The sequence below is a fragment of the Dipteris shenzhenensis genome, chromosome 32 (genome assembly GCF_047967505.1).
Source record: "Dipteris shenzhenensis isolate YYH24624 ecotype China chromosome 32, Dip_SZ_1.0, whole genome shotgun sequence".
NCBI lineage: Eukaryota > Viridiplantae > Streptophyta > Polypodiopsida > Gleicheniales > Dipteridaceae > Dipteris > Dipteris shenzhenensis.
The window spans coordinates 8,325,306-8,386,253 of record NC_141627.1 but is presented as its reverse complement, the minus strand read 5'-3'; the positions used below and the strand labels follow the sequence as shown (position 1 = coordinate 8,386,253).

The following is a 60,948-nucleotide window of genomic DNA, read 5'->3' as shown; positions in this document are numbered from 1 at the left end:
GGCTTGACTATAGAGGCAATGCTTTCAAGCACACTTTCAGGACCTGCTGATGAATGGCTAACTTTTTAACACTCTAGTGAAGCCGACTGCCATATACACAACACCTTTCTGGGGGAGCCACCTTTCAACGACAAAGTGGAAGGGATTTGAGTGGCTCTAGGTGATTAGGATTCTAGGATGATCCGGAGTAAGCCTTTGAGTCCCCCCACATCATGTATAGTACAAGCATAGTTCTTTATGACACCTTTGCAAATTGATGCCATTTTCCAGACTGTGACATTCCTCCACAGAGTATGGGCCTTATCTTGCTAGAGTCCACCAAGGCTAGCACTAGACTCATTCATACGACTAGCTTGACTGATACATGGTATGCACACATATCCACATGGTTTTCGAGTCATAGAATCCATATGGATTTACTTCCCTCCTTCCAGTACAGAATGGATGCACCACCCGAGTCTCGATCCCTCGAGATGAGATTAGCTATATCATATGGTTAGATCTTCTCCAGCTCTGTACATCTCGGGCTTGGGGATCCCCACCAAGGTCCAGTTCAATTGCGATCGTTTGTTGAGATAACCAGAGGATGGACTCATCATTAGACCCCAGTAGCTTGAGGATAGAGGAGTGTCACATGCAGTAAGGATTGCCAATGGTTAGATGTGGTCTTGTCACATTAGCTAGGGATTGAGGCAAGGAGAGCTGCACACATACCTAGAGAGTAGTGGATTTGCAAGTTATGCGCTTTGGATACGGTTAAGACAGAGGGGCACCTGTTATATGTCTTGCCCAGCCTACTATGAGATCCGTGGATGTACAATCCTACACATACTTGGGGGGGACTTTGTTTGTAATACCATGCCTATGCTTGACCACAAATGTATATATTATCGCATGGCATAGATTGTAATTTCTCTTGGCTTTGCAAATACTTTGATGCTTGATGATTTGTAAATATTACAAACTCTTTTGACGACAAAGTAATGTCTCCTTCTCAAAGCTTGGACAAGAGCATACTATTCCGTGCAAAACGATGCCAACAAGGGTCTTCCTTCCTGCATATGGCAATACTTGATGGCCTTTGAAAAATCTGGTAAAACCAAGGTAATTGATGTTGACATGTATTTGAAAAGCTTTCTCAGCTTTTGGAGTCCATTTATGGCCATAATAACCTCTCATGGTGTTTATAAGAGGGGCTGCAAGATTTCAAAAGTCCCTCATAAACCTTCTATAGACATGGGATCTGAATACGCATGACCTACCTTTTATGAAACTGAAGATAAAACTCGCTAGCTATACTGCCCCCTTTTTTTTTTGGCTGTAAAGTAACACCCCACTCTATCCAACTTGTTGAAATAGAGACCAAAATGTGGAATTTACTTTTTGGAGAAGAAAGAGAAGCGAAAGGGGGGCGGGGTTGAGAGCGAGGGGGGGGGGAGGGCATTGATGGGAAAGTCCTGAGTCTTGCTTACATATTTTTGTCACCTATCTTTCACATTAACCTCCACCACCTTTTGTTCGCCTTTAGGCTATCAACCTCCCAGCCACCTCCCAAACTCCACCCAAAAGACCGTAAGAAAGCAAACTAGTAGCTTTTTAAAAACTCTCTGGAGAGGGACATTCGGCACCTGAACATGGTCCACTTGCATTCATATGTTGAAGTTAGCATTAAACACTAAACCACATGAATAAAGAATCGAATAAAAAGTTTGGGTAACCGTACTAATAAGATCTATTATACCTCAGCTCACAACAAGCAAGGACACCTTTAAGTGATAAAACAAACTGCAAACAACGTTATACAAACAGGAGGAAACAAGCAAAAAGACAGTAGCGACAAGAAAACAAACCAACAAAGTACAAGAGATGGGATTGAATAAAAAAGATGACCAGATAACAAAACAAGAGTATAAAAAGGCAGTAAACTCTTGCAATTGTCGGCTTCAGCCAGTTCATCCTCATTCAATGCTCACGTTAACACCAATATTCGAATCCTCAGAAACAGTCCAGTTCCCTGCAAACGTATACTTATTTAATGCTCAAGTTATCATGAATAGGTCCACAATTGAGCAACACGAGACCATTTATAGGGCATCATCTTGGCAATGTTCTAAAGCTACAGACAGTAATCTGAACTACCAAAACTGATTTTTAAAACTCTCATGACCTACTGATTTTGTTGTGTTCACTCAATAATCAAATGGAAATTATAGCCATGATCGAATATCATCCCTATCAAAAAAACACATTTGTTTGGTTGTAGATGAGAATAGCCAAGCACTAATCACATAGCATTCTTGCTCAGTCAAAGATGACATTAGCCAACTTGTGCTACAACTTCAACGGGTGCCGCATGGTCCTTCCTGCAACAGGCAGGACCATGAGATTTTGTACAGAATCCAAAAACCTCATCACGATAAGCATGGTGGCATCTTGCTCTTTCAAGCAATACAGGAAAGTTCAAGTCTTACCGTTCAACTCCTTCACCAACCTCCAATCGAAGAAAACATCCAATATCAATGGGTGCTCCGACTTCTTTTGCAAGGTCCTCAAGAACGGTCTACAGACACCAGGAAAGATGTTAACCAGAAACCATTGTTTTTCACAGAGGCCAACAACAAACTTGTGTTCTAACCGATCCATGAAGCAAAAGACACTGCAATTCTAAAAGTTTCCTATTTGAGAGAAAACACTCTAAAGCATGTTCAGTCCACAAGATATATACATCATCGCACATTGCCCATTTTTAGGGAGCGAGAAGAGAGATTGGTTCTTGCCAGGACCAGCTCTCTAAGCATCAAGAGCTGCCTACCAGATCCAAGGCAAGAAGGATGGGGATCCTAGGAAGCTTAACAACCATTAGTTCAGTTCATATTGTTATAGGCCTATATCCTCTACATCTGCCCCAGTGATCTCACTAAATGACAAAACTCATCTATTTTAGCAGAGAAACACGTCTCCATACAAAAACCTGAAAACAGCTGATGTTCACAGTGAGTGTGCAGTGTTTCCTTTTTTCTGAGACGAAGGGCATTGGAAACACAAGAAAAGAAAGGAAAATACCCTACACCATAGAAAGGAGCATCCAGTGCGAAATATGTCAAAATTTTGATTCAACATGCAATGGATATATGCGTGCAGACAAAGACATTGAGACAATGTCACTATGGCACTCTTTTTCATCTATTTCTGCCCCCACATTGCATTAAATGACAAACTTGTCACACATTACCCATAAATGCCATTTCTTCACACCAAAACCTGCATTGTCCACAAAAGAAATGACAGTATAGACTTTACGTCCCTCTTTTGGCTACTAGAACTACTGCTGCACCGTGCAATAGGCCAACATCATAGTGAATCCCCCAGGTATGCTTTGTATGCTCCTCTACACAGCTCGCACTGTTGTGAAGCTTTGCCATGATCGTACTTTGCTATAACTGCATTGTTACCAGCTGTGGATGATGAGATGAGCATAAGATTAAAGCCTTTAGATCTGCCCGTAAAATATCATCATCAATTATTGAAGCCAGAGGCCAGTATACCTCTATTGAAAGCTACTGAAGCCTTGCCGAACTTCTTAAGGGTTGAAAAACTTGACTAGGTTGGACTAGCTACCTTTGCACTAAACTGAGATGACTCAGCCCTCTAAGGTCTTTAAGACTTTACTAATATCCCCATATTATTCCGATCTTGGATGCATAAGTCTGAACCCACAGCCCAGCTTTTACAGGGTTAGACCATTCGGTCCTTAGCCTCGAGGTCAATTGCTCTAGCTAACAAATGGGTTAATCCGTACCCCTAGGTGGGTATCTTGATATCCCCAGATTATTCCGATCTTGGATGCATAAGTCTGAACCCACAGCCCAACTTTTACGGGGTTAGACCATTCGGTCCTTAGCCTCAAGGTCAATTGCCCTAGCTAACAAATGGGTTAATCTGTACCCCTAGGTTGGGTACAAGATAACCATAGTTAGCTTGAGACGTAACAGTATTTCCCCTTTATAAGGATTTACATCGAGGTAGGAAGCTTTCAGACAGAGATGGATCTAGTCAGTCATTCTCTTATGATACACCTGATCCACCTATTCCATGAGAAAGAAAGAAAGAAAGAAAGAAAGTTTATTAAAGTCTTCGGAAGACCGATGGGTCTATGAGACTGTGAAAATCCTGATACAACGAGCTGTGGTAGTGGAGCTACTAAACGAGCATCCATACCAATGCAAAAATGCAAAATGCCAAAAATGCAGAATGGCAGTACTAAGTCCTAAGTACAACATAGTGATGTCGGTGGTCGACTATATATCAATCTCAGCATAATCATCAATATCATCATCATCCCCAGCAACAACAAGATATCAGGATGGATGAGGCAGTGGAGGCATGAAGTCGGCAATAGAGTGCTGTCGGCCACTCAGAGGTGCGGTCCTGGCACGTCTCTTGGTCGTAGCTCTACGTCTAACCAAGGCTACTGTGACCCCCGTCGGTCGGGCTCCAACTCTAAACAAGGAGGAGATGTCTCCAAGTGTGATCTGTGTGTCGACCCTCTGTAATTTCCCCCCCATCCATCTTGATGTAGAGGGTGCTCTCAGTAGGACTATTGTGCAGCCCCTTGCTGGTCAAAAAGGCATGAATCTTGGCATACCATGCACGAGGGGCCTGTTTCAGCCCATACAAAGCTTTGTTTAGCTTGCATACCTGAAGTGCATTTGCTGTAATTTCAAAGCCTGAAGGTTGTTTGACATAAACCTCTTCCAACAAGTCTCCATTTAAGAAGGCTGTTTTTATGTCCAACTCATGAACATTCCACTCAAAATGTGCAGCCATTGCAATAACAGATTGGATGGTGGTCATCCGGGATGTAGGAACAAAAGTCTCCTCATGATCTATGCCCTTTTTTTGAGCATAGCCTTTAGCAACCAGCCTTGCCTTGTATCTGTCAATGGAGCCATCTGGCTTCCGTTTCACCTTGAAAACCCATCGTGTGCCAATGGCATGTTTACTTGGTGGCAAGTCTACAACATCCCAAGTCTGATTTTTCTTAATGGACTGCAACTCATCATGCATGGCATTCATCCAATGCACATTGTCCTTTGCTTCTTCGAATGTTGCAGGCTCCTCATCGAGAAGAGTACCTGCATATGCTGATTCCACTGAATTAGCACCTTCCATGTGCCTTGCTGCACTGCGAGTCCTGCCAGGTAATGGAGCATCAATCTTACTCTCCCTGAGAGTCTGTAACAGCCAGTTTGGGACTATTTTTGCTGCATGTATGTCTGCAATTTCTTGCTGAACCACCTGTTCCACTGCCTGTGGAGGTGGCAAGACATCTTGTGGCTGAACTGGAGCATCGGGAGGTGGCTGTAAATTCTGATTTGCATCAGAAATATCAGCAGGGGAACCCAATGCAATGGGTAGCAACCCCTCAAAAACATCCTCTGAAGAAGAAGGCAAATGAAATTCAGCCTGAGTGTGAGCTGAATTTTCTGCAAATATCACATCTCTACTGACAATGATCTTGCGTGTAGCAAGATTGTAGAGACGGTACCCCTTGCTTTCTGCACTGTACCCAACAAATATGCACTTAATTGCCTTATCTGACAACTTATGCCGAAATTCAACTGGCACATGAGCATATGCAAGGCATCCAAAGACTCGGAAATGATCCACTGAAGGCTTTCTTCCATTCCATACCTCATAGGGAGTTTTTGTTTTCAAAGCCTTAGTGGGAGCCCGATTTAAGATGTAGTTGGCACACATCAGACCTTCAAGCCAGAATTTGTGAGGCATGTGTTTGCTTTTCAGCATACATCTGTCCATCTCCATAAGAGTTCTATTTTTCCTCTCAGCTTTGCCATTTTGCTGAGGGGTCAGCCTCACTGTGAGCTAATGCACAATACCCTTGCCTTTCAGAAAAGCATCAAAATCTGCAGACAAGTATTCCCCACCTCTATCTGTGCGCAATGTCTGTTTCTTGAGTCCAGTTTCATTTTCAACCATGGCTGAAAAGTGTTTAAACACCATGAACACTTCTGATTTGCGCTTCAGCCCAAAGACCCAAGTGAAATTAGAGTAATCATTAATAAAAGTAACAAAGTAGAGATGACCACCCAATGATGGAGTCCTCATGAGACCACAGACATCACTGTGTATAAGCTGTAATTTGCGGACAGCTTTAACTGAACCATCCTTTTTGAAGGGGAATCTATGCATCTTGCCTAAAATGCACCCTTCACAGGCATGTGGAGGAGGTATCTCAAGAGGTGGCAATGCATCAACCATAGAGTGCTTCTGAAGTGTCATCAAGCTGTTGTAATGCATGTGGCCATATCGGGCATGCCATAATTCTGCATTCTGCATGGCAGCAGTAGGAGTAGAAACTGTCACCACGATGTAAATATCCTAAGTCAAAGTATAGTTGACCATTTATTTGATCATAATTAAAGAGTTTTATATGTGTTAATTATGGTCAAAGAGTTATTTTAATAGTCAAAGGATTGACTACGGTCAAAGATACTTGACTCTAGTCAAGTAAACCTGACTTCGGTCAAGGAGACTTGGTTTATTACCAAGAGGGTTAACTGCGGTTAACCAGAGAACCACATAGCTGACTACGGTCAGAGAGTGTTGACTTCGGTCAACAAGACTTGGCATGCACCAAGAGGGTTAACCCTCGTTAACCAAGATGTGCCAACTTCGATTGGAGAGACTTGGCTATAATTAAGGCGCCTCGACCCTTGGTCAAAGCTCTTTAATTATAATCAAGAGTGTTGACTCCGGTCAACCAGAGAATAAATATATATATACTTTATATATTTGTTTAGATGTGCACATGTGTTCAGTGGGGACGCCCACCGTGACTAGAATTAGTCCACAATGTGTTATTTTGCATGCAAAGCGCTAACAATTAATGGGTGCCATGGTGGTGCGCTTTAATTAATTGTTGCAGGTACTAGGAAGGATTATTTTTCCTAAGCGTAACGGGAGCCTGACAAGCATCTAGGAGGCGGTTCGTGTGACCGAGAGCTTTGAAGACTCCAGAATGGCCCTTAGTGGAATGTAATAGGACTTAGTCTAGATTTTAGACAAGTGGCATGTTGCCAATTTGAATTGAGCTTGAAGCTCTTGTAATAAAGGGATTTTTCACGTTTTGAAATGTAGAGGTTACCAGACAGCTCTACGCTGAACTTCTGTAACAGATTTTCTCTCATGAATAAAAACCTTCGGGGGGGTCCAGCCCGACGTTTTGTCCTGGGCCCTATTGCATCTTCAGAGAGAGGGAGTGAGGGAGAGCTTATGAAAGCACAATTACTGTCTTTTATGAGTGGTAATGGCTGTCTTTCAGTAGCGAGTGGGTTATATTGGTATCAGAGCGTAAAGTTTCATTTTCTTCCTAGAAAGTGACGATCTAAGATTGAAGAGTACAGGCTTTGGCCTAGAACACCTGATGGAAAGTAAGCCTGAAGGGAAGGTCGTCATCGACGGTTAGCTATGTAAAAAAAAAAAAGCAAAACGGCGTCATGATCTTCCGGGTATTTTTGCGAAGTGAAACAGTGGGAAAATGGTGGGTATTTGCGTTGCCTTGCAGAACGGAATGAGCGACGTAGCTGCCTGGGTATCGCGTGAACGTGCGAGGCGATCTTTGGCTTCCTGTGTCAATTTGCATACCCTCGTGAAGGCGATAGCGCTCGAGGAGGCTATGCTATGGTGCGGGCTGGAAATGGCTAGACGTTGATGTAAGGTTCTCTCCGACGGGATCTAGAAGGCACCACGTGAATCGCCGGCGGGTATCACAGCGTTGCTTAAATTTTCCAGAGCGCTCACAGGGTTGCTACGATGGCGTTGGTGTTGACGTGGCGCCCAGTCAGGTAGTAGAGATGATGTGGCAGACCTGACACGTGGCAGGGGTAGTCTCCACAGGTCAACAGACACGTGGCGCAGGAGGACATGTGGCAGACAGTTCAGCAGATGACGTGGCAGCCAGGTGGCATGAACGTGCAGGTGCTGACGTGGCAGTACACGTGGCAGACAGCGCAGTAGCTGACGTGGCTTTGACACGTGGTAGGTGCTGATGTGGCAGGGCTGACAGAAAGCTGATGTGGCAGATGCTGACATGGCACTGACATGTGGCAAACCAGTGGTTAAATTAACTCTGGTTAGCTAACCCTGGTCAGAGGTCTAGTTAACTTGACCCAACCAGACCAGTCTGGTCACTGTAACCAGACTGTGACCAGTCCAGTTAGTCCAGTTGCAAGCTAACCAGACCAGAACCAGTCAGTCTGGTTAGAGTAACTAGCCAGTTACTCCATCTGGTTACTGTTCTTTTCAACCCCAAAATAATTTTTATTTAAAAAAAAAAAAAAAGAACAGTTGCAGAGATTGTTTCTGCTAGCAATTTTCACTTATCTGTCAGACTTTTACTGTCAGAAAAGCAGCAGAAAAACAGAGAAAACAGAGAAAACAGAGAAAGCAGATTTCTACTGTCAGAAAAGCAGCAGAAAAGCAGAGAAATCAGAGATTTGCAGAAAAAGAGTATGTATGCCGTTGAGCAGTGAAAAGAGGGAAAAACAGATGCCTTTTGAAGCCATCTGCAGCAGCCAGAAAAAGGGCAATATAGTTGTTGATGCTTTGACAACTGTGTGGGTTTATGCCTTGAATTGATAGCCAGTACTGGCATAGATTGTGAATGCAAAACACCTCTTGTTGAGGTATTTTTTCTGTTGGAAAAGCAAAGGTAGTTGTGCATCAGTTACCTACACGGTGTGTGAAATCTGCAGATCCCAGAATATGGATCAATCACCTATCCAGTGGGATTCACAAGATAGGGATGTACATCCAAGACAGAAAAGTGTGCCGCAAACTCAACAAGAATTTGAACAGATGGTACGCACTCGTATACAAGAGATTGAAAATCTCAAAAGGGATCCAAGGGTTCAGCATTTGTTTCAAGCAAAAGCTATGCCTAATCCAGTATATGACGTGCCCATGCCAGAGGCACACTCTCGTGTACAGCCTGAGAAAGAGAGATCTCATAGGAGACGGTCCCATAGTAAAAAGAGATCGAGGCATCATCACCGATCTCCTAGTCCATCACCGTCTACCTCGAGTTCGACTTCTGTGTCTTTTTCTTCCTTATCAGATAAACCATCCAGGAAAAGAAGAAAACACAAGAAGTCTAGGAAGAGAAAGACGTCCAAAGAGACCAAGGAATTTAAAGAGGGAGGAAAATCTGTCAAGTTTATGACCTACAATGGACAGTATGGTCATACAGACAAAGCATTGCAGTTCATCAGACAGTTTGATGCTGCATTCGGTACAGAAAAATTTTCAGAATCCTCCAAGTTAAGAATGGTCAGTTTGCACTTGAAAGCAACAGTTAGTGCATGGTGGAGTGCACAGACCACAGATGGGTCAGCCCCAAGGAAGTGGAAGGACTTCAAGAAAGCCTTCTACCAGCAGTTTATGCCTAAACAGTTTAGAGACCATGTTCTTCAAGATTGGGACAGCTTGCATATGGATGCAGGAGATACAATGGATGGGTACAACCAAAAGTTTTGGGATGCTTATTTGCAGGTTACACCTTTCAAAAAGATCTCCAAAGGCACCCAAATGAGAAAGTACAGAGCAGGTCTCACTCCAAGAATTCAGGCAGTAGTGAATGCTTTGGGGGCAAAGAATATTCAAGACCTTATGCATTCAGCCTTAGTAGCTAGCCTTGTGCCGCTACAAGATCCATCTACAGTGCCATCCTTGCATGCAGGACGTGCTGATAAAAAGAAAACTGATTTTCAAAAATCAGAAAAGAAAGAGTACCCCAAGGCTGAAAAGAAAGGGTTTTAGCCTCAGAAGCCAAGGGGTACTCAGTTTTCAAGAACTTATAAGGGCAAATCTATATTCACCCCTGAACAGATAGCGGAATTCCGTAGAGATGGGAAATGCTTCAGGTGCGGTAAAGAGGGGCATGTGGCTGCCCAGTGCCCAGAAAAGCCTTCAACTTCGAAGGGAAAAGAGGCAGAGAAGCCACGAGGACCGCAAAAGCCAATGGCGGGAGGAATTCCTGACATACTGGGTCATGCCTTGAACCCAGACGAACGAGAATTACTGCTATCATGGGGCAAAGTTAGAGACCAGCAAGCGCTAATTTTATTTGATCCAGGGGCTACTGATAATTTCATATCAGAGGATCTAGCCTTGAGGCTGGGAATAAAGACGGAGGAGTTAGGCAGGGCTTTGGATGCCGATCAGATGTTCTGTGGGAATCCTGTGCCAATTACTCCCTTGATAGGGAAGCTCCGTCTTCATGTTCAGAGTTATGTGGATTAGGAGAAGTTGACTACAGAACCTATTCTTGTAGTCCCTGATCTTTATCAATCTTTTGATGTTGATTGCGATGCTTGTGGAGAATGTGTTGGGGCTGCATTGCATCAGAATGGTCATGCAGTGGCCTATGAAAGCAGGAGACTTCGGGATGCAGAAAGATATCTAGGAATCTATGAGAAAGAATTATTGGCTGTAATTCATGCCATCCATACATGGAAGCACTATCTTTTGGGTGCAGATTTTACTGTTAAGACAGATCACCAAAGTCTGAGATACTTTTTGACTCAGACCAAGCTTTCTGAGAAGCATATGAAATGGGCAAACATGCTGTCAATGTATCATTTTCAGATTGTCCATACCCCAAGAATTCGGAACAGAGTGGCAGATGCCTTGTCCTGAAGACCCCAGGTCAATAATGTGACTATTGCTTATCATCAGGACCTGGAAGGCATGAAGGAGCAATATGCTCATGATTCAGATTTTGGTGAAATTTTACAGCAAATGCAAAAGGGGCAATCCACCAATCACTATTCCCTGAAAGATGGGTATTTAATGAAAGATGATTGCCTATGCATCACCCAGGAGATGAGGAAAAAGATTTTGGGGGAATGCCATGCACCTCCCTATGCTGGACATAGAGGAATTACAGCAACAACTCTAGCACTAGAGAGGTATTTCTTTTGGCCAGGGATACGGAAAGATATACATCAGTTTGTTACTAAATGCCTTACGTGTCAGAAAGTGAAATATGATAGACGGAAGGCACCTGGCCTACTTATGCCTCTTCCCGTGCCTCAGGCACCATGGGAAAGTATTACAATGGACTTTATTTTTGATTTGCCGAGATCAAAGTCAGGGAATGATGGGATTTGGACTATCATTGATAGATTCAGCAAGCAAGCTCATTTCATTCCGGTTCGCAAAACCATAAAGGCAGATCATATGGCTAAGCTTTTCATGGCACAAATTTTTAAACATCATGGTATGCCTAAGTCCATTGTTAGTGATCGAGATCCCAGAATGACCAGTCTATTCTGGAGAGCTTTATTTGATAACATGGGGACGAATTTGAATTTTTCTTCTTCTTTCCATCCCCAGACAGATGGTCAAAGTGAAGTAGCAAATTCTACAATTTTGGATATGCTGAAATGCTACGTGGGTGACCAAAGTTCAGACTGGGAAAAGTACCTACCGTTAGTAGAGTTTGCTTACAATAATACAGTACATAGCTCTACAGGGAAAGCCCCTTTTGAGGTCATATATGGGAAGGTGATTTTGCCACCTATATTGAGGACCAAAGATGAAATATTTGCAGCTGATCAGTTTGTAAGAGACCTCCAGACAGCTTACAGCCAAGTACGGACAGCAATTGAAAGGTCTCAAGACAAACATAAAAGAGCTGCAGATAAGCATAGGAGACAGTTGGATCTCAAGGAAGGGGACTGGGTACTTTTGAGGTTTGAAAAAGCTAGGCTCTGCAAGTTTAAAGGCAAACAGAAAGTGTATGCAAAGTTATCTCCCAGATACTATGGCCCTTTCAGGGTTACAGAAATAATAAATGAGGTTGCATACAGATTAGCATTGCCAGAGCATTGGAGGATTCACAATGCATTCCATGTGAGTCTTCTAAAGAAATTCCAGGGACCAGAGCCTACAGAACCAGTATTAGAGGATCCACCAGAAGTGGATGAGCTGGAGGAAGTCCTTCAGCCAGAGCAAATTGTGTACCATACTGTACGTAAAGGCCCTCAGGGTAAGCAATTTTACAGGTATCTTGTAAAATTCAAGAATTATACGGCATTAGATGCCAAGTGGATGGACGAAGACATGTTATCCGATCATCCACAGCTTTTGGATGTTTACAAGAAAGCTTTTCAGTTGAGGTCAACTGAATAGAAGCCGAGGGGATGTCACCACAATGTAAATATCCTAAGTCAAAGTATAGTTGACCATTTATTTGATCATAATTAAAGAGTTTTATATGTGTTAATTATGGTCAAAGAGTTATTTTAATGGTCAAAGGATTGACTACGGTCAAAGATACTTGACTCTAGTCAAGTAAACCTGACTTCGGTCAAGGAGACTTGGTTTATTACCAAGAGGGTTAACTACTGACTACGGTCAGAGAGTGTTGACTTCGGTCAACAAGACTTGGCATGCGCCAAGAGGGTTAACCCTGGTTAACCAAGATGTGCCAACTTCGGTTGGAGAGACTTGGCTATAATTAAGGCGCCTCGACCCTTGGTCAAAGCTCTTTAATTATAATCAAGAGTGTTGACTCCGGTCAACCAGAGAATAAATATATATATACTTTATATATTTGTTTAGATGTGCACATGTGTTCAGTGGGGACGCCCACCGTGACTAGAATTAGTCCACAGTGTGTTATTTTGCATGCAAAGCGCTAACAATTAATGGGTGCCATGGTGGTGCGCTTTAATTAATTGTTGCAGGTACTAGGAAGGATTATTTTTCCTAAGCGTAACGGGAGCCTGACAAGCATCTAGGAGGCGGTTCGTGTGACCGAGAGCTTTGAAGACTCTAGAATGGCCCTTAGTGGCATGTAATAGGACTTAGTCTAGATTTTAGACAAGTGGCATGTTGCCAATTTGAATTGAGCTTGAAGCTCTTGTAATAAAGGGATTTTTCACGTTTTGAAATGTAGAGGTTACCAGACAGCTCTACGCTGAACTTCTGTAACAGATTTTCTCTCATGAATAAAAACCTTCGGGGGGGTCCAGCCCGACGTTTTGTCCTGGGCCCTATTGCATCTTCAGAGAGAGGGAGTGAGGGAGAGCTTATGAAAGCACAATTACTGTCTTTTATGAGTGGTAATGGCTGTCTTTCAGTAGCGAGTGGGTTATAGAAACTGCAAGAGCATGGGCTGCTCTTTTCTCAAAAAGATCAAGCTGAAAAAGCCCACGCAGCAGAGTACCAGATAATCTCAAGGCATAATCATTTTCCCTGTCTCGGACAGCACATTTGTCATCCTCAAAGATGACTTGAAATCCAGCCCTGTTAAGAGTGGACACTGAAAGAAGATTGTTGGTGATACCAGGCACATATGACATCTGAAAGTCTGAAAACTGAGCCATCAATGGCAGTAAGCTCAACTTCTCCTGTGCCACGTACTGAATATGACTAGTTATTGGCACAAGTGACTTTCTTACCAACGGGAGGTGGATGCAAGGAAGTAAAGAGACACTTCCTAGAAGTGATATGCTTGGATGCACCGCTGTCAAAATACCAAGTATTCAGTGTTTCATTGACACTGAAAGCAGATGCATCCGTAGAAGAGTCATAACTGCAAGTCAAAAAGGCATATGTATCATCATTACAAGTGGCTGTACTATCCCGAGCATCTGGAGCAGCCAGCCTAGAATCTGAAATGCAAGATAAAAAGGCATAATCCTGTCCAACAAAGTTGGCTGCAGCATCCCCACTGTCAGATGCATGAGGAGCTGAATCTGAAACAGCCATACCGGAGCTGTTTTTCTTCTCTTTTGCAAGCCTTTTCCTGCATTCTGCAATGTGATGACCTGGCTTTTTGCAGTAATGACAAAAACCCTTCTTCTTGGGCTTACTTGCATCATTTTTAGCCTTTTGTGAAGGCTGTCCTGACCCACTGGAAGGCTGATTTACTAATGTCTTTGCCTGTCCCTTTGTTTTTGACTTGAACTTTGAGAGCATAGCTTGTTCACCTGCACGTGAAGCCAAGTTTTTCCTGGTCTGCTCTTCCTGAAGCAGAAGTCCTATCAACTCATGAAAAGTGAGAGGACTTGTGCACCCCTCAATGACAAGTTCAGCGAGGTATGAAAGCTGAGATAAGACTCAGGAAGAGAATTTAGAGTGGTGGTAATCATCTCTGAATCAGGAATAATCTCATCTATGTTCAATAATTGCTCTCTGAGATCCTGTAGCTTTGTGAGGTGGACTGACATGGAGTCACTCTCTTCCATATGTGTATTACTTAACTCCCTTTTCAAGAAAGATACCCTTGCATCATTCCGGGCTGCATACATGCTTTCTAAGATATCCCACGCTGCCTTCGAGGTCTTACACGACCGGATATGCGGAATGATAAATCTTTTCACTGAAAGAGAGATGCATGACAAAGCTAAGGCATCCCGTGAATCCCATCTCTTCTGCTCTGGAGTAGTGGCTATAGCTGCACCAACAACTTATTCTGCAGCTGCACCCTGTGCACGACCTCTTCCACCTCCTTGCTGGGGAGGGGTATTAGGTGCCATACCTGCTGGTCGGATCTCACCCCCATTCACATAATCCCATAAATTGCGAGAAATCAGAATATTGCGTACCATAAAACTCCAGAGGGAGTAGTTGGTACCATCCAACTTGTCTTCCTGTGTAAGACCACCGAACTGGAAATCATTCTGATTTTGCTAGGCCATATTTGAGAAAGAGATTTTAGCAGATACAAGACTGAATTCCCTAACTGGGAATGAAATGCACAACTCCCAAAAAACACAGCCAAGCACTGGCTATAAATGCAACTTAGATTTCTGCACTTGCATTGTCAGAAATCTGTCCAAGCATCAAAAAACTTTCCAGAATCTGCCAAAAGTGCTACAAAACACTTCAAGAAAGGCAGTATGAACTGAAATCTCCAAAATTGCTCTCCCAACACAAAAGCCCCAAAATAGGGCCGAAATTGCAACCAGAAAGGGGCAAATTGATCAAAAGCCCCAAATGTTGCAAGAATTGCGCTCTGTCTGCAAAAGCCCCAAATTTCACTGCGAAATTGCAGTGTAATCACAAAATCCCCAAATTTCTTCAAGAAATTGTACTGCAAAACTGAAAGCCCCAAATTTCGAGCTTGAAATTGCAACCAGAAAGGGGCAAATTTACTAAAAGCCCCAAATTTGCAATTTTTGAACAAAAGCCCCAAATTTCAGACCAAATCTACAGATCTGTCTGCAATGTTTGCTCCAAGTGCAGCCCCAAATTTCTTCAACACCTGCAAATTGACCCTTGCAAAGAATCCTTTGTTGAAAAAGACCCTGCAAAGAAAACAACTGATGCACGAAGCAAGTTCAGCGTTGTACGGGTAGTATGGCGCTGAATCTATATACGGGCCTGTTGGTACGATTGTACAGATGACAGCGTGTACAACTGTACTGAATGTACGGTCAAGTTGTACGGACGAGCGCCTTGCTATGTACGGTTGTACGGAACGACCTTGTACGGCAACTGTACGGTAGCACGAGCTGTACGGGCAAGCAGATCTGCGGAGCATGTACGTACAACGCATGTACTTACAACGCAGGTACGTACGGGTATGTACAACGAACTGATTGCAGGTACAACTGGTACGGCGACAAATGGTACAGTCGCTGGTACGGACGGGGCATGCGCTACAGCTTCGACTGGCTGTAGGAATCTGACACAAGATGGTACAGATGGCAAGATTGCAGGTACGAGCTATGCAGCGCTGCAGTCTTGCTGTACGGAATGCGCAAGTACGGTAGGTATGGCAGAGTACGAGCAGGTACGGACGAGTGGCGCAAGTGCAGTGCGGGACTGTACGTAAACAGTCCGTACAGATTGTACGGATGATCTGTACGGACGATGATGGAGATGAAGCAAAAGCTTGTGGGTTGGTGATGGAGGCGAATATGCAGCAGAAGGTGAAGGGAGCACGGAGCACGGAGCTCTTGAACCTGCTCTGATACCAAATGTAAGATTTGGGGGAGAGAGAGAGCAAGAGAGTGAGCTGAGAGCTGAAAGCTTGAAAGCTTAGTTGCAATGAAGAGTGTGAGAGTACAACTGAAAGAGTGAGAGATAAGGTTTTGTCCTAGTGACAAAACCTTGGTAGTCACTAACCATAGTTAGTGGACTAACTGCGGTTAGGGGGAAAAACCTCTTAAAGAGGGAAAAGTGCCCCTAACTAGCTTATTAAATTACATTGGTCACTGCTGAATTATATCTATAATTCTAACACTCCTATCATGTAAAATTCTTCCTCTGAGAATTCCTCCCCTTTGTCTGAATCCTCCATTGACTCAGACACCGAGGATGAAAGAGTATCGTTGTCTTTCTCCTCTTCTTCTTCTGGTTCTGTGGCACCTGGTTGTACCGGGATCTTCTCCTTTGAAGCACCATTCTTCCAATAACTGACTGCATCACTCTTTCTCAACCACGGTCTCTCGAGTATGGCTGGGTAACTTCTGCCTGTATCTTCGATATCTACTACATAGAGGATTCATAGTATCAAAACCTAACCTCATGCTCCTAGTTTCTCATATGGGGGCCTTACAAGTCACCTTCTAGGTATAGGAGGACGTCCAAAGGGTGGAGAATTCATTCTACAGCAAAGCTTTTAAAATAGGCATCATATAGTCCCCTTGATGACTCATCAAAGACAAACAATGCACTTTAACATAAATGGTAACATTACTCCCAAAATACCACGAAGGCTTACCCGCACAGTTATCTTATCATTCATGACAAACTTTTGTTCCAACAATACAACTTCCTCTGTGTACTTCCGCAGACGTCCCTCAACAGTCTTTTGTAAAATAGCTTCTGGTTTGTTGCTGCCTGCTACCTAAAAACAAAACAAAATCCTTCAGCATAAAAGGTCTTTACTTTTTCGATCTACACAGCCAAGTTTATAGCTCTGAAAAAAAAACTTGAAGAGCAAGAATTTGAAAATCACATATCCTGCTACTTCATTGAAAACAGCATAAAGTTTTCTTTACGAAGTCCTACCTACTTCCAGGTTGATAATAAACTGTGAGACGAGTCATCTAAGGTTGAAAGGCCCATGGAGATAGACACTCGCCCAAACAAGGCTCTTTGTGGCAAAGTTTTCATTAACCTCGCAAAGTTCCCAATCCCCAACACCCTGTTGACAAATTTTTAAAGCCCAGGCTACAAAACAAGATATTCATGATGATAAACGTTTAAACCAAAGCGGCTGCAAAAAAAAACTGCATGGATAATCTTGTGAATAATATAAGCTGCCTTTTGCACTTTGCATTTCTTCATATGTTTAGTTCTCCTGTGATGAACCTAGATACAAATGGAAAATCATGTATCACACTAGAGATAATATTACGAACTCTAGAGATTGGATCTACCGATGAAGTCCTCTATAAGCAGAGCTGCTTCTAAATCACAGGAGTATATGCTTCTAAGTCTTCCCAGCTGTAACGTCGTGCTAGCCGCTACTCGCTGTTTTGCCCTTCTTGCATGCACCTCCAAAGTATGTCCTTCCTCCTAGCTGCCACTATACATGTTTACCGCCCTATAATACAATCGATTCACTTGTAAACCCTCCTTTTCACTGGTCCCTTCAGCTACCGACTTTCTATTTTGATTCAAAGGTCATCATCAGCTTCCCTCTTTTTGTGGAAATGTTCTAAGCTCCCCACCTTCTCTTTGTCATTTAATATTTGGTTTTACTTTGTTTTCATTTTGAGATTACTGTCTTTGCTCTTATGGACCTATTTCATTTCTGAATTATTACCAAGTGTTGATGACATGCCATCTGGAAACCATACTTGGGTGCCACATGAACAAATCTGAGAGAAGTGCAGATCTAGTGTCTACATGGACTGCCTGCCAATGGTACATCAACCTTTCTCTCAATTTTGTTCCTGTTGCATGGCTTCCTGCCAATGTTCGTTTTCTTGAGCTTCTTCAAATGAAGCTGGCTCATCTGCATCATAGAGAGTGCTCATACAGGCCACATCTGCATGCTCTCTAGCGTTTCTTGCACCAGCCCCTTTCCTATGGGTAGGGAGCTGAGACTGCAAAATATACATCAGCCAATGTGGAACTGGCTGCTCTCTCAGCTTGTAGTGCTTCCTCCACCTCATGTTTTACAATGTCCCCTCATCCATGGTTTCCCTAGCCACCTCAACTATAGTAACGAATCTTCTCTGCATTTCCTTGTGATAAACTGAGCAAAAAACTCCATGCTCCTGTCAATTTCCATCCACTCCCTTCCAAAAAGCCTCAAAGCAACAATGGAGACAGCACCGGAAAAGGACCAGACAGTAAAATTCCAGCAAAGAATGGAAGGCCCTCTTACTCAGGGGTGGTTAAAGAGCTTAAAGGAGCATTATTTTCCACACCTTTTGCACGACATGACTCTCGAACTCCCAGCGCCTCAAGAGAAGGGCAAGGACGAGCTGCAAGGAGTGCCTCATGACCCAATAACTCTTGTGCCTCAGGAGAAGGACAAGGATCAACTGCAAGAAGCACCTTAGGAGGACAACCCAACAACTCCGCAGCAGAGCAAGGACAAATAGCAAGCAGTCCTGCATAAGGACAACACAAAAGATCCGGAGAAGGGGAAGGAACTCAACCTAGAGGAGACAGAAGAAAACAGGCAGCAGACAGTGACATAGCAAGCCCACGTGAACGTGAGGAGAATTCCAAGAGCTCGGAAGAAGTGCATGGTGCACAGGTTGCCACTGAGAATTCTAGAGAACGTTCCAGCCAATGTGGAACCAGTCATTCAAGTGGAACTAAGTCACAAAAGCCTCCACGAGAACTACCTGAGAAGGGCTCAAAATCTGAAGATGAGACATCATATTCAAAAGGTAAGGTCGCAGCTTTCCTTGACAACGACCTGCATGAGGAGTCAGTTGGATGTTTATCCACGCATTCTCTAATTGGTTTCTTCCTAGACGTCGTCCCTGTGCCGCTTTCTTGGAAAACTGGTTGAGAGCCAATTGGGTTAGAAAAGGTCTCGTAGTCACCAGTCTCCGGCTTCTCAGGAAGGGATACTATTTCTTCCTTTTGAAAAGGAAAAAATGGCCTACAAAACCTTGCATCAAGGCTTGTGAACATAAGGAACCAACCTCTCTACCTTGAGAATTGGTCTCATAATTTCACCCCAAATAGGCCTAGATCAACAACTATCCCGGTATGAGTTGAGCTCCTCAATCTCTTTGCAATCAGGCTGCTAAGGTTTGTGGAAGCTTGGGTGGTGTTGTTGGGGTAGAGAAAGAGCAGTTCATAAACCTGAGGGGCAACCCCCAAGTCTATGTGAAGATGGATGTGGCAGAGAACCTACCTGACACTCTTGTCATAGTCAACAGAAATGCTGATATCTACAAAGAGCAACCTCTACAACAATCTGCCCAATTCTTGTTTTCTTTGTGGATTGTCCTCTCACGCAGTCAACAACTGTCCTCAAAAGAGAGATAAAGGTAAACCCCCACAAGAACCTACTCAAGTCCCTCAGACTGCCAAAACTAAGTGGACTGTTAAGACTAATAAACCTGAAAAAGAGGGTGCCATAGACAGGCACTCAAGCTGTAAATGAGCAGGTACCTAGGTCTTTTGAATCAAAAAATTCCTTTGAGGCATTTGTTGATCAGGAGACGGAGCAGTAGACTCAGGACAATGAGCTGGAAGACACTGAAGTCAAGCCTCGCTGGTATGAAGACTTTGAGGATGAGATAAATCTGAGAGACTCAATGTTGAGTGAGAGTGAAGAGGAAGACTCTGAGGACGTGCTTCTTGCCCCACCAAGGAATGTGTAGAGAAGGACTTTTCAATAAAAGAGAAAGCAAGGTACACTGCGAAACAAAAGAAGACTTTCTTAGATGAAAAGTCAAAGTATGTCCCCCAAAAAGCCCAGCCCCCAAGGCTAGAAAGGGAAAAAATAAAAATGGTAAGGAGACCTCTGTCTTTTCTCACAGTCATGTGTGTGGATTGAATGACCCCTCTAGAGGGAAGGAATTAGCTAGATGGCTTGGAGCCAACTGACTTTCACCTACCTTTTTAGTTTTACAAGGAGTTAAGGTAACTGATGCGACTTAGGGCAGTGGACAGAACAAGAGTTTGGTATTACACTACTCATGAGAAGGGAGGGGTGGAATAGCAACACAAGTTCTATAACAATTCAAAGAAAGTATAATTAGTCAGATTGAAGATGGAGACAATAGATGGGTTGCACTCTTCACTTTAGTTTTAGTCTATGCAACTACAAAAACACAAGCAACAGGATAACACTATTTTGTTGGCAGATTTTAACATGGTTGAGAATATTGATGATAGATGGTTAAGAAAGGGATCCTCTCTGAGAGGCACTAAGTTCCAAATTCAGGATGACCTCAAAGAAACACTACAATTAGTGGATGCAGGAACAGTTGGTTGTTTTACCTCATATACTAGGCAGGTTGGGGATCTAACAAGAGAAGCAAGGTTAGACAGAATTTACATCTCCCCAAAGCATTATAATATAGACAATGTGTCACTAGTCCAATGTGTTTTCTACTCTTACACTTTTAGAGCACAAATCCCTGTTTTCAACATTTGATTTCAAACAGGGGAAAAGTCTCCTTCCTGGTTTAAGGCAGATTCTCAGTTGTTCTTAATTGAGGATGTCCAAAAATAGGTTAAATTTGTTTGGGAATTAGCATTTTCTGATTCTCAATCTGCTACAGCACCATAGCAAGAGGCCATCAAGGGCACGCAGAGCATATTAAAAATGCCAGGAGAAACAGGGCTGCAATCAGGGCAAGAAGGATGGACAAACTCAAAGAAGAATTGGAAGCTCTTGAGCTTAGGGCAAGGCAAAATGATTTCCAAGCACGAGATCAACTCAAGGGGGGAAAAAGAGATATCAAAATACATGAGCAAGTCACATTGAAAGATGGCAAGATTCCCTTCAGGGAATGGCGGGCTAGCAAAATAGAAAGGCCCACAAAAGAAAATTGCAAGCTAATAAGAAGGAACAGGACACAAGAAGAGGTGCCTATGCTCATAAAAGTGGATCTTACTCATGCTACATCTACTGAGAAAAACCTCTCCCTTGAGTATCAAATTTTAAGAACCTACGCAGCACCACAGTTGATACTAATGATGAGGTGAGAAGGTCTAGAGAAAAATGCTAGCAGGTCAAAAGGGAATTTGTTCACAAATTGCACCTGGACAAAGATTTGACATTGGAGGAGTTGAAAGATGCTGTCTGTCCTGCCACGCCATCTCCCTCTTCAGCCCTAACCCTAACTCTGCTCAAACCTCTCCTATGCTTCATTTCACCTCTAGTCGCTTCTCCTTTTGCAGCCATGTGCATCAATACATCCGGACTGTCTAGGAACTGTCCCCGAGTGCTCTACATTACCTTGGCGGCCTCCTTGCTTGCTGGTCGGCTCATTTCCCAAGAGGCACCTGCACGTGTGAACCCTTGAGGTTGTTTTGAGCATTCCATCACCAAAATCAGGGTTTTATTGATGCTGCTGCATAGCCGCCTACATCAGAGCCACCTCCAAGCTGTTTCTAGGCCTCTGCACACCTGTATCAGCCGACTTTCAATTTGGTGACCTGCTACAGCATTTCAAAGTGCCTTGGTGAGCCGCCTTGCAGATTTTGGGACCTGCCTTTGCATGTTTTGGGAGCATTTCAGCCCATCGACCAGTTGCTGGAAACACATACGGGAGCACTTCTTCAACCGCCTTGCACACGTGGAGTTTGTTGTTCCATTCAGAGCCCTAGACCAGCCGACTTACTTGCTGGTTTTTCATCTCAGACTGCTGCCCGCCTTCACGAAGCCCTTTTCCATCATGACTTCCTTGTCTACTAGTTCCTTGCTCGTGGAAAAGTTCAAGGGGGAAGGCTTCCCCACATGGCAAACAAAGATGCAGCTGCTCCTTATGCATGAAGGAGTTTGGGACGTATAAAGATGCCATTCTTGCCTCTGCTGGAGATCTTGCATTTGCTTCCACAAGCAAATGGAAGACCAACAAGAATATTATTTGCAGATTTTGTAAAAAAAAGTACAAGTTGAGGCTAATTTCTTCAAGAAGAAGGAACAAGAACAAGAGAAGCACCATGCCAATCTTATTTGTTGAAGACCAGGCCGAACCTGAAGAGCCCCCTGAGGAGATACACACAGCCACAGCTGTGGTTCACAGCCTCTCTCTTGAGGAACATTATGACTGGGATTCTTGCGCTTTCTAGGCCCTATGTGATGTGTGTTTTTGTGTTGAGTCAATAAAGGTTCTCAGCCTTGAGTAGTCCCTCTAAAATGAATGTATTTGGAGTCAATAAAGGTACTCTGCCATGGGTCATCCCAAAAAAATGATTGTATTGTCTTTTACTTTTGTATGATTGTATCGACCACTTAGTTTAGAGTAAGGGGGGTGACGAGTGATGATCTACCCTTGCCGGTTGCAAGCTGACTGAGAAGTCACTATCACACGAGAGGTGTTAAATAGTTGGACTTGATCCTTGCAGTATTGTGGTGGAGGGGGGTCTCCTTACGTGTTGGGTCTCACACTCTTTGCTTTGAAGGAGGGTGTTGGAAAAATCATAACCAAAGAGGGTGTGTTGGTGTGTTTTACTAGGAGTTCTAGTAGTGGTTCTATGTGTGAGTGCCACATGTCACCTTAGAGTGTGTGTGCCTAGTCTATAAAGGCTTATACTTCACTTGTCACATCATATTGGATGAATGAATGAAAGCCTTTCCATTATGTCTTCATTTGAGTATCATTTCCTCTCACCCTAGCCTTTGTCTCTGTCTCTGTCTCTCTCTCTCTCTCTTCACCATGTTTCCTTCAAAGATGGCCTCCCTACTGCGTTTTACAAAAATTTCTAGGATAGAGTTGGGCCTTGCTTGCTGAAGCTATGGCAAGAAAGTATCTTATCTAAGAAGCTACCTGAACATATTAGTGGGGGTATGATTAAACTTATACCTAGAGATGTTAATAAAGATGATTTAAAAATTTGGAGGCCCCTCACCATGCTAAACTATAGTTACAAAATCTTTGCTAAAGCCTTGATCAAAGAATAAAAAATACAATGGATAGATGGATTTTGCAAGAGCAGAAATTGCAAAGTCATGACACAAAGCATTTAAGGAACTATAGGGAAGAAGGGTAAATGGCAACATTTAAGTTTATATAAAGGACTTCAAAGAGATGTTACGGGAATAGAATGCCAAAAAAGTGGGAAAGGCCCTACTATTAATATAATTGAGGCAAATAAGCAATAAGCTAGAAATGGAAAAGATGACAGAAATGAAAGAGAAGGTGGAATTCATGACAAAGACCCTATCAATAGTATGCCAAGATGCTCAAACTCTCATGGTACCAGGTAATCCAGACACAGAAATTTTTAAAAGAAAGTACAAATAGAACCCTGCATCAGTTTTATTGAGAACAAAAGGAGAATAAAGCATACAAACTGCCCATAGAGCTAGGTCAATAAATATTATCTATTGCTTCCACATAGTACACCATACCTGAGACAATAGAATATTCCGCTCATGCTCCCAAACCTCGGGTGTGACATGATCTTTTGATAAGAAAAGCGGACAAGCTGCAACTATGTGCATGGCAAGAGAACTTCCAACACGACTTAAGGGCTCGGAAGGCAATTGCACATTGCCACCCTTAGCATCCAAAGTTAAAAGACCAGCCGTTCTGCCAAGCCCTAAAGGAAACAAGATCACTCATTATTGCATGCACTCAATTGCAACCACAGTATTTCATGATAAGGGACTTCCTTTTTTTTAATGTAATGAAAACATAATATAGTGACCATAGCAATCAGACACAAGAATCTCCTACTGGCTCTTTCAACTAAATTAGTACATTTCTTTTTCCACTTTTTTTGCAACAGTAAAATTCAGCTATTACATGAAAAAACAATCATAGAATGTTGTTCAACCTACAAAAATCTAGAAACCAAAGAAGAATGGGTAATAAGCTCCACCCCTCCCAACATGAAAAAGTGGGTTGTGACTTACATCACACTCAATCGGGGGCGGGGGGATGGCAGGGGGGAGACTTTTTGTTAACTTTGTTGTCTCATGAGGCTGTTATTGCCATTCTAACCAAAGATTGATGTTTATGTTCATATATAAGGTCCATTACACATCATCCCATGCCATATCATGAATTGCAACATCATCAAGCACCCACCATGTGAAGAGAAATGGAGAGGAAAGAGCACACCATTGTAAAGGAGAGCTGAAAAGAATTGCACACACTAGAAAATTCAAAGAAAGTGAGGGTTTTATAAGAAACCCTAAACCCTGATAAGAATAAATCTTACATATACAATCCTAAAATTTGTATTGATCCCGTAAGCTAGAGGTTCCCCTATACCTCAGCGTCATTGACATCAATTACAAATCAAATGCCTCAACATAGAGGTATGTGGCCCTAAACACTAGTTACGCAAGTTTCAGTCCTAGTGACCAAAGTAACATTGTGTTCAACAACCAAATATAATGAAAATGTTTACAATCACTGACAGCATTATCCCAACACCCCACTCATACTACAAAACAGACTCCAAGAGATTGAGACTACGTAATTCTTACAGGTATCACGAACCCCCTCTTAAATATTAAGAGGCCTTAGGTAACAAGGAGGTGTCTACAAAGAAAGAATTTGCCCTTTGGTACTAGCTTGGTAAAGGTATCCACCAGACTGTCCTTTTGAGAACAGTAGGTCATCTAAACTTGTCCATCCTCCGCTCTCTTACTCATGAAGCAATACTTGATGTCAATGTTTATTCGCAAGATTCTTGGCCAAAGCAATGCAAGATTGATAATCACAACCAATGGGAGCAGAAGCTTACTGTGTTATGTTAAGATCACTACGCAACCTTTGAAGCTCGACTGCTTCACATATTGCTGCATTAGCATCCATATATTCAGCCTCTGTGGAAGAAAGCTGGATCGCTTCATGTGCTGCTGCATTAGCAGCCATATATTCAGCCTCTGTAGAAGAAAGAGAACTGGTGCTCTGCTTTTTGCTCACCCATGATATACTCCCTTGTTGGAGTTTGGTAGGTCACCTACCCATCTGTAAGCCCCCAAATAAGAAGGGCATGGGGGAGATGCCACGGGGCAAAACTGAGAGGGTTTGCAAGGCTGCCACATGGGCAGCATGCAGGCTGCCATGTGGCCAGCATATCGTGCATAACCAGGCTGCTATTGGAGAGCTGGACAAGCTGTAACAAATGGGCAGAAGGGCCCATCCATGGAACAATAGGTGAAACCTGGACCAGCAGCAAGGGAACCTGGATCAAAGGACTGTGCAGCAGCCAGGGTTTGTTTGCAGCAGTGCAGGATCTGGTGGGCTACACAGATGTCCAAGGCATGATTGCAAGCAGAAGATGATTGTGCAGCAGTCAGCAGCAAAAGGCAACTGTTCCAGAAGCTATTTGGATCTGCAGTCGGGGTGCACCAGCAAGTCGGGACAGTGCAGAAAAGGATGCCCTGATTCCTTCCATTTGTTTCCGGCTGCCTAGCCCATGAGCAGCCGCTCCCTCCTGCTTCTCTGCCTCAGGCTTCCCTTTTTCTCCTTCCACCTGAGTTTTTCTCGTCAGGTCCCCTTTCCTGTCTGCCTCAGGCCTTCCCTCCTTCCCCACCAGTTCTGCCTCAGGCCTTCCCCCTTTTCTCCTGCTTTCTTCCCTTTCCCCTTTTTCTTTCCTTCTTGGGAGTGGTTTGTACCCCCGTGCTCGTGTGATAGGCAAGGCGACCCCTTCATGTCTGGCCAGAGGAGCTCCAATGGAAGCATCCTCCACTCCCACATCATGCTTATACCAGAGGACAAGCAACAGGTTGAGATGGCAACACATGAGCTCAATGATAGAGAAATCATTGGGAAACTGGTGGGTCTTACTCCCTGTCACGAGGACGTGAAAAGTGATGAAAAGTATCTTTGCAACTCAACCTACGCTTAACCCGGGGTTAACCATGGTTAAGTGTTGTAATGGTTTGGTCGTGAGGCACTGGCTAGAGGAAGTGCACACTTCCTAGAAGTTCCTAGGGGCAAAGTCTAGGTGCACCACTAGGTCCTAGGGGCAAAGCAAAGGCTTTAAAAGAGGGTCTAAAAGTTGGGCCCAAGGACAACCAACGTTGTCCTTGGTATGGGGGTTAGGACTTTAATGAAGGGGCAAATGGCAAGGAGGAGGTGCCATTTGTCATGCATGCCCTTCCCCCACCTTCCATCTCTCTCCCCTCACTCTCCCAGAGGCGCTGGACGCTTTCAGTTATTCTTGTGCAGTTTTTGAGCTGTTACAAGCTTGTTTTTAGCCATTTTAAGCTTGTTTTGGCTGTTCCAAGGCTAGTACGCACTTCTAAGAAGTGCTAGAAGTCATTTTCCAACTTTCTGAAAGTTTTCGTACGGACTGTACGGACATCCACATGGTTGTACGGAATCCGCATAGACGTGTACAATTGCCTCCAGCAGGCGTCCGAGGTTGTCTTTTGTTGCGCTGGACGTTTCTGCACGTGTTTTTGGCTGCGTGGTGGCTTTTGGAGCTGTTTTGGACCAGTGCAGGCTGCAGAAGGAACTCTCCCTGCTGCTTCTGGCATGTCCTCCAAGGCAGACATCCCGAGACAGTCATTTCAAGACAGATTTGTGGACCATCTTTCCTCTACAGCTCTTTCTTGTTCACCCTCCACTCTCTACCTTCATTTCTCTCTTCTCCTGATTGTTGGAAGACACCTGCACCTTGCGGGGAGCCTGGATAGAGGATAGGTGCGAGGAAGGAGCTTGCCCCTCTACCACGGATAGCGGGAGTTGGTTCCAGGTTCTGTTTTTCCTTGTTCTTTCTTGCTTTGCAGCTTTTTGCAGTGCATGCGTGTTGTTTGCAGTCCTTTTAGGACTTCTACATGTTCTAGCAAGCACCCAGAGGCAAGGGTGATCCTGTGGAAGACCTAAGGACAGTGTGGATGCATGTGATAGCCTTGAGGCTACCTTGAGCTCAGTTTGTCAGAAATATGGATGCATGAGTATGCCTTGCTAGTGGGAATTCTAGTGGTGCACTTGGATTAGATGCCTTGAAGACAAGTAGAGGATTTGCAGAGAGGAATGGTGCAGAGTTGAACCCCTGATGTAAAGCAATTCCATTTAGAAGCATTAAATAAATACCGTAAGGGGCGCCAAGGCATTTGGGGCCAGTGGGTGCACTGTGTACTATTTTCATTGAAGGAACTCTCCCTGCTGCTTCTGGCATGTCCTCTTAGGCAGACATCCCGAGACAGTCATTTCAAGACAGATTTGTGGACCATCTTTCCTCTACAGCTCTTTCTTGTTCACCCTCCACTCTCTACCTTCATTTCTCTCTTCTCCTGATTGCTGGAAGACACCTGCACCTTGCGGGGAGCCTGGACAGAGGATAGGTGCGAGGAAGGAGCTTGCCCCTCTACCACGAACAGCGGGAGTTGGTTCCAGGTTCTGTTTTTCCTTGTTCTTTCTTGCTTTGCAGCTTTTTGCAGTGCATGCGTGTTGTTTGCAGTCCTTTTAGGACTTCTACATGTTCTAGCAAGCACCCAGAGGCAAGGGTGATCCTGTGGAAGACCTAAGGACAGTGTGGATGCATGTGATAGCCTTGAGGCTACCTTGAGCTCACTTTGTCAGAAATATGGATGCCTGAGTATGCCTTGCTAGTGGGAATTCTAGTGGTGCACTTGGATTAGATGCCTTGAAGACAAGTAGAGGATTTGCAGAGAGGAACGGTGCAGAGTTGAACCCCTGATGTAAAGCAATTCCATTTAGAAGCATTAAATAAATACCGTAAGGGGCGCCAAGGCATTTGGGGCCAGTGGGTGCACTGTGTACTATTTTCATTGAGCTCGGGCATTCTAGCCTCACCTTTGTTGTTGTTGAAGTTTGTTTCTAAGTTGTGCTAAGTGATTGAAGTGACGAAAGTGCCAAGGTATCCCCAGTAACACATCACAACCATTCAACGGCATAATATAGAACTCTTATGCGTCCACGTAGCTCTGAATATGCATCCACAGCTTGCCTATCACCGGAGTAACCAACTAGCTAAGTCCCGGACAAGTCCCGGACAAGCCATATCTGCATCACACAAAGGACCCATCTCTTCTGCCCGTATTCCTAACTTTCCAGCCAGCTCTGGGGAGATGAAATTGGCCTTGGTTCTCAGATCGAAAACCATTAGAGCTGTCTGGTCTCTTATCTTGCCCCATGCCCGGCATAACTCTGTAGCATCTGTATTCTGAACAGCCCCAATCAAGTCTGGCAAAAGACCAGCAGTGGGCTTGGGCTTTCTATTCTTTTGAACAGTCCTCTTTTCCTCCTTGTGCTGAGTGCTCACCCTGCTCAGTAGGAGGGAACTTCCACTTCTTATGTGGGCATTCAAAAGCCTTGTGGCCTTCCTCCTTGCAAATATAACACTTGTTGGCATCATAAAGAATTTGTTTTTACTCATCAGACATGCGGGTCGGTACTCGCCTCTGTCCTCCAACAAACTTTGCCTTCATGGGCTGCGAAAACTTTCTGAACTTCTTAGGGGATTCCGTCTTGCTGCCCTTTGACCTTGATGTCTCCTGTGAGCTTCCTTTGAACCCAGAAACTTTCCCTTGCATTAGTGCATAAGCGGTAGTGGCATTCTCAACCAACTGAGACATATTGGAAACCCTTGTCTTCGTGCAGTAGTCCCGAATCTCCTTTGGCAACCCGCAGCAATATCTTTCAATTTGCTCAAATAGCGGTACATGTCTGTAAGAATTCACGAGCAGTAGGGCTTCCGAAAACTTCTTATTGTAGTCCTCCAAATTTCTGCAATTTGCAGCATCCAACTTGTACCTATCCACCTCAAAAGTGGTAGTGAGCCATGCTGCTGACAAGACCTACTTGAATTCGACCCAAGTGGTAGGTGCTCTGCCTTGCAAGAGGAGGTTGGTCCACCATTGGAGCGCATTGCCCTTCAAAAAGGTGGCTGCCTTTCGGACTTTGGAGGATTCTGTGAAGTGTCCACCTGAGTAGGCACCATCAAACTGTTGCACGAATGTCAAAGCCTTCAATCTGTCCTACATCCCATTGAAAGTCTCAAACTTGATAGTTGCCCCTCCCTCCTTGTAATCTTTCAATTTGCCTTTAGGGGTGAAATTGTCATAAACGGGGGGCTGTAAAAACGGTGGGGGCGTCATTGCTCCCGCATTCTAAGCCATTCCAACCGTACCCATGGTGGGGTTTGGCATTCCAGGTCCCACTCCTTGCATCTGTGGCATATTCCAAGTATTGCCCATTGTCCCAAGCATTCTTGTTTGCATTCCAAGCTGCATCCCAATGTTCGAGTACATCATATTGGCATTTGTAGGGGGAATTCCACCCATCAGAGGTTGCTGGAAATTCTGTATTCCAGGCTGCGTGCTGCTTATAAAGCTACTTGGCATTCAAGGTGCCTCTGCGGATGGTGCCACCATTGCCTGAAAAACTGATCCCCCTCCGAAATATCCTAGATGCTTCGTGGGCTGAGGAAGGGCTTGCTGTCCCTGATTGACTGAATGAAAGTTATTGACATTACCCGCTACAGGGGTGATCGAGGGCATCTCTGACGGCTGTCCACTGAAAGAAACATGCCTAGGAGTCTTCTTATGCTTCTTATGTTTCTTCTGAGCTGACTTTTTGCTTCCAGGGGAAGCAACCATAGGGGGAGGAGCTTGCATAATCTCCGTGACAGCATGTTGCAACTGCGACAGGGCTCCCGCTACACTTTGCATTCGTAGCTAAAAAAGTGCATTGGGATCAAGTTCCTCTGCCTCATCTACCTCATCCTGTGAGTCCTGCGTGGCATGCTCAGGAGAAACTGGATGTGCCCCACTATCCTGCTGGTCATCACCCCCGTTGATACTGTGCTCCTCTTCAAAGCTCTCTGATGGTCTGTCTTCGTCCTGCTCAGAGATGGTCAATGACCTCTCACGGTATGACACGCTTGCAAAGATTGATGGCTATAGCAACAATTGCAATGAAGGTTTCCTTCACCTCACCCAACACTACAAAGAATAAAACAATCACAATCACTCACCGTGGCAAGACCCACGTTCTAGATGCTAAATTGAAGGGAGAATCCATCCCTATTGTATCTGCTTCTGCCATTGGCAACGTAATGAAAAAGCATCTTTCAGCGTACTTAGTGTTTGCATCTGAAAAGAAGTCAGTGGAAGAAGAGTCTCATTTTTCTAAGCTGGAAAAACAGCGGACAGATTTTCTTTTTCAGTTTAGGAATTGTTTTTCTGACTCACTTCCATAGGAGTTGCCTCTTGAAAGGTCAGAAGACCACACGATAGATATAATCCTGGTAGCAGCCCTCCTAACTGACCTCCTTACAGGGTCAGTCCAGCCCAGCAAGAGGAAATTATGAACCATGTCAAGGAGTGGAAGAAGAGTCTCATTATGAAGTCAGTGGAAGAAGAGTCTCATTTTTCTAAGCTGGAAAAACAGAGGACAGATTTTCTTTTTCAGTTTAGGAATTGTTTTTCTGACTCACTTCCACAGGAGTTGCCTCTTGAAAGGCCAGAAGACCACACAATAGATATAATCCTGGTAGCAGCCCTCCTAACTGCCCTCCTTACAGGGTCAGTCCAGCCCAGCAAGAGGAAATTATGAACCATGTCAAGGACCTACTGGAGAAGGGGTTGATTCATCAGCCTAGTTCTTCACCTTACTGCTCACCCGTGCTCTTGGTCCAGAAGAAGGATGGATCCTGGCAGATCTGCATTGACTACAGAGCCCTCAATAAGATTACCATTAAGAACAGATTCCCTATACCTCGGATAGATGATATTTTGGATAGGTTACAGGGGTCTGGAATGTTCAGCCGCATTGATCTGAAGAGTGGTTATCACCAGATTAGAATTCAGCCAAAGGATGTTCACAAAACAGCATTTCGTACCACATTTGGTTGGTACGAGTTTCTTGTCATGCCATTTGGGTTAACCAATGCACCTGCCACCTTCAACATAATGATGGACAGGATTTTTAGGACACCAAGCCTTTGTTGGCACTTTCTTCGATGACATCATCGTGTTCTCTTAGGATGAGGCTGAACATAGGAAGCACTTGGCAATTGTTCTTGAGGAGCTACGGAAGCATAAGCTACTTGTCAATGCCAAGAAAAGTGAATTCTTCAAGCATGATATCCATTTCTCGGGCACATTGTGTCCAAGGATGGAGTTAGGATGGACCCCGCCAAGGTAGAGGCGATCAGGATTTGGCCACACCTGAAGAACATCCATAAAGTATGCAGCTTTCTGGGCTTGTGCTCGTACTACAGGAGGTTCGTTCGGTATTTTGCAGAGATTGCATCTCCTTTACATGCCTTACAGAAGAAAGGGGTCACTTTCAGATGGGGTCCCAAAGAAATTGCATCTTTTGACCTATTGAAGAAGAGACTCTGCTTAGATCTTGTGATTATTTTGCTAGATCTTCGCAAACCCTTCGCTGTCCAAGCAGATGCATGTGGGAACAGCATAGGAGGGGTACTTATGCAGGATGGAAGAGTTGTGGCATACGAGAGTAGAGTGCTCCACGATGCTGAAATGAATTTTGGCATCTATGAGAAAGAGATGTTGGCTGTCATACATGCTCCTTCGACCTGGAAGCATTATCTTGGGGTGCTGATTTTCATGTCCAAACCGATCATCAATCATTGCGGTACTTTCTCACTCAGAGAAAGTTGTTTGAGAAGCATATGAGGTGGGTAAATTTTCTTTCTATGTTTCATTTTCAGAATGTGCATGTGCCTGGGAAGAAGAATGTTGTTGCAGATGCACTCTCACGCAAGCCCACTCCAAATGCAGTGTTTGTTAAGCCACAAGTTTCAGCAGTGACCATTGCATATCATGATGAGCTTGATGCCATGAAGGATCAATATGCCAATGATGCTGATTTTTCACAGATTTATGATCAGTTGGTTGATGGACAGAGGCATGAGCACTATACTCTCAAAGACGGATTTCTGATGATGCATGGCAGATTGTGTGTCACGAAACAGTTGAGGCCCAAAGTGTTGACAGAGAGTCATGCTCCACGCTATGCACGACACAGAGGCATTGATGCCACCATCAAAGTTGTGGAGCACTATTTCTTTTGGCCTTCATTGAGGAAGGATATCGAGGCATATGTCAAGACATGCATCATCTGCCAAAAGGTGAAATATGACAAGCAGAAGCCGGTTGGACTGCTGCAGCCTCTACCTATTCCCGATCAACCCTGGCAAAGCATTGCCATGGATTTTATCTTTGATCTTCCTCGTACACCATCGGGACATGATGGGATATGGACCATTATTTGCAGATTCAGTAAGCAGGCCCACTTCATTCCCGTAAGAAAGAAAATTACAGTAGACCAAATGGCGAGACTCTTTATGTCTCATGTGTTTAAACATCACAGGATGCCTCAATCAATTGTCAGAGATAGATCCCCGCAAATGACAAGTCTTTTCTGGAGAGGTATCTTTGAGAATATGGGTACCACGCTGAATTTCTCATTCTCTCTCCATCCTGAATCTGATGGGCAGTCCGAAGAAGCCAATTCCACTGCCCTTGATCTTCTCAAATGCTATGTTTCGGATCAGCAATCGAAATGGGAGCAATTTTTGCCACTTGTTGAGTTCGTGTATAACAACACTGTACACTCATCCACGGGGAAAGCCCCCTTTGAAATTGTGGCAGGAGAACGGAAGGCAACTCCCATTCTGCATACGAAAGAGAAGATTTTTGAAGCGGACAGATTTGTGGAAAGTACGGATGTTGCTTACCAGAAGGTCAAAACAGCCCTCCAGAAAAGCCAAGAGAAGCACAAACGTAGACTCCGTGCAGCCGTGTGGATGTCCGTACAGCCGTGTGGATGTCCGTACAGCCCGTACGAAAATTTTCAGAAAGTTGAAAAATGACTTCTGGCACTTCCTAGAAGTGCGACCTTTCACTTTTCTTTCCATATGTGGTGCACTTGGATTAGATGCCTTGAAGAAAAGTAGAGGATTTGCAGAGAGGAATGGTGCAGAGTTGAACCCCTGTTGTAAAGCATTTCCATTTAGAAGTATTAAATAAATACCGTAAGGGGCACGAAGGCATTTGGGGCCAATGGGTGCACTGTGTACTATTTTCATTGAGCAAGGGCATTCTAGCCTCACCTTTGTTGTTGTTGAAGTTTGTTTCTAAGTTGTGCTACGTGATTGAAGTGACTAAAGCTTGCATTGTGGCCATGTATGAAGTTTATGACTGAGTAGAAGAAGATCACTGCCCTTTTGTTTATCGAAGGCCGTTTTCACTCCCACTAGATGCCATGTCCGAGATTGGGTTTAGGCAAGCCCCCTTTGGAAGGGGTTCACATTCACGCGTGACCATATACTTGACGTGCAATCTTATTACCAGAGACCGCCCACTCACGTGTTTAGAGCTCCCTTGTTAATCTTGGACCTCACCTGGTTTTTCTCATACCTTGGTATCATGGCTTCACAATAGTGGACATGGATACATGGCATCAGATCCCGAGTAATCGGATCACCTTGCGGTTCCCAAGCATGCGTCAAGAGTATGGGAGCATCGTCTCCTCGATTGGGTTCAGGTTCAAGATTGTCCTCAAGTCCCCCACGATTGCAATTTCAATTCCCATGGATGAGGGGGAGCCGAAAGTCCGGTTGGTAGTCATGGACCCCTCTACCCTGCCCTCAAGCATCAGTTTAAAGAAAATCTCTTTGGAAGGAACGTACTTTACTTCAGTAGGAGGAGGTCGCAAGGTTACTAGGACAGGTTGTAGGGAGGATTACCAAAAAGCGAGCCAAGAGCAAGCCGTGAAAAGCGAGCCAAGCAAGAAAATTGAGTGACGAAATCCAAGGAAGTCAATTGCTCGAATGTCTATGCAGAAGACCTCCCCAAAACATGTAACAAAAAATTGGTGCAGAATTTATGAAATTTGACATCACCAATGCGTCTGAAATGCCTGAAAACTCCCAAAATGACATTTGAATCACCAAAATTGGACTCCAGATGAGAGAGAAATGGCATGCTTAAATATGCCTAAACATCCACAAATGGAGTGCGTGACACGTGTTAACACGCGGTCCTTTTGTGGACCTTTAAGAATGTTTTAAGCATGATTTGGCATGCTCATCTTCCACTTCAATTAATGGCTTAAACATGCCACAAAAGGACCACGTGTTAACACGCAATCCTTTTGTGGACCTTTAGGCATCTTTTAAGCATGTCATCTCTCTCTCATCCGGAGTCTAGGTTTGGTGATTCAAAAGTCGTTTCGGGGGTTTTGGGGCACTCCAAACGCATTGGTGATGTAAAAATACATAAAATGTACACCAACTTTCTGTTAAATATTTTGGGGGGTTTGGGGCAGTCCGAATGCATTTGTGGCCTGATTTAAGAAAAAACATTGCCCAAAACTACATCATCATTGACATGGCAAGTCAAATGGAGAAGTATAACGGAAGGATAAATTTAAATTATAGATCATCCCCCATGTAGAGTGAGGATGCACATTACGCTATCTAGATGAGATTGATATTTGTTATATGTGGTCACATGTGAATGAATGTAGTCGCTATATGTGACCATCTTGCTCCCATCTTGTGCAAGGAAACTTTGAACACTTATAGCTTTCAAGTGCACACACACACACTTATAACTTTGAACACTTATATGTTCGCTCACATGTGAATGAATGTAGTCGCTATATGTAACCATCTTGTGCAATGAAACTTTGAACACTTATAGCTTTCAAGTGTAGCTCGCGCGCACACACACACACACTTACTTTTATCTCTAAATATAAAATTCAAAAATCTTATAAACTAAAGTAAGAAAAACTCCTATTTTTAATTTTTAGGGGTCACAAAATGCTACACCCCCGTAATTATGCATTTTAAAAAACCTCATATTTAAAAATTTGGACTTCAAATCCCCAAATCATACAATGTGAACTATTTTATTCTCCAAAAGCATGCTCTTTGCATGCTTTTGAACTATGTGTTAACACGTGGTCCAAAAGCATGCAAAGAGCATGCTCCCAACTAAGAAGTTACTAGTACAAGGAGTAGAGAGAAGCGGGAAACTTGAAGTTAATAGTGCAAAGAGCATTCTCCAAATTAAGAAGTTACTAGTACAAGGAGTAGAGAGAAGCAAGAAACTTGAAAATGCCTCGACCAACTAGGATCAGTCCAAGGTAGCTGATGCCATAGCCATATGCAGCACACAAGATAAACGTAAACAACATTGTTCACTAATGTGAGGAAGAAATGGTACCCAAGAAAAAGAACAGAGGATGCATTGGTCCTCCATGATGGATGACTTAAATAGTTCACTATTAGCCAGGGCAACTTGGTCTTGGCTCACTTTTGGCGGCTCGCCTTTTTGATTGGCTCACTTCAAGCTGCTCAGCTTTTTGACTACCTCGGTTCTAGGGAGCTTGGCCAACTAGCCAAGGCGTACCCGATGTTTACTCGTGGTCAAGGAGAGGGACAAGGAAAGGTTAAGTTAAAATCCATGGGAATTTGGACAAATGCAAAGCCAGGCTGGCGGTAAAGGGTATGGTCAAGCAGAGGGTCTTGACTTTGATGAGACCTTTGCCCCTACAGCTCAGATGGTGACCATTCAGACGGTGATAGCCTTGGCTGCCCACCATGAATGGTCCATTATTCAAATAGATCTTAAATCTGCATTTTGAAGGGAACCCAGAGGGGGAGATATATATGGACCAGCTATAAGTATTTCTAGTCCCAAGTTCAGCCTCACAAGTTTGTAGATTAAAGAAGGCTTTGTACGGGCTGAAACACACCCCTTAAGCAAGGCACCAAAACATCGCCAAGTCCTTCAACAAAATTGGGTTGAGTCGAAGTCCCATCAAATGCTAACCTAAATCTTTTCTCAGAGGGGGGGAGAAGGTTAATGGTAATCTTGTATGTTGATGACTTGATACTTACATGTGATCATAGGAGAGGATCTCGCATGTTAAGAAGCTTCTCATGAAGGAGTTCAAGATGATGGATCCGAGTCTTCTTCATTAATTCCTCAGGATAGAAGTCAAGCAGAAAGAATGAAGAATCTTCATCTCTTAGGAGAACTAGAGGTGCGAGATATTGAAGCAGTTCCGGATGGAGGACTGCAAGGAGGCAGTGACTCCAGTGAATGTGGGCAGGAAGCCAAGTGCTCAAGATACAATCTCAACTAATAGATGCCAACAAGTATAGGAGGTTGGTGGGCAGTTTGCTCTATCCAGGCAACACTAGGCCAGACATTTCTTATTCCATTGGTGTGCTTTGTCAGTTTTCTTTGAAACCCAGGGAGAATCACTAGAAGGCAAGATTACGAGTGCTGAGGTACCTGAAGGGTAATAGCACTTGTGGTATCACATAGGTTTGGAGGTGGGTGCTTTCTGCGACTTAGATTGGGTAGGTGACTAGGATACTCAATGTTCGACTTCTAACTATTGTTTATGATATCCGGGGCTGCGACGGCATAAAACCAATGATATAGCGCTGTCAGTGGTCAATATGTGTGGTCCGTTGTAGTCTCCCGGCTGTGGCCCTACGTTGGACAAAGCACCACTATCATTCCTATCGACGTGCATTTGGTCTGGTGAGCATGGATGGAAGATCCTCGAGCATGATCTGTGTATCGACACACTGGCAGGTCTGCCATTCCACTTCAAGCTCGGCTATGATGTCTCCCTAGGGCTTGTTGGTCCGTATCATCTGGCTGGAAGAGCTCAATCTCAGTGATGATAACATAACACTCTGAAGAGAGAGTGAGTTAGGCTTCTCCCTATTACACCATAGACTGGGTTTACTGAGCATGCCAAAAATTTCCCATCTTGGTTGTGTATGCCAGAAACTTCCAACTTGTCTTCACAAGCAGTTGTAGCTTGAATAAAGAGAATGTGGACTACTTTATGATTAGCCTTCTCCTTTAGTGCTAGCCTTTGTCATGGTGAGTTTGCCCTTCACCTCCAGAGTGCAAATAGAAACTCAACGATGACCTTTGTATAAATGGATGATCAAGTATGTGTGAGTGTGTGCATGTGTATGTGAGAGAATATGTTTATACTATGGTCTAGTGGGGCGCTAATGGTATTGATGGGAATGTCATAGCATCTAGTCCTTGCTATGCATGATGGAGTTTATGGTTTTCAGCCTTATGGGTGACTCTCATGAGATTGAAACTGCACTATATGTTGTATTTATAGAGAATGAGTTTGGGCACTATCTACCTACCTACCTACCTATCTATATTCATTAACTATCATTAACTATTATCTGGTCACTGTGAAGCTATCAATAAAATCAATATAAAAAAAGACCAGCATTAAACAAGAAAGCTCCAAGGGGATATGAAATAGAAAACTAACAGATAATGTGATTTTCCCTTTTCACCTCTAACTTCGCACAATAATCTCAGTTGGGTATAGTGTTGTTTAAACCTTAGTCGAAAATCTCCTATTGGAAGGGGAGAGGTCTCAAACAAGGCAGAGGCTAGGCAAGGTTAATTTTAAACCAACTTTCGTCACACCTCTCCTACAAGCAAGGGAGATCCTTGAAGATAGAGTAGGATACATATGATTGGTGGCTTTAAAACCAAGTCCATCTTTCTTTCCACTTCAAATGTCTTTGAAAGAAAATTCAATGTCAATGGGGAAATCCCAAATAAGGGATGGCACACACATTCATGATCGCTTGCATGGCATGATTCTTTAGCCAATCCAATGGGGCGGAAACCACATAAATCCACATAATAATGACTATTTAAATGAATATGCATAAAACATAGACTAATCACGTATAAGACACCTCTCTCGCAATGCTGGCGAGGCGTGACTAGTGAAGGAAAAATGTTTTGCTGACCTGCTTGTTGACTCATGTGTATATATGAAGACACCACCCCAGATGTTGAGCTCAGACAAAATCCCCTTCTAAGTCTCAAGTTCTCCCCCATTATAGCAGCAGTTTCTTGAATGGCTTCTCGCACTGTAGCTTCACAACTCAACTTCGGATGCTCCAACTTGATCTTCATAGCCTACCAAAAAAACCTATCCACTCATGCAAAGTTCTTCTCTAACAAACCATGGTTCTACGTCTGATATTGTACCTCTAGGGCACAACATTATAATTCACATTAAAACAAATAACATGTGCCTAATTAAACATATATGCCGCAGTTACTTGATGATTTCTTGCACTGCAGCTCAACCTTCCAATTGGAAACGCCAGAAAAATTATACAGCCTTCAAATTCCCATGTCCATTTATGTGAAGTGCTTCTCTAATTACATCACTTTAGTAGATTTACAAACAGACTACACGAAACAGAAACGCATTTAAGCCATGAAAATGTATCAGCTCAGAAATACAAATGCACACGCCTGGAAATACATGGGGCATGCTTATGATCTAACTGTGGATGCAATCCGCTTTCATAGTCAGCCTTCACAAACACAATGTGCATGACCACCATCCTCTAGGCTTGCATTCTTTATATATGCTTGGCTAGATCAATTCAACAACATGCCCAAACTCATCCTTCAAAATAAAACAAATAGTGCAGATTTCGATCACCCGAGTTTGAAAACCATAAACTCCATCACGAATAGTAGGGCAGCTACTGCGACATTCCCATTCAAATCATCAATGCCCAACGATTGGAGTAGACCATGGCATACCTTACTCTTTTCTACAAGCTCTCCAATTCTTCGTATTGTTTCACCTCCTTCATATAAGCTTCCATTCTCATTTAACGAACAAACTAAGCCACCATATTATTTCACCTTTAACTCCTTGCACTATCTATCTAAGAAGTTCTTTGTTTTGGCACCTAGTTGCAAAGGGTTGATCAGGCAATGTAGAACCTGGTTGGTTCCCCACCACCGACTGCCCCTCACTGAACAGCAACAGGCTGCGAAGACCTTTTTTTTCAAAGAAAAAGACTTCTATTAAGTATGAAAGAAACTCCTAGAGCAGAGCTGAGGGTAAAAGTGCATCATCTAAGACAAAACCCAAATACGGAAAAATCAAGCTCCTGTAATAGAGCTAGAGAAAATCCAAGGTTGAGGCTGAAAGTGCCACCTCATCCCTCCGAAAAGAACAGTGAGCTGGTACCACTCTCTGAAGAAAACAGTCCTCCTGGAAGAGGCTGCCCATTAAGACCCCTACATACTCCCCAAGATGGTGGCCATCAAGGTGTGTATCGTATCTGTCCAAGATCTAAAGCCTCTGTACATCTAGCTCTCCAAATATGCCATGATGCTATGCTTGCCAAAATCCATAGATGAGCGTGCAGGTCTATATAGACAGCCAAGAACGTCATCCAATGAACAAGACTCAACCAGATGTCGTTGAACCGAAACATCCCAAGAAGAGTCATGTCTCTCAAAAAACACCTGAGGCCCAGACAAAGAGAGCCAAGCTACTGAGCCCCAAGTCATAAAGAAAGGAGAGTGCATAAATTTGCTCAATAAACTAGCGATCCCTTTCCAGACGATCCTTGCCTATCTGCAGTCACATAAGCAATGCTATAGACTCCTTGGTAGAAAAGCAATGAATGCATGTGGAGTTTGTCCCGAATCTAGACCTCCACTAGTTCACTTAGAAAGCCAAAGAAAAGATTGATTTTTCTATTCTTGAGGGATTTTCGGATTTTCAGAGTCTCTTCCAAAAGGACTTCTGCTAATCAGCAGAAATCTGAAAATTCTTCCAATGAGGAGCTCTGGTGGCTAACTTGACACTTCCTGACAATACTGACCATGTATCAAAAGAAGGGGAGGCTTTTATCTCAATCAATTCATTCCCACTCCTCCAGCCTCTAAGACTAACCTGAAACTTACTGGCATTATTGACTGTATCAAAAGAAGGAAAGGTGTCTCTCTCGATGCCCTACATCAATCCCCGAGGTCCCACTGCAAGTACTTTATGGGGACACCTCCATATTAGCCAAATCGTCCATGAATCCAAGGGGATGTGATCTAGGTTAGGGTCTAGATACCACCATCCTGACTCCAATAAACACTACTCCACATGACCTAAAACCCTGACATGCTGAAATGGAAAATGAATAAGGATACCTTCCGTGGATTTGAACAGCCTTGCTCCAGAATGGACATCAAACACCAAGTCATCCCTATCTCATTCTCGATATCCTCTGACCTCAAGTGGAAAACCTGACCTCATAAAGGCCCCTAGCCAAGTAAATCGAAACAAAGGCATGTCACTTGGAAGAACCCAATCCAAGGGTAGGGCTGCATCAATCTGTTGGATCCTCCTTGCACTCCCTATAAGGTGACTTACTATCTAGAGTCTGCGATCATCTAGAAGTCTTTTGAAGATCTTCCAGGAACCAACCAAGAAGGTGGGACCTGTCTCTACTCTGTCATGTGCCTTTTCAAAATCCAAGAGTAGAATGCTAGGTGTTGGCCACACTACATACCTAAATTCCGGATTGGTGAAACGGACATCAATAGAGTCTATCATATGTGGCTTTACCAATACTGGAATACTCTGCCAAACATTATGTCTGGCAGCATCTCTGGCAAGTGAGTCAAAAGTCTGTAGCAATCTGCATGACAGCATAAGGATATGTCTGCCAAACGCCGTCAAAGTCACTAAGCTGAGATACACTCTCTCTACCAGGTCTCGGGCCAAAAGTAGAGAAAAAGTGCTTATTGACTCTTCCTCCCATCTAAATTCAGAGAGATTGCCGTGCATGAAAAGCATAATCTGCTCTCTGGTCTAGCAAAATAAGCATATGAGCCCTTGCTAAGCGAGGCGAACCTTAATGCAAGCATCTGTAGGCCTTTTCTGCTCTTCCCCAATAGAGTGCTATAAAGGAAAGGGTTAGATGCCCTAACCCTAACCCTAAATGGATTTGTATATATTCTACATTTTCAACTAAATCTACTGTACAATTAGTCATTTGTGGTGTGCTCTCCTACCCAGACCAGCAATGCTTGGCTGGTTTCATTCATGAGATGCTCAGACACCGCGATAGGATACTCCAAGCATGGAGACAGGAGCAGCCTTCTCCCTCAACTGATACCTCTCAGAGCTCTATCACGGAGTTCTTTAAGCCAGATCACATAGACCCCCTTGAGGCGAGACCTCGACATGACCGTGACCCGGAGCCTGTGACCCGATAGCTCAGACAGAGGGTTGACTCACAGATCACACTTGGGGACATCCCCTCCTTGTTTAGGGTCGCAGCCCGATCGACGGGGGTCACAGTGGCCTTGGTTAGACGCAGAGCTACGACCAGGAGACGTACCAGGATTGCACCTTTGAGGGAGCGACAACATTCTATTGCTAACCTCATGCCTCCACTTCCACAGCCTCATCCATCCTGATGCCCTGTTGCTGACGATGATGATGATGATGATGATGGTTATGATGATGCCGACGATGATGCTGAGATTGATATATATATAGTCGGGATATGACTATGTTGTACTTAGGACTTAGTACTGCCATTTTGCATTTTTTTGCATTCTGCATTGGTGTGGATGCTCGTTTAGTAGCTCCACGGACCACTACCATAGCTCATTGTATCAGTTTTTTCACAGTCTCATAGACCCATCAGTCTTCCGAAGACTTTAATAAACTTTCTTTCTTTCTAGCTGTGTCCTCTCTCCTCATCTCCACTCTTCTCCTCTCCCCTATTTATATTTTGTCATGGTATCAGAGCTCCCTTGCCTTCCGCTGAGGCATTGCGATTCTTGAGAGTGCGAGAGAGATTGAGTGATTGTGAGTTCTCTTGAGTGTTCTTCGTAAGAGTTAACTTCTGGCGAGATACTCCCCATCTATTGAGAGAGAAAGTTTCTGTCCACTATTTTTTTTTTGTGAGAGAGAGTTCTTTCGTTTACTTCTTGAGAGAAATCTTCTAAGAGGGATTCGATTCATTGCTGAGAGAGAGAGAAAGAGAGAATTTCCATCGAATTCTAGTCATTCCGTCTGTGAGAGATAGGGAGAGACCTTGCTTGTGTGAGAGAGAAATTCACAGTTTTTTGTGTTATCTTAAAAGTTGTCTATAGGGAGGTTCTATTCTCCTTCAACCTTAATTCAACAAAGCAATAGAGCTAAGGCACTTCGACTCCACAAGCTCCTTAGCAGCCCTCTCAAAGGAATGACCTAAGCAAAGGCAGCCCTGCTCCGACTACAACAACGAGCCTTCACCTCAACAACCTAAGCAATCGGGCGACTTCTTCGACCATTGACGTCTTGTACACAGCAAAGACCTGCATCCTCGCTACCCAAGCGCTCATCGACGCAACTTTCCTCTATAGCCTCTCCGACAAAGCGGCTCATCCACAGCTCACACAATGACTAGGCAACACTACAACAGCTCTTGGAGACTCAATCAACGCCCTACATACGACAGACCTCTACCAGCCGCTCCTATCAGTGCCTAAGGCACTCGTCATCTTATCTGCTGCGACGCCGGCTCTAAGGCTCTAAGCCCCGGCGGCCTCAGCCTCCATGCAAAGACAACTATTCAACGCTCCTCTAAGCTCCATCTAAGGCAGTCCGCCCAAAACGGCCGACTGGGGGTCGGTCCCGAAATAGGCCACCGACCACACGATCGAACCAGTGCGCAAAATAGAGCAACTAACCTATGGTTATCGTTCGGCCCACAGCCATCCGGGATCATCTGGAGCTCCAAACGGGCCCCGCAACCCAAGAGTGGGCTGCTCCGGGAAATGCTCCGTCTACCCTCAGTGCGGTCAGTCATGGGATGCCTTCCCGCACTTGCATGTAGCCTAGTTGGCAGTGTGCTAACTCCGTCCAGCCATCAGGCCACACATGGCCCCCATCTGGTGTCCAAACCAGGACCTACCGGATAACTGAGCTACTCAAATGCCTTCTCCTCATATGGGGGGCTTACAAGTAGAGTTAGCTGGTTCCCGCGTAGTTACACGAGAGTGGAGCATTGATATCTAACACTACTGTCATAAGTTTGGACACTATGAAAGAGATTGCCACAAGAAGCAGTACAACCAAGGCAGTCAATCCAGTAGCAATCGAGGGAATTTTCGAGAAAGAGTGGACATTCTAGTCACAGTCATTTTGCAAATGAACATGGGAATATGTTTCTTGCAAACGAGGAATGCAAAAGAATGATACGGTGTACCTAGACATGGATTGCAATCCAAAAGAAGATTTCAGCTACCAAGTCGACCAAGCAAAACAGAATGCTTGGTACATCGCCAGCGGTGCATCATGTCACATGACAAATCATCAGAAATGGTTCACAGAGATGAAACCATTAGAAGGTCAAAAGAATGTCATCTTCACAGTAAATAATACACCAAATCCAATTCGAGGGACAGGCATTATCCCTATGAACAATTTCACTGGTACAAAAGGATTGGTGAAAGATGTGCTCTATGTTCCGAAACTCAGCCAGAACCTCTTGTTACTAGATCAAATGATGGAACACAACTACCGAGTCATCTTCGATGGAGACGAATGCACTATCAGAGACAAATCCAGAAGATTTCAGCTAGTAGGAAAGGGTGTCAAGGAAGGACGCTTGTACAGAATGCTAGCTACAGTACCAGATAAGCATGCCATGTCAACTCAACCGCAACAGACTATCTGCAAAATGGCACAAGAGATATGGTCATGTTAATTTTAAGAGCTTGCTAGATCTCAGGAATCAGAATATGGCAATCGAGATTCCAAAGCTACAGTTTCTTGGAAAAGTTTGCAAAGCATGCTGCTTCGGCAAACAAAAGCGAACCAACTTCGGCAGAAGCACCTCTCGAGCAAGAGGTATTCTTGATTTAATACATACAGATGTATGGGGTTATACCCAGACCTGCAACATCAATGGTTCACTTTACTATTTGAATTTCATCGACAACTACAACAGATATTGTTGGGTCTACTTTCTCAAAGAGAAATCTGAAGTCTTTTCTAGATTTCAAGAATTCAAAGCCATGGTAGAAAACCAGACAGGCAGAAAGATCAAAGTCATGAGATCAGATAGAGGAGGTGAATACATGAACTTCTGCAGAAGTCACGGCATTCAGAACCGATAGAGCGTATGACACCTTATGAAGCATTCACTGGACACAAGCCACACATTGGGCATCTCTGCATATTTGGTTGCATAGCATATGCCCACATACATGATGATCATCGCAGAAAATTGGACGCGAAGTCACGCAAATGCATCATGGTTGACTACAGTGAAGAAAGCAAAGCATACAAGTTGTATGATCCCATCAACCGCAAGGTCATTATCTCCAGAGATGTAATCTTTGATGAGGAATCAGAAGGGAAAACCTCAATTACACAAGCGATAGACGCACCAATTTCACAGTCATCTACAGAACAGGTTGATGAAGAAGAGCAAGAATTGCCAGAAACTCCCCAAGCAGAGCCACAGCAACTCAGACGGTCTACTAGGGAAAGCAGACCTCCAGCTAGATTGACATATGCTCAAAAAGGCAAGGCAATTCAGGTTGAAACCACCAACTATGCTCTTATGACTACCATCATGGCTACAGAAGAGCCAGTGTACGTCGAAGACGCAGTAGACAAGCCAGAATGGCAAACTGCTATGAATGAAGAAATGGATACTTTGTATAAGAATAATACTTGGGACTATGTGACCTTCCATAAAAAAAGAAGATCATAGCAAACAAATGGGTATACAAAGTGAAGTAAAATCCAGATGGAAGTATTCAAAGATACAAAGCCAGACTAGTTGCAAAAGGATTTGTGTCACCACAATGTAAATATCCTAAGTCAAAGCACAGTTGACCATTTATTTGATCATAATTAAAGAGTTTTATATGTGTTAATTATGGTCAAAGAGTTATTTTAATGGTCAAAGGATTGACTACGGTCAAAGATACTTGACTCTAGTCAAGTAAACCTGACTTCGGTCAAGGAGACTTGGTTTATTACCAAGAGGGTTAACTGTGGTTAACCAGAGAACCACAAAGCTGACTATGGTCAGAGAGTGTTGACTTCGGTCAACAAGACTTGGCATGCGCCAAGAGGGTTAACCCCGGTTAACCAAGATGTGCCAACTTCGGTTGGAGAGACTTGGCTATAATTAAGGCGCCTCGACCCTTGGTCAAAGCTCCTTAATTATAATCAAGAGTGTTGACTCCGGTCAACCAGAGAATAAATATATATATTTTTTATATATATTTGTTTAGATGTGCACATGTGTTCAGTGGGGACGCCCACCGTGACTAGTATTAGTCCACAGTGTGTTATTTGCATGCAGAGCGCTAACAATTAATGGGTGCCATGGTGGTGCGCTTTAATTAATTGTTGCAGGTACTAGGAAGAATTATTTTTCCTAAGCGCTACGGGAGCCTGACAAGCATCTAGGAGACGGTTCGTGTGACCAAGGGCTTTGAAGACTCCAGAATGGCCCTTAGTGGCATGTAATAGGACTTAGTCTAGATTTTAGACAAGTGGCATGTTGCCAATTTGAAATGAGCTTGAAGCTCTTGTAATAAAGGGGATTTTTCACGTTTTGAAAAGAAGAGGTTATTAGACAGCTCTACGCTGAACTTTTGTAACAGATTCTCTCTCATGAATAAAAACCTTCGGGGGGGTCCAGCCCGACGTTTTGTCCTGGGCCCTAGTGCATCTACAGAGAGAGGGAGTGAGGGAGAGCTTATGAAAGTATAATTACTGTCTTTTATGAGCTGTAATTGCTGTCTTTCAGTAGCGAGTCAGTTTTATTGGTATCAATCTGTCAAGTTTATGCCCTACAATGGACAGTATGGTCATACAGACAAAGCATTGCAGTTCATCAGGTAGTTTGATGCTGCATTCGGTACAAAAAAATTTTCAGAATCCTCCAAGTTAAGAATGGTCAGTTTGCACTTGACAGCAACAGCTATGTTAGCCCTCTCTACTCTGAAGACTAACTCGAAACGCACTACTGCGACAGATTTACATGCGTAATCGTACTTCAGAACTGCGTATGAAAATTCATAGAGTAGAACAGTGATCGACAGAATCATTCATGATAAAACAATAAGGTAGATGCAATAGAATCTCTGTATTACATTTCTCCGAGCAGTACAACACCGTACTCTCTGATACATAACAATGTTCCTCTTCTGATCACACTGATCCTTGCTCCGATCCTCATCAATGAGCCCCCTGAATGATCGCTCTCTTCTCTTTTATCTAACCGGCACACATAACTCCTTCACGGTTGCCGTGCCTATTCAGTTCTCTGCCTGCCCCTAGAACTTCCGTCTTTTCATATCTCACTATAAACTAGATACAACGTATTAATGATAATAATCTAAGGACTAATGATCTAAGGACTCCCCCCTAGTTCCTCTTTGCTGTTGCTGCTTTTGCCCTTAACAAGCTAGTGCATGGTGGAGTGCACAGACCACAGATGGGTCAGCCCCAAGGAAGTGGAAGGACTTCAAGAAAGCCTTCTACCAGCAGTTTATGCCTAAACAGTTCAGAGACCATGTTCTTCAAGATTGGGATAGCTTGCATATGGATGCAGGAGATACAGTGGATGTGTACAACCAAAAGTTTTGGGATGCTTATTTACAGGTTGCACCTTTCAAAAAGATCTCCAAAGGCACCCAAATGAGAAAGTACAGAGCAGGTCTCACTCCAAAAATTCAGGCAGTAGTGAATGCTTTGAGGGCAAAGAACATTCAAGACCTTATGCATTCAGCTTCAGTAGCGAGTCTTGTGCCGCTACAAGATCCATCTACAGTGCCATCCTTGCATGTAGGACGTGCTGATAAAAAGAAAACTGATTTTTCAAAATCAGAAAAGAAAGAGTACCCCAAGGCTGAAAAGAAAGGGTTTCAGCCTCAGAAGCCGAGGGGTACTCAGTTTTCAAAGACTTATAAGGGCAAATCTCTATTCACCCCTGAACAGATAGCGGAATTCCGTAGAGATGGGAAATGCTTCAGGTGCGGCAAAGAGGGGCATGTGGCTGCCCAGTGCCCAGAAAAGCCTTCAACTTCGAAGGGAAAAGAGGCAGAGAAGCCACGAGGACCGCAAAAGCCAATGGCGGGGGGAATTCCTGACTTACTGAGTCATGCTTCGAACCCAGAAGAACGAGAATTGCTGCTATCATGGGGCAAAGTTAGAGACCAGCAAGCGTTAATTTTATTTGATCCAGGGGCTACTGATAATTTCATATCAGAGGATCTAGCCCTGAGGCTGAGAATAAAGACGGAGGAGTTGGGCAGGGCTTGGGATGCCGATTAGATGTTCTATGGGAATCCTGTGCCAGTTACTCCCTTGATAGGGAAGCTCCGTCTTCATGTTCAGAGTTATGTGGATCAGGAAGACTTCTTCATTTCTCCACTGAAACATCATGATGTAGTCTTGGGAATGCCTTGGTTTCATCGCAAGGCAGTGAAGTTGACTCTTCCTGAAAGAGTGCTGGAGTTTGTGCATAGGGGGAAAAATCAGCGTTTAATTGCCAGGAATAAAGGGGAGACTATCCCCATTGTATCTGATGTTACATGTGGTAAAGCAATAAAGTCTGCAATTTCTGCGTACATGGTTTTTGTAAAAGAAAAAGAGAATGATATGCATGCTGAAATAAATGATGCAGACAAAGATAAGTTTCAATTTCTTGTAAACTTTAAAGATTGCTTTTCTGATACTTTGCCAGGGGAGTTACCCCCAGAGAGACCAGAAGATCATCAGATAGAGTTAATGCCTGGTAGTGAGCCACCAAACAAACCACCTTATAGAGTCAGTGCGACTCAGAGAGAGGAGATTATGGCTCAGGTACAGGATTTGCTGTCCAAAGGGTTGATTCAGCCCAGCTCGTCTCCTTTTTGTTCCCCTGTACTGTTAGTACAGAAGAAAGATGGTTCATTCCGTATGTGCGTCGATTATCGTGCACTGAACAAAATGACCATCAAGAATAGATTCCCTATTCCGCGCATTGATGATGTCCTGGATCAGTTAAATGGAGCTTCAGTTTTCAGCACGATAGACTTAAAGAGTGGCTATCACCAAGTGAGGATACAGCCTCAGGATGTGCACAAGACAGCATTCCGCACTACATTTGGGTTGTATGAATACTTAGTAATGCCTTTTGGGTTGACAAATGCTCCAGCCACATTCAATAGAATGATGGATCGCATCTTCCGAAAGTACAGGCATTTTACGGGTACTTTCTTTGATGATATCTTAGTCTTTTCTAAGACAGAAGAAGAGCACAGAGAACATCTTGCTATAGTGTTTCAAAAGCTGAGAAATCATCAGCTCTACGCAAACAGCAAGAAAAGTGAATTCTTCTTGGAAGAAATCCACTATTTGGGGCATATAATATCCAAGAATGGGATACAAATGGATCCAGCGAAGATCCGTGCCATTCAGGAATGGCCAGAGCTGAAAACTGTGCATGAAGTTCGAAGTTTCCTAGGCCTGTGTTCTTACTACAGAAGGTTTATCAGACACTTTGCTGATATCGCAGCTCCATTACATGACCTTACTAAGAAAAATGCAGCCTTCACATGGGGAATATCACAGAAGAAAGCATTCAATACACTCAAGGAGAAGTTGACTACAGAGCCTATTCTTGTAGTCCCGGATCTTTATCAATCTTTTGATGTTGATTGCGATGCTTGTGGAGAATGTGTTGGGGCTGCATTGCATCAGAACGGTCATGTAGTAGCCTATGAAAGCAGGAGACTTCGGGATGCAGAAAGATATCTAGGAATCTATGAGAAAGAGTTATTGGCTGTAATTCATGCCATCCATACATGGAAGCACTATCTTTTGGGTGCAGATTTTACTGTTAAGACAGATCACCAAAGTTTGAGATACTTTTTGACTCAGACCAAGCTTTCCGAGAAGCATATGAAATGGTCAAACATGCTGTCAATGTATCATTTTCAGATTGTCCATACCCCAGGAATTCGGAACAGAGTGGCAGATGCCTTATCCCGGAGACCCCAGGTCAATAACGTGACTATTGCTTATCACCAGGACCTGGAAGGCATGAGGGAGCAATATGCTCGTGATTCAGATTTTGGTGAAATTTTACAGCAAATGCAAGAGGGGCAATCTACCAGTCACTATACCCTGAAAGATGGGTATTTAATGAACAGATGATTGCCTATGCATCACCCAGGAGATGAGGAAAAAGATTTTGGAGGAATGCCATGCACCTCCCTATGCTGGACATAGAGGAATTACAGCAACAACTCTAGCACTAGAGAGGTATTTCTTTTGGCCAGGGATACGGAAAGATATACATCAGTTTGTTACTGAATGCCTTACGTGTCAGAAAGTGAAGTATGATAGACGGAAGGCACCTGGCCTACTTATGCCTCTTCCCGTGCCTCAGGCACCATGGGAAAGCATTACAATGGACTTTATTTTTGATTTACCAAGATCAAAGTCGGGGAATGATGGGATTTGGACTATCATTGATAGATTCAGCAAGCAAGCTCATTTCATTCCGGTTCGCAAAACCATAAAGGCAGATCATATGGCTAAGCTTTTCAGATCGAGATCCCAGAATGACCAGTCTATTCTGGAGAGCTCTATTTGATAACATGGGGACGAATCTGAATTTTTCTTCTTCTTTCCATTCCCAGACAGATGGTCAAAGTGAAGTAGCAAATTCTACAGTTTTGGATATGCTGAAATGCTACGTGGGTGACCAAAGTTCAGACTGGGAAAAGTACCTACCGTTAGTAGAGTTTGCTTACAATAATACAGTACATAGCTCTACAGGGAAAGCCCCTTTTGAGGTCATCTATGGGAAGGTGATTTTGCCACCTATATTGAGGACCAAAGATGAAATATTTGCAGCTGATCAGTTTGTGAGAGACCTCCAGACAGCTTACAGCCAAGTCCGGACAGCAATTGAAAGGTCTCAAGAGAAACATAAAAGAGCTGCAGATAAGCATAGGAGACAGTTAGATCTCAAGGAAGGGGATTGGGTACTTTTGAGGTTTGAAAAAGCTAGGCTCTGCAAGTTTAAAGGCAAACAGAAAGTGTATGCAAAGTTATCTCCCAGATACTATGGCCCTTTCAGGGTTACAGAAAGAATAAATGAGGTTGCATACAGATTAGCATTGCCAGAGCATTGGAGGATTCACAATGCATTCCATGTGAGTCTTCTAAAGAAATTCCAGGGACCAGAGCCTACAGAACTAGTATCAGAGGATCCACCAGAAGTGGATGAGCTGGAGGAAGTCCTTCAGCCAGAGCAAATTGTGTACCATACTGTACGTAAAGGCCCTCAGGGTAAGGAGTTTTACAGGTATCTTGTAAAATTCAAGAATTATACGGCATTAGATGCCAAGTGGATGGACGAAGACATGTTATCCGACCATCCACAGCTTTTGGATGTTTACAAGGAAGCTTTTCAGTTGAGGTCAACTGAATAGAAGCCGAGGGGATGTCACCACAATGTAAATATCCTAAGTCAAAGCACAGTTGACCATTTATTTGATCATAATTAAAGAGTTTTATATGTGTTAATTATGGTCAAAGAGTTATTTTAATGGTCAAAAGATTGACTACGGTCAAAGATACTTGACTCTAGTCAAGTAAACCTGACTTCGGTCAAGGAGACTTGGTTTATTACCAAGAGGGTTAACTGTGGTTAACCAGAGAACCACAGAGCTGACTATGGTCAGAGAGTGTTGACTTTGGTCAACAAGACTTGGCATGCGCCAAGAGGGTTGACCCCGGTTAACCAAGATGTGCCAACTTCGGTTGGAGAGACTTGGCTATAATTAAGGCGCCTCGACCCTTGGTCAAAGCTCCTCAATTATAATCAAGAGTGTTGACTCCGGTCAACCAGAGAATAAATATATATATATATTTTTTATATTTGTTTAGATGTGCACATGTGTTCAGTGGGGACGCCCACCGTGACTAGTATTAGTCCACAGTGTGTTATTTGCATGCAAAGCGCTAACAATTAATGGGTGCCATGGTGGTGCGCTTTAATTAATTGTTGCAGGTACTAGGAAGAATTATTTTTCCTAAGCGCTACGGGAGCCTGACAAGCATCTAGGAGGCGGTTCGCGTGACCAAGGGCTTTGAAGACTCTAGAATGGCCCTTAGTGGCATGTAATAGGACTTAGTCTAGATTTTAGAGGTCAAGGTTCTATATCATGGTTGTCAAACAAACAACCAATTGTTTCTTTGTCTTCGACTCAAGTTGAATATAGGACACTCACTACAGGTGCATGTGAGACCAAATGGCTCAGAAGACTATTGTCAAAAACAGATTACTTTGATGAGTCAAAGCCAACAACAATATTCTGTGATAATCAATCGGCTCAAGCATTGGCCAAGAATCCAGTATATCACTCCAGGACAAAGCTGTCAGAAAGCACTTCATCAGAGAAAGAGTGTTACTTGGTGACATCATACTGCAGCATTGTGATAGCACATTGTGATAGCAAAGAGAATGTTGCACACATCTTAACCAAACCACTCGGTAAAGAGTTTTTCGAGAAACACCGACTAGCTCTCGGTTTGACGCTAAGGAAGGACATTCCCATTAAAGGGGGTGATGGAATGTAATGTTCAGTCCTTCTTCGATTCCCCTGAATCATCATCTTGAGGGAAGGCCTACTTCATGATGTTGATCTTGAGGGAAGGTGTTGAGAGTTCACACTCAACATCATGTGATCATATGTGCATAGCACTAACCCAATAGAGTGCTATAAAGGAAAGGGTTAGATGCCCTAACCTTAAACCTAAGTGGGTTTATATATATTCTACATTTTCAACTAAATCTAGTGTACATTTAGTCATTTGTAGTGTGCTCTCTCGCTGTGCCCTCTTTCCTCATCTCCACTCCGGGCTGCTGGAGAGCTCGGAACACACAGCTCAACAACCAAGTTGAAGGGAGCACAAGGGAGTGGATGAACTGCTCCACTACCATGCTCCTCAGGTGCAAGACTGGGCTGGCTCTGCTCCTCTGCCAGGCCTTGGAATGATGTGTGAAATGAGGGCTGAGGGGGGGCCCTATAAATAGGCCCCAGCTTCCTAGTCGGCCAGCAAGGGGCTGGGCTGACCTGCTGCCTACAGGGCCGAGCCAAACAGGCTCCTATAAAGGGCTGTACGAGGCCCTAATCATGGACCTGCCAGTCGATAGGCTAGGCTCTAGGAACGACTGCCCCTGACCCTCCATAGGGAGCTGCACCAGCCGACTCAAGGGGCTGTGCCCTCTGCCCTCCAGCCGACCTGCTCACAAGGGAGCTGACCTCCTAGGCGCCTCAAAAAGGGGGCTGCCACGCAGCAGCAAAGCAGGCATGGCTTTGAAGACAATGGTTGCTTATGAAGGCACTCTCATTACTAATGGAAGTTATTATCAGGAAGTACCACAGGGAAAGGCAAAGCGATGGCTTCTATGGATTGAGCCATTAAAAGCTCAATCAGCTGTGGTCCAGTACTTCTCTTACCCGTTGCCACAAAGTAGCACTTCAAGCACCCAATCCTTGTTCCACTCCAAGCAAAACTAGATGCCCCAATGCATCAGTCCTGCAAATGCTGCACCGAATATGCTACCTATGTACTCATAGTACTCAAGTAGAAAAGTAAATCTTTGGCACATTTTGTGAGCCTTCTTAAAGGAGGTAAGAGGAATGTAGCAATAGTCAATCTAGGTCAGATATTTTGCAACTCTAAGCATGGGTTGTGATCTTTGAGACAACTGCTCACATGCCGCCCAAGCCTGCTCTGAAAGTAGAATCATGACTAGGGAGAAGGCACGTCTGAAAATCTGGAGCACACGTTAATCTAGGTCAGGCCCCTACGATAAGAGCTGTAAAGAGGGATTCCCACCCTCATTTGGCATATTCTTTTGTCCAAAATCATCCGTTCCATTGAGGTGGGCTTGAAGCAGCCCTAGAGGGCGGAGCAGCCTCCTAGGAGGAACGTTTGCAGTTTTGAAAGCCTACACACGAACTTCATCAGTAGGTTCAAAGTCAGGCTCACCTCATGTTCTTAGCACCAGTACAGCAATCCATGCCGAAGAACCGCTCACAATATCATGTGCTGCTCTTCCTCTGTGCCTTACCCCATTAATTTATTTCAGCAGTTACCACAATTTGCCACAAAGTCCTTATCTTAAACATGAATGAAATGCAAACATACTAAATTCACTCACAAAGTTGCAACTTAACGCTTAACCCCCCCCTCTTTCGAAGAGGAAGGCCGAGTGGGTAGGGAGGGGTGTTTTGGGGGGTGGGGGGTGAGGGGGAGGGGAAACTCTTGAACCCCTTCAAAACAATACTTTCGCATGTATCAACAATTTACCTCATATCACATTGCCTGCTTTAGCCCCGACCCTTGATAACTTACCTCATATCAAATTAGCCTGATTCAGCCCCCACTCTGGCCCTCACCCGATGGCACAGTGCATGTTAGGTTATACTCTAGATGCAAAGCTGAGATGTGAAGCTATAAAGACGGCATGGACCAGAAAGCAACACCTTCATCTTCCAACTCATATACCTGATCTTACGACCTCACCTCCAACTCCTGAAGATCGATGGCAGTAGCTTGTGATGGAACATTGGAGCTCGCCTTAGGTAAAGAAATGGCTGCAGCTGCCACTTGTGATGCCTGCAATGGGGTATTCCTATTAACCGATGATAATTCATCACTACGTCATAATAAAACACTGCTTCAAAAGGACACAAAAAACATTCAAGCCATATTGACATCCAGAAACCACCTGATATTTATGTGCTAATGCCAAGGGAGGCTTTAATAAATAGATAAAAGCAAAGGTCCTCATTGAGATTGCACTTTAACTCCGGCATGAATGACTACAACTATCTATGGCAAGCTCACAAAAAGTCAGACAAACCAAATTGACCTTCGGAAACAACCTGGTATTTTCATGGTATCAATAGGTTTAATACTATTTAGATGTAAAAGTTTCCTCATTGGAATTGTCCTTTAATTCTTCGTGAAGTTTGAAAGATCGCTTCTCGAAGCCATCAATAAATTCAGTGGGAACTTGCTAATCGGGAATGATAGCATACGAGGTGTTGAAATATATCATTTCGAGCCACAAAATCGGTTTCACTGTTTAGCTCTACAATTGCAGCGGCTCCATTTTTCTCTGAAAGAGCGAGAAGACCCTCAGCAGCGACTCTAGAGGCCTTCTTACTGACAGCTGCAAGTCCTTTCTTTCTTAATTCTGTGAAAGCCGCCTCTGGGAAAAATAGCCACTACACAAGTGAATTCCATGTCTAAACAAAACACAGATGCTGGATCTCGCAAAAACTGCTATAATTTGCAGACTGCGTTGCCCACCAAGATTCCAGTCGCACTGGACGAGGGCAACCTTGACATCTTTGATTGGAGCACTGCTCTTTTCGCGTAGCTGCCGAATCAAAGCTGTCTGAGCTGCGCCTGCCTCAGCACTGTAAAATCTGCACGGATAGCTGCAATTGCTGGGTTGGATGAGCTGCCGAAGCAGTTGATGGAGAGGCTGCTTTGTTGCAACAGACATTGCAAAATTGACAGATTGAGTGATGCTGAGGTTGTGATGATAGGCAAGAGTGATTAGATATAGATTAGTACTCCATGGCAAAAAATTAGTTTGTGATTATAAGCAACGATGACTAATTATTATTCACATTTCACACTTTGATGGCAATCACGCATTGCCAAGTTTGGTGAGGGGGTAGGGGATCGGTATTCACATGGCCTTTATCGGGAGGAAATCGGCATTTGCAAACCCCTCCCGGGGTGGTCTTTATCGGGAGGAAATCCGGTTTGTCATTTTCCGACTAGTAGCGGCCACCTAGTGCCAATCTCCAGCCATCGACAAAGCCACAAGTGGGTGACATGTGACACTTGGCACTTTTGCAGGTGGCGGCACGCATGTGATCACTAATATAGCCAATAGGTGTCTATAAGCGATAATTGTTTGGTAGGCTATTATTCACGGAAGGGTGATCGAACAGTTGAGATTTATTGTCCCACTAGTGTCATTGATGGGTTGAAGCAAAATAATGGATTCACAAATTTGCTCCGGACATTTTGTTCCAAAAAGTCCTTGGGCACCAATTTTTGCTATTTGTAAACAACTAATCTACATCCCTAGGGTGACCCTGGACTGGCGGACGAAATATATTTCTAGATGGGTGCCTACAGGGCCACATAGGCCACCTGTCCACCCATTTGTGAAAGGCACAACGGGTTCCCTTTCCAACTTGGTAGAAAGCTATTGGTATTGCAAACACATAACTAGAAAGGGCGGGTGAATGTGAATCCTACCTAAATATATGATACCACAACATTCCACAAAAGGTGGACTCTCTGCCCATTCCGTGTTCCTTCAAAGGGAGGACTAGGCATCATAATTAATCACCAAATTCCTCCCTCGTGAGAAGTTAAAGAAATTCAAACGTTACCTTTGTCTTTTTTACGTAGAGGGTGTTGATTTGTAGATCATTGGTACGTCATGTCATGTAATGTATATAGGTGTGTGTATATGTAGTATATTTGGGACAAAAGGGTTAGAAAGGGTTATAAACCCTTATTAGACCTAAGACAAGGCATAGATGTTTTTGATTACTTGAAGGTAACCATAGTTAGGGTTATGTACATAATGTACCAAGTCCATTGTATGCCCATATTTCAATAATTTCTTTACATAGTAGCATCTATTCTGTAGATATTGCAAACATGCTTTTTTTTTTTAATAATATGTAGGAAAAAGGGTTAGAAGCTGATAGTAACTACTTAAACCAACATAAGTGTTTATTAATATTTTAAAGGTATAAATGCATAATGAACTTCTAAACAATTGTAGATGATGCACTTTGAAGTTTCAGTGGAATTGTAAAGAAATTATAAGCACAATAGAGTTGCAAATTTGACTTAGATTTGCAATAGGGTGGCAACATAGAACTTGTACAATTAAATTGCAACCACGTCATACTTACAACATCCACCAATAGCACATTGCTTTCTCTTTCCCTTACGTCATGGCCATGTAACTGTTTTGAAAATAGTATTGGTGTAGATGGATCTATGCTTGTTTGCCTTGAGCTCTTTTGCCTTTTTTATTCTTGATTAAGTCCTATTTTCTTCCTTGAACATTGTATACATTAATAATAATGCAAAGCTTTTGTACAAAGCATCATACTATTTTCTTCCTTGAACATCGTATATATTAATAATGCATAGATTTTGTACAAAGCATATGACACTTTCTACACCATCTTTCATTAATGTAGGTGCATTGGAAGCTCCCTAACTCATGCACATCTAAACCTAAACACTGTTATGGTATAGATCCTTAGATTCTATATTTAATGAGCGTAGACTTCCCCTTTTTCCCCTATCATGGATGACATCATCATGGTTGACATGCTTGATTAACCACTTGATGTTCACATTTACCAAGCTTCCCCTACTCTACTTGAGCTTATTGAATCCAAGCTATGGGATTATTTATTTACTTATTTATCTATTTTGGTAAAACTAGTGTTGATAATTACATGGTAAGAGAAGGAGAGAGGGAAACGAATAGAAGAAAGGAGGGTGAAGACACATGGAGGCAAAGTACGCCAATTGATGTTGATGGAAGAGATTGAAGCAAGTACCATCCACCTCATTTTATAGACAAAGGGAAGTGCCTTATCTTCTCACGCACATCACTAATGATGTTAGTGAGAGGAATCCTACCAACATCATAGCTGATGTCACACAATATCAAATCAAACATTCGAAGGTCAAGTGGCCTCTCAAACTCACAAAAGATAAACCACAAACCTTTCACTCACACTTAGCTCAAAAATAACCTAACAAACCCCACTTCGAAGCAAAGCTAGTGAGACCCAACACATGAAAGAAGTTGCTAGCACCTAGCCCATTTGTATTGCCTAAGAGCAGACTCACCATGTGCACCCCTAGTGTAACAATAGTCTCTATTGTCAAGATAAGATTGAGGTGTGAGGTCAACCCCCTAGCTCCTATCTGGAATACAAGATCATATGCATAATAAGGCACACAAAGGAAGGACAATTAGAATGCCTAGCCTTCGTCAACCTCATCGTGGTGGACTTGGGTTGTTGCTACAAGAATGTCTTCAATGGATTGCTCCTCTTGGTCCTTAGCAGCAAGATTGGCATGGTGTTTCTCTTTCTCCTTTCCAACTTTTTGAAATAGGTGGCTTCTTTATGTCCCATTCTATTGCAATACTTACACTGAATCCTTTTATTGGTCTACCATTCATTGCTATAACTCGCATAGGCTTGGTCAAGATCAATAATGACATTTGTGTCTTTGTTTCTTCTATCTTTCTCAAATGAGAAATCAGAAGAGACACCAAGGCATCGAATGTAGTGGCTACAAGTCTCATAACTTCTAAAGTGTGCTCAAATCGAGCAACTCCATTCATGCTTTTTAATTTACACAACCATCATATCTTCGTCATATCACTCACATTTCAAGCTCATTAACTATTTACTAGTGAGCCAAATTTTGATAAGTGGTCACTCAGCTCATCACTGTCATTCATCTTCAAATCATAAAATTTTAATTTCAAAAAGACTTTAGAGTTAGTGATGCGAGTACCAAACTCTAGCCTATTCTAGATTTCCTTAGTTCATCAACTTGTAGCCAATGTGGTGGATTAGAGATTCTAACAAACCGAGCCCAATAAGAGCAATAACCCTTTGTGTTGCCTTCATAGCTTCAAATGTTGGAGGTTCCCATATCTTCATCGTCATTATATACTATTCCATACATTCATGGATGAGAAGTAATTGAACCTTGGTTTGCCATGTCTAAAAAGGTTGACCTGAGAACTTCTACACTAATGGAGAGTTTGTAGTCATAGGAAATGCCATGATTTTTAAGGAAATAAGGTAGCATAGAGAACAAGCCCATGGTAAGCGAGGGCAGACCAGCAATAGAGTTAGAAATGTTAATAGCCAGATGGAAAAAAAAAGAACAAAACTCAAGTAGATGATGGTTGTGGTAATCTAGCAACAGCAACATCACAAAAAAGGAGCAGGTCTAAATGAAATTTGATGTTCATCTCATTTGCTGAATTCTGGAGTATACTAGTTGGCTAGATAATGGACAAGCGAGAATATTGGAACTTGGGGCATGTGGCATTTCTCGCTCGTAGGCAACAACAGTTAGAAATGGTTGAACTTGGAAGGAAAATAATCTATCGTTAATTTATATCCGCCTAAGTAGCACTCCCAAAAGGAGGGGTGTTATAAAAAGCTCATTTCTATAACACAAATTGGTCGATGTACATGCTTGGCCTTCCATGCATGAAAACTTTGCCTCGTGAATGGACTTGACATGAGCAATTAGCTGGTTCGTTCCATACTATTGTGGAAGGAGGGTTCCTTAAGCCCCTCCCCCGAGGTAGGAAAAACCACACAAGACTGATGACATTCGATGAAGCTCCACTAGAGAAGATAGTGCACAAAATGAGAGTGCTCTCAATGGAAGTAAGAACGGAAGAGGGAGAGAGAGAAACAGAGAGCCACACAAGTTTTGGTGGGTGCAGAACACCCTAATCTTCTTTTTCATTCATTTATATATGTGTTTGAGTATTGTACATAACCGGGGTAAAGGCACAGTGACCTTTAACCCCCACAACCTCCCACTTAAGGGACAATGTGCCTTTAAGGGAGAACAACCAGTGAGCATACTATCCAATGCCCATCAATACACGACAATACTCAAACCGCTGACTAGGTAGACTCTTCGTCAGTATATCTGCAGGGTTATCATCTGTATGAACCTTGACAAGCTCTATGCGCTTGTCCTCAAGTACCTCCCTGATGAAATGGTACCTGACCTCAATGTGTTTGGTCTTTGCATGAAAGACCGGATTCCGTGCTAGCTGAATAGCACTCATGGAATCACTATGCAATGTCGGTACACCTGTATGAATCCCCAAATCTCCCACTAGCCGATCAAGCCATATAGCCTCCTTGCAACCCTCTATGGCTGCAACATACTCAGCCTCTGTGGTAGACAAAGCAACGCACTTCTGTGCGCGAGACATCCACGACACTGCACCACCTGCAAAGGTGAACACATAACCAGAAGTGGATCTCCTACTATCCACATGCCCTGCATAGTCTGAATCTGTGTACCCAAGTACACACATGTCTCCTCTACCAAAGCAGATGCACATCTCCTTGGTACCCTTCATGTACCTCATGATGCACTTAACTACCTCCCAATGCCTCTTTCCTGGATTAGCCATATACCGGCTAACAACTCCCACTGCAAATGCAATGTCTGGTCTAGTAGCTATCATAGCATACATAAGACTCCCAACTGCTGATGCATAAGGAACCTTGGCCATCATGGCCCTTTCCTCATCTGATTTGGGACTATCTGTATGACTCAGTTTCACATATGGAGGCAATGGAGTACTCACTGCCTTCCCCCCCTCCATATTGAAACGCTGCAATACTTTTGTAACATACTCTTTTTGTGAAAGCCAAAGGAGTTTCCTACTCCGATCACGCGTGATGCGCATACCAAGAATATGACCTGCAAGTCCCAAATCCTTCATATCAAAGGCCTCATGCAACTTGGCCTTTAATGCATCTAGCTCATAAGTATTCTTGCTAGCCAATAGCATATCATCCACATATAGTGCCAAGATTATCAGGCTATTATCCTTAGCCCTTTTATTGTAGAGGCAGTGATCAATTTCACTCCTTCTAAAACCCTAGGACCGAATGAAAGCATCAAACTTCTGATACCATTCTCTAGGCGCTTTCTTAAGACCATAGAGACTCTTCTTCAGCTTGCAAACTAAATGCTCTTTGCCCTTTTCTTCAAAGCCTTCCGGCTGCACCATGTAAATTTCCTCATGCAAATCCCCATGCAAGAAAGTTGTCTTGACATCCATCTGCATAAGCTCCATATCCTCTGATGCCACTAGTCCAAGCATGCATCTAAGTGTGGTCATCTTCACAACCGGAGAGAATATCTCATCAAAGTCCACACCCTTCTCTTGCTTGAACCCTTTAGCGACCAAACGAACCTTGTACCTAGGCACATCATCACCTGTGACCTTCATCTTGTAGACCCATTTACATGGCAATGCTTTCTTTCCATGTGGCAAAGAAACCAAGTCCCAAGTCTTATTCTTCATAAGTGAACTCATCTCCGATTGCATAGCATACTCCCACTTGCGTTGATCCTCGCGCATCATAGCCTCTCTATAGCAAAAGTCTCCCCGCAATCAGTAAGCATCACATAGTCTACCCCTGGAACAAACCTATCAGGTGGTCTAGACACTCTAGATGATCTTCTCAAGGGCATTTCAGCTTGCTGTCCCACCTGCATATCAGCCACATTTGGCTCATCATTTCCACCAATAGATGATCCATCATCTACCCTTGATTGTATACCTGTGGGAGTACTTGGTGGTACCATTTCTTGCACATTTGGTGCATGGACAGCTTGCTGTCTATCAACATATGCAGGTGGATTCACATCCTGGAAAGTGATTCTCCTCATTTCCACATCCCTCATGGGTGCCTTATGCATCTTCTTCTCATTGAAGACTACATCATGGCTGCGTATGATCTTCTTTGCTTCTGGATCCCAGTGACGATAGCCCATCTCTCCACTTTCACCATAACCCAGAAAGATGCATTTCCTAGACTTAGGATCTAGCTTCTTTCGAAGCTCTTTTGGCACATGTGCATATGCCTCACACCCAAATATATGCAAATGAGAGTAAGAGGGCTTCTTGCCACTCCATGCCTCTTCAGGAATACCACCATCCAAACTCTTATTAGGTGATCTATTGATCACATGCACTGCAGTCTTCATTGCCTCAGCCCAAAAACCACCACAAAGACTTGCATTGGAAAGCATGCATTGCAATCTTTCTTGAATGGTACGGTTCATCTTTTCTGCA

At 43.5% G+C, this 60,948-nt stretch overlaps 1 protein-coding gene across 1 annotated transcript; it reads right to left on the bottom strand.

Moving 5' to 3' along the window:
• Positions 1 to 1,847: 1,847 nt before the first annotated feature.
• LOC147880260 (translation elongation factor Ts (EF-Ts)) lies at positions 1,848 to 54,683 on the bottom strand. The gene is made up of 8 exons (XM_087371167.1): positions 54,336 to 54,683; positions 54,062 to 54,234; positions 53,544 to 53,636; positions 37,924 to 38,095; positions 23,546 to 23,736; positions 16,763 to 16,888; positions 2,472 to 2,560; positions 1,848 to 2,363 (listed from the first exon to the last, which is right to left on the bottom strand). Exons 1-8 carry the CDS (start codon positions 54,532 to 54,534, stop codon positions 2,318 to 2,320), a joined length of 1,089 nt encoding a protein of 362 aa, XP_087227293.1. The 5' UTR covers positions 54,535 to 54,683; the 3' UTR covers positions 1,848 to 2,317.
• Positions 54,684 to 60,948: the final 6,265 nt, after the last annotated feature.

What these genes read in the sequence shown, in the direction of transcription:
- LOC147880260 (XM_087371167.1), bottom strand. Translation starts at nt 54,534, where the DNA reads ATGTCTGTTGCAACAAAGCAGCCTCTCCATCAACTGCTTCGGCAGCTC. An exon ending in ATGATATATTTCAACACCTC is followed by an intron (nt 53,637 to 54,061) that starts GTATGCTATCAT and finishes ACCCCATTGCAG; the next exon opens with GCATCACAAGTGGCAGCTGC. An exon ending in ATGATAAGATAACTGTGCGG is followed by an intron (nt 2,561 to 16,762) that starts GTAAGCCTTCGT and finishes TGGTGTCTGTAG; the next exon opens with ACCGTTCTTGAGGACCTTGC.